We start from the raw sequence: 70,959 nt of genomic DNA on the forward strand, positions 1-70,959 counted from the left end.
ACCAGGATAGGAAGTGGGAGCCAGATCCGTAGGAGGCAGAAGTGAGGCCAAGCTCCCCGTTAAAGGGCCCCCTCTTAGAGGTTTGGGGCTAGTGTGAGTCTGTAGGTGGGGGCCAAGTGCACCCAGTTGCAGCAACAAAAGCTCGGTGTGGGTGGCTGGGAGCCAGGCAGCCTATTACCTCCCAGAAGGGTCAGCATCAGAGAGAATGCCCTGGAAGAGTCTGGAACGAGCCTCCCTGAGGGTGCCTGGCAGGAGGCTCTCTTGAGAGCAGAAGTCACCCCCTCCCCCGAGCTAGGCCTCTAAGCAGCAGTGGGCACCCACCGTCCCCACGCTGCAGACAGCAGTGGATGAACACAGGGCTTCCAGGGTCCCTGCGTCAGCCCCGGGGCAGGTCAGGGCTCCTCCTTATCCCTCTGCATTTACCGAGCACCTACTTGTGCCAGGAGAGTGCTGGGCTCCTGCCACAGAGCCCCGTACATGATGCAGTAAGGGACCTCTAGGCCCAAGCAGCCAGGACAATGAGCTGATAGAGACTATCATGTTGGCCAAGGACCCCACTGCTTCAAGAGCCCCAAGTCAGCTTCCCCTGGGGTAAAGCGGAGGGGTCGCCAAAGCCAAGGGGCTGGGAGGCAATAAAGGTCACAGGTGAGGCAGGGCCCAGCCAGCACTGGAGCAGATGGTTCACAGATGTGGTTTCCTGGCTACCATCCCAACCACCAGACTTAGCCCAAATCACGGGTGAGTTGGACACTGGACAAAAGAAATTAAATGTACTACAACAGGCAACTTGTGGGGCTTCCACTCGGTTTCACCCCTCCTTGAGACCAGGCCTTTACTGGAACCCACGGCTCTGGTTCTGCCTCGGAAAGCACACTGCTGGTGGTCACGAGGGACAAGCCCAATCCCACAACTTCTCAGATGGGTCACTCTCACCCACCCACCTTCCCTCCACCCAAGAACTTGTCCTTGCTGAGCCCAATCCACTTCCTGGGCTCCAAGGAGAAGGGAGAGCAGGGCTTCAGTTTTGTCTTGTCTTTTTAAAATAATGACACCAATAGATGCAACCCACTAAGGACTCAGGAGTCTGCACTTTTCCTTCCCAAAGTTAGAAACCAAGAAGGAATGTTGGGTATAAAGGCACAAGAGAGCTCACCCCAGAAAAGGAGATCAATTTCAGAGGTGCATATTCTACCCATATTCCTGTTTGGGCCAACTCTTTTCCAGGGGTGTCCAGCCATTGTCAACACCCACGGAGACCCCCAGAGCTGAGGAGAGGGAGGTGCTCCAGCTCTTTATCTAACACATTAGTGACATAGCATATAGCTGTGCCCCAAGGGAAAAACACAATTTTCCAGTTCCATCAAAAGGATTCATGGAGGAAGAAAGCAGAGGTAATATTCTGGTGGAACAGTGATAGCTTTTTGCAAGGATGAATACAATCTTCAAGACGAAATATAACTTCTGTCCACAGCCTGGATCTGTGCGGCTGTTCACTCTGAGCAGCATCTAGTTCTTTCCTTACACCATGTACCCAGTTCAGAACCTGAAATAATCCATGTTGATAGAAAATGCAGGGCAGACGAAGAGACTTTTCTTTCACTGTGAAAAGCTTTTGTTTGATAAAGCTTGTCTCATCAACACTGCAACATAAATGAAAGGGGTTTTGAGAAATACATTCTTTTTTCTGAAATAAACCAGTGTTTTGCATGTATCAGGGGAGTTGATGCAGTAAATTTTAAGTGTCAACATGTTTGTCAATTGATCATTTGGTTGACTGCTTACAGGCTGCCCACACCCACTGCATCTTCCCAAGGAAAGCTTTGCAAAGGTAATATATTTTTAAGTAGCCTCACGTCAGAGATTCTGTTGAACTGCCATAAAGTAAATGTGTTCTGGGCCTATATTAACAGAACATGTTATACTGCACTGTGGTTTACTCCCTGTGCCTACCTGAAGTTTAAATAAACTTCCATCAATCCATCCCGACATTTTTATGAAATGTAATTAAAGATGAGTTGCACACACAGAGGAGCAAGCGGTTGATTCACTCCACAGTCTAATTCACTCTTATGGAGGACCCTGGACACTGCTGGCTTGATTACTCTCATGGGCTTCAGAAAGTAACTTGACCGATAGCCTGTGGGCCCTGTGACTACAGAATTCCACCCATGTCATAGCCCGGGCCCTGAATGCTGTAATTCCAGACACCCTTGACGTCTCGCACACGGGTCGACAACCTGTTTTGGCTGGAATGGCCGCCCCAGCAGGAATCAGGTAATGCCCCGAGACAAGCCTGGTGGGCCTGAGTCCGAGGAAGAAGATGAATGGAGAAACAAGGAGAAGGAAGAGAAAGAAGGAGGGCATGGTGAATGTGTCGGTCACCCTGGGGAGCTGGAGTCTATCCCACTCGCGATGGGTGGGACCCAGAAGCCTAAGCCCCACACCTCCATCACCCCCGCCCCGCGACCCGGCTTCTACGGGCCTGTTCCTTCATCTGGAAAGCTGCAAAGTCAATGCCGACCTCCATACCCTGCCATCTGCAAGACACAGGCAAACTCGCTTCTTCCAAACCATCTTTTTTGAGCCCTCTGGAAGAACTGAACTGACGATCCCTCTCCCACTTTTGTTTGTAACGTTCATCTCTGCCATCTCTGCACTTCAACATTCTGATTAAGAAAAGAAAGTAGGGTATCCCCCTCCTTCCAGAGCTGTGCTTTGATTCTTGGAGAAAATGAAGAATAGCTGTCAAACTCAGCTAGAATTGACTTCCTTCTCCATAGGATTCCATATCTTTCAAAGTGAAAAGACTTTAAAACATTTTGCTTGCCATCATGACTACAAATGTCAACTATTCCAAACGGGGGGAAAAAAAAATTAAGCTTCAGAATCTCCCACTTATTCCCATGCTGAGTCGTGGGTGATCTGTCGTCAGTCAGATGCCAGGAATGACTTCAGTGCCTCCTGAACAGCAGGTCTTATTGGGCTGAGGCTGGAGTTTATAATAATTATACCTTTTCTTTGTGTGTAACACTCTACATTTTCAAAATATGATTATCTACAGTGTTTTATTAGTTTTTTTTTTTTAATCGCATGAGATGAAAAGCAAGTCTTTTTTTCAACACCTTTGACAAATGAAAAAAAGGAGGCTGGGGTATGTCAAAGACACTTGGCCAGCAAGTGGGGCTCCCCAGCTCCTGCCCAGCCTTGGTTCTAACACTGACTGCCAGCAGGAGTGAGGTTATTCCAAAGGACACCACAACCTTCCATGGAAGAAATGCTCAGTTTTCTCCAACATTGACAAATAGAAAATTGTTTTTCAGATCCAGCCAAAGGCCAGCTGTAATTTTAGCCATTCTTCTGCAACTAGCTTGGATGGAAATTCAAAACAAAATTTCCAAGAGAATAATTTTCTATAATCACCTCTACGCACCTCTGCCACTCCCCGTCCCTCCCCTGCACACACATATAAAACTGCCCCCGGCATTAAGAAAAAAAAGAAATCTTTTCCAAAAAAAAGTCTTTGTTCCTTGTTGCCATGAACCCCAAAGTGGGCTTCCAGGTGAACCCACCCCCCCACCGCAGACAGCACTCCAGGAGACAGCTCTCTCACTTTATTGCCAGTGCCCCAAAGTAGTAAAAACCAGCAGATGAGACAGAAAGGAAATATAGACCCTGGGAAACAAATTGCCTTCATGAAAATTATCTATCTTTTTTTTTTTTTTTTCTCCTTTGGAAGGGGACAGGATTGGCTGTGTTTACAAAACCCCACCCCAGGGCCTTGGGAGGGTGGGGGCCTGACTGGCTGCACCGGGAGACATAGGCAAGATGAAAAAGTGGCTTTCTCAGCCAGGGGTGCCCATGAACTTGGAAATATGTGAGTTGATTTGGGGCTCCCCAGCCTGCTCTGGGCCATCCTCCTCAGGAGAGGCTCACAACAGTGATGTGGAACTGATATTATACCTAGGGGTGGGCGACAGTGGAGGGGGTCCACTGGTGGGGTCTGCCAGAAAACTGGCTGGCAGCGTGCTGGGGTCTGAGGGCCTGAGCCATGTGGATCTGCCCCAGAGCATTGCTATGGGTCTGGCTGTGTTCCTTGGCTGGGACCAGGCCGCTGCCCCTCAGCCTTCACCTTCCCCGTGTGTTTGAGGTCATGATCCGAGCTCTAATTCTTCCTGGTCACACCGTTGTCAACTTAACTGGCCCCAGACAAGGCAAAGCCACTCCTACTGTGTCCAGAGCCGCAGCCCCAGACCTCCCTCTCTTCCCGCAGGACCCCATTTCTCCTGCTGCTGCATCCGTGGGCAACACCTTCTCTCAGCTTGCTCGTGTTCTGGCACATGCTGCATCCAGCGCACCCCTCCAGCTTCGCGACCCAGCCTAAGTGTGGGGGGGGGGCAGCTGTGCAATTTCAGAGTTCCCACATGACCCCTGCACGTCCACCACGTGCTTTCATGGATGGTATTTCAAGTGTGAAGCATCATCTAGTCCTCTGTAGAACTAGCCAGAATGTCGGCTTCCAGGGAAGGCTTTCAGGAATGCAAATGTCAAACTCTCCCTCGGAAGATTTTGTTAAGGCAGAAGCAGGATAACCCCAGAGAGGGTTGTTCTACTCACCTCGAATCAGCCTTATAACAACTGAACTGGATTTGAATGGCCAACTCAGGGTCTCTGGGTTGCGGAGGGCTGCCCAGCCTCTCACAGATGGGGGGCCGTGCCCAGACATGGTCTACACCATGTGGGTCTGTGCTACACTCTTCCTCCCTGACTCTTCATCCCCGTGCCATCTGTGGCTGGTTTTGTGTTGTCTTGTGTCCTTTGTGACAACCCTAGTTATTAAAAAATTCTCAGGTTAAAAAAGTACAAGACCTTAGAAAAATAAGTACTTCTTTTATTTCTACTTCAAAATATACTATGTACATCTGGAACTCTAAGAGAAAGTAGACCTGGAGATGACTCCATCATAAAAATAAAATAAAGTAAGAAATAACGACTGCCCGCTTCAGGTCTGTCTCTCAGCCGGTTGAAAGGGGCGTGAGCTGCCCGTTGTCTTGCTGTCCGATGCCATCCCTCTGTCGGTGACGTTGGTTGGGGCTGCCTCACGGGGATGCTGCGTCTAGGAGGTCCTGGAGCATTCTGAGGACCTGCCGTGGCTGGCCAGCAGCCAGGTCCTGCAGCCGGGAGCCCATGTGCTCCTGGAGGCTTCTGGACAGCCGACGCGCCACTGTGCGGACGTTCCCGCCATGCCCGGGCAGGACACTGTTCCCAGTCATGTTGCCCAGGAAACACCAGAGGACTGGAAGGACATGGCGCTCCACGGCCTGGGGCTTCTGGGGGTACACGGAGGCCACCAGCGCTGTTGGACAGAAAACGGGGAGACTGACTTGAGGCAGGCACTCTCTCCCTCTCTTGCTGCCCTCTCTTGGGACAACAACTCTATCCCCCGCAAAGGGCAGGCGGCCCAGAAGGGCCAACTAGTCCATTAGATGCACCAGCTAAGGCTCGGGACACATTTAGGGGCCCATGAAAATGGCTTGATTTCTTTTAAAATCAAAAGAAAAAAACATGAAGATATCCAACCTCATTTATATTCATGTTTATACCAGCCAGTTATAAAATACAATTTTTAACTTTTTTTTTTAATGGAGGAATGAGTATGCAAAGGCAAAAGTACTCAGAGCCTATGATGGTCGTAATTGGTCCCTGCAGCCCCGGGGAGAGGAAAGACGCAGATATACCTGGACTGCAATCTAGTATTACTTTAATCCACATTCCCACCTCTCTGAGTTCATACAACAGAGAAAAACCATACCAGGGAGAAAAGTCAACACTCTCTCAAATGAAGTATTCTGAAAAATAAAGCAGCCAGCAGGAGATAAGACCAGTGTGGCCTCCCCAGTGTCTGGATGCCAAACCCCACAACAAGACCAGCAGTAATCCAGACGGCGTCAATGTGCTTTGTCAACCATCAAGCTCTGCACAGACCCTTGATTCAGTGATGAACCCCCCGCATCTGGTTCTCCAAGGCCCTCTACTTTCTTTGGTCCCCAAAAAACACACAAGCAGGCTACCCCTGCCAGCAAACCTTCCATTCCAGAGTAAATGCCGGGGTCAAAGCCACCTCAAGAGCACCCTAAGTCACTTCACAGGGGCCCCTCCAGCCTTCAGCCGAGGCCACATTACCCTGAGGGCATCCATGTTAACAATGCTTTTTCTATACAATCAGTGCAGTCTGCCCGTCCTCCTGCCAAAGGAAAAGTGCTGGTGAGAGCAAAGGACCTTCACTTATTGATGGAGCAAAGAAACTGGAACGTTCCCTGGGCTGAAACACACCTGGGAAACTAACATTGCCCGAGTCCAGAGTCTGGGGCTCAGAGTTCTGCAGCGTGACTCCATTGTCCTCGTAGTGCTTCGAGAAGCAGGACACCGGTCCATCTCGCAGAGGGGGAAGCCAGCACTCAGGGGTCAAGGAGCTTGCCCCAGACCACGCAGCTAACGAGGGCAAGAGCCTGCCTCGACTCCAAAGCTCACGCTGTGCACCCCTCGATGACCCCAAGTCTCTAGGGGTTCCACATGTCAGGGGCTGGTGTGGAGTTTTATTTTTAATCTCCAATTTGTCCTTCCTTCACCAGCGTAACATCATCCAACCCCCCAGGATGTTTCCCACAGGGCCCCTCGGACTCCAGGGCCAGAGCCTGGGACAATAGGGGCTCAGAGATGAGCTGGACCCCCCTCAGCAAAGCCTGCCACTGGAGCAGTGTCAGTTCCCATGGAGCGTGTATGCTGGCTTTCAAGCCACACCCTCGGGGTTCCTGCACCCCACCCTGTGGGGCCTCCCCGGGGGCTCCCCAGTGTCACCGAAGCCTCAGAAGTAAAGGTGGCCCTCGTTCCCGGGGAAGGCAGGACTGCACCTAGTGAGTCAGCCCAGCCATGTTGGCTGGTGAGCAGCTTCATAAAGTGGGACAGAGGCGGGACCTGCTAGAAACGCTGAAGCTGGAGACAGGCTCAGAGGAGGGCATAGGTACCAGGAAAGCCACCAGGGCAGCCCCAAGGTGGGAAGCTAGGAGGAGCAAGGGAGAGGTCAGGGGGTGGGGGGTGGCCAGAGGGAACAAAAGAAAACCAGTGATCCCGATTAGCCACCTATGCTGAACAATTATAACTCAAAGGCTTCCTAAGGCTCCATGGGATCCACCTGCAAACCAATGTGAGAACTATCCCAAGTACCAGGCCCAGGCAGGGCTCCCCCGTGCCCACCAAAGGGTGAGGGGTTCACCTGCCCCTCACCCGCCCCACCTCAGCGGCCCCCATCCCCGGCACGCCACACTCCCACCTGAACTCTCCCTCCCAGCAGTCGGGAGATCACACGCGGGCCCGGGAAGCTCACTTCTACAGTGAGGCCCACATTCCCCGGGTCCGGGAGGCGGAGGTCACCTGGCTGACGGCGGTGGGCCTCTCAAGTTAGCAAAGGCAGGCGGTGGCCCTTCTGGGAGTCATCATGAGGAAGAAAACCCCATTCAATTGGAGCTTACAAGGCAGCTGAAGTAATTAGCAAAAGATCTACTCCTGTTAAGCTGTGCTATTTTTAGTCCACACCTTGTGTCAACTGAGATGTTCTTCTCTGCTCCTGGCTGACACCGACCTACCAGCACAGCTATGCAGAAACTCTTGGCTTTGAGGTCTCTTGGAAGCAGGTAGAAAATATGTACATTTAAATGGATAATCTAAAGTGAGGTACCCATCCACCTCTGGGGCCCATATGTCACCTGTACAAGGACAGGTAAGGGTTTCAACCAGAGAACACAGATTTTGAGCAACAGAAAAGGGTTCCTTGTAGGGTGGCCAGGTGGTCTCCATTACATGGCCCCTGGGCACCAAGAGCGTGACACTGTGGCCCCCAACCCTACTTTGCTTGCCCCGAAGTTTGGAGAAGGCCTGGCACCTGGATGGGAGGTGAGGGTCCACTCCAGGGACACTGGGAGGACTGAACCAGGGCACAGAGGCAAGGCCAAGGGCAAGAGATAGGGTGGTGTAGGCACAGAATGACACCCTCAGTCAGGCAACATGTGCTGAGCACCCCAATGCGGACCGGGGCTGGCACAGGGTGGGACCTGCTCTTGGGAGGCTCGGGAAACTCAGGCAGGAGGGCTAGAGAGAAAGGAGACCCAGAGGCCGGCACCAGAACCGGGCGGGCACCACCCAGGTGGAGGAAGAAGGGCAGAAAGGGGCTCCACAGGCCACCAGCCGCATGTGGGCAGGCACAGGGAATGAGAGATCTGTCTCTGCAGGGTGGCTGGCGTGCTGGTGCCCAGGGGACAGAGGCATGGGCCGCTCAGGGAGGCTCTGTGGCCAGGCTCCCAGGGACAAATCCTGGATTTCTCGGCAAAGGACCTTGGGCACCTAACCTTTCTAAGCTCCAGTTTCCTTATTTCTGTAAAAGGGATAATCACTGGGGCGCCTGGGTGGCTCTGTCAGCTAAGCATCTGCCTTCGGCTCAGGTCATGATCTCAGGGTCCTGGGATGGAGCCCCGCATCGGGCTCCCTGCTCAGCGGGGAGTCTGCTTCTCCCTCTGCCCCTCCCCCGGCTCATGCTCTCACTCTTTCTCTCTCTCGCAAATAAATATATAAAATCTTTTTTTTTTTTTTTAAAGGGGATAATCATGGAACCCACGCCCTCCTTATGATGTTATGAGGATTAAATGATCCAGTGCATACAACTGAGGCGGGGGAAGGGGCAGAGCCTGGAAGGCCAGGCAGTGACAGGCCTCATGGGCCACTCCAGGGAGCCAGACACTAGCCTGAGGACAACCCATGCGAGGATTTACGCATGGGGGTAGCACCTGCACGCTGTCTGCATGTTAGGGGGAAGGGTGCTCAGAGGTCTAGAGAACAGAGTCCTTCTGCCTCCTTCCTGCATGGGACGTTCCTAAGAAGGGAGAGGAGGCTTCCGGCAAGCACAAAAGATGAGAAAACCAAGTAACCTGCCCAAGACCAGAATTGGCGTGTGGCAAATGGGTCTGTCTGCCACAAAGCCTGTGTCCTTTCCATGCTGCCAGCTCAAGGGCCACAGGAGGTTTCAGCCCTGGAATGAAATCACTCGAGACTGCAGACTCAGAGCAGACATCGGCTTGGAGCAAGCTCTCCTCAGCCAAAGCCTGAACAAAGCAGAGCAGACTCAGGCCAAACTCTGCGTAACATGGGCCCGGATGCCCAGCGAAGGGGTTGAGTAGGGTTGGCATCCAGGCTGTGCTCTGCTTTGCAGGCTGTGCATGCCCAAGAAGGGACAGTTCTCATGCTCACCACAGGGCTGCTGCTGACCGAGCCCCACGCCCGTGAGCGAGGGTCTACCCAGAAGAGCTGGGGGTTTTTCTGATTCACACAAAGGTACCCTATGGGCTAGGGGAAGTCCTGTTTGCAAAGAAGAAATGCATCATCATTTCTTAAAAACTACTTTGTGTATGTACCAACCTGCCTCATTTTGGTCAAAACCAAAGATTATCTTTTGGTAATGTGGGAATTATTTTTAAAAAGCAGATTATCAAAAATTTTCTAAAAGCCCTGTGAGGATTATTGGATTATTTGGGGGTTCTAAGATAGTGGGTGGTTCATGCCAGGAAGCTGACTGGAAGGCTGGAGCGAGGGGCTCCGAGGATGCTCACCGGACAGACGTTCCGTGACCTCAAGCACCGCGCGGCCCCTCAGGAAACGCACCCGCCCAGCAAACGCTTGTAGGAGGCAGAGGTTGTCTGGAAGAGAAGGAGGGTGTCAGCAGCCAGGATGTCGTGGCCCAAGCGATGGCACTCGCTGTTCAGTGCCAAGTACCTGCAACACCTACACAGGGAAGGAGGCCCGTCGGGGAGCTGAATTAAATTCTCTGAGTCACAACGGGGTGTTTGGGGAAGAGTGAGTGGCCTGATACGGTTACACTGGCTCCCAAACAGGTTTCACTTACTCCCATAGGTCTGGTTCCTATTGTCTGTCCTTCTTCAAAATTGCTGAGTTTGGGGGCAAAAGAGGGTTTGCTCACGGTCCTGGGCAAACCAGGAGGGCTGGTCACCCTACCAGCAGCAGAAGCTTCTGGCTGGCTCTATTTGGGTTGGGGGAGGGAATTCGCAGGGGGCGTGTATTAGCTCTCAATAGTTTATATATAACCTCCCTGTGTGAGACTTGGGCCCAGACGGCATACTTGTGAAGACCAGAGAGTTTGTCCTCCACATGCCCCGACCCACTCTTCAGGAGGGTTAGGGGAAAGAGGGATTTTTAATCTTTTTTTTCCGATTGTCCCAGCACCCTGACACCCACTGGGCTCTCAGCCACACCCGGCCTCAGGAGACAGCTCTCCCTGCTGTCTAGCCAGGCTGGTGGTGGGGCCCGAGGCCTGGGAGCTCCCCCATTTGGATGCTGATGGAGTGTTTATTAGAATGAACCATGGATGGTGAAATCACAGGCAACTAGGGTGGGGAATGTTTGGGGTTAAAGAAGCCCTCTGGCATTCTTCGGTTGTATTTCTAAAGCCAACTCCAGCAGGATCCCATAGGTGCTGAATCTAGAAACGGCTCATTCTTCCCCATTCTGGCCGACGTCTCCTGGTTTCTCAAACTATTACTCTTGAAGTCCTGCGTTCCTCACAGAGACACACAAGGTGAGCAAAGCAGCCCTTTACCTGAGAAAGGCGTGCTCACGTAGACGATACACACCCAGCCCCCAATGCTGCCCCAGCCGTCCCCGCAAAACTCCATGGGACGGAACGCAAATCACAAAACCACTTTTCGGGGGATGTGGTCACGGGGCCTGCCTGCACCTGTCATGGGTGTTACCGCAGGTGCCCCCAGAAAGTGTGTCCTGGGGTCCCAGGGGCTGACCCGCTCAAGACCAGATGTCTCTCAGCAGGGACAGAGATTAGAGAACCACCTAAGGAAGTCTTCCCAGGCAAGTTCCACCTTCTCTGGATCCCTCAAATACCTCAGCATCCCCCTGGATATGCAATCAAAACTTCGCTTTTCCCACCAGGCAACTATCCTAGCTAAGAGCTCATCCCTGCTTCCCTTGCTCCCCTCCTGGGAGCTGTAAGGGATACAGAGGAGAAAATGTACACATGTACATCACATACATCCCTGCCGCTTGCAAAAGCGCCATCCATAGGTTAGGCAAGAGTCTTTAAAATAATTTGTTCTGGGAAATAAAAGAGAGGCCCGCCTCTAGAATATTGCAGTTAGCAAGAAGTGGTCTCAGGGTGTCTTGGTAAATCTGTAATTGTGTAAGACTAGGTCTTTATATCAATGTCACCTGCATTATTGTTTCCAGGTGCTTCTATTTGTCCCACGCCCATCATTAGCCATGAGCTCACCTCCAAAGACAAGGACTTCCGCCTCCTTGCTCTCCCCAACAACACTCAGTCCAGGACATTTTCTGGACACAGCTGGATCTCCCCGCTCCTGGTGGCTGACGTGGCCTCCCAGAGCCAGAGAGAGGTGAAGAACTTGGGGGATACTTGAAAATGCACATCCAGCAGACATCTGTGCCAGATCATGCTCCCATGTCCCTGGCACATGACAGGTGCTCAGTAAATGCTCCAGGACCACAGGGAGTGTTAAAGCAGAGACATTAAGCATTCCCGAGCTGGTTCATAAACCCCAGAGCTCCGAACCCCAAGTAGCTGGCCCCTCTCCCGCTGTCCGCTCTCGGAGCGCTGGCTCACCTTCCAGGTCACACCCAGGCTGACTGAGCGGCGGGAAGGTACACGGTGAGGGGTGTGGGCTCTGAGTCCAGGTCACCTGGGCTGAAACCTTGGCTCTTCCACGTTTCTCTGTGTTGACATTGGACAGAACCTCCTACACCTCAGCTTCCCCATCTATAAAAAGTCGATAATACTCATGTCTTCCTCTTAGAGCTGCTCTCATGTTATGATGCTTTTAGGATAGTGCCCTGAGTGTGTAATTACTATGTAAGTGTCAGTTATCATTGCTACTGTTTACTATCATTGCCCCAAAATGCTCCAAAAGCCCAGCAACCTGACTAGTGGAAAGACCATTAAGAGGCTGGAATCTAACTTCTGAAACCTTAAAGATCCATGCTCCGTTAGCCCGAGTTTTTCATGGGCCCCTCTGCTATGTTACAAGGAAACCATCGTGGCAAGAGTGGTTTGTGAAAACTCAGCGTTCCTCTGGTCTGGGCCTCGGTGCTGCCCACACAGGGCGAGCAAACAGCCATGGCTGGCAGGCCACACACCTGTCCTCCCTGGGCCTTGCCTTCCCTCTCTGCTAGGGGGCAGAGGTCTATGGGGCCTCGCACCTGCCCCATGCAGCCAAGCCCTACAGCCACCAGGCCACGTCATCCTCAGGCTCCTGGAAAGCCAGAGAAGAACTGTTTTAAAAGCATAAAAATTATGGTAGCATGGATAGTGACAGCAAAGAAACTGGGGTCCAAGTGGACCCCCGACGATAAGCACAGGACTCTGTGAATCATATGTCACAGCCTCCAAAACTAGGTCCACTCATCGCAGGAAAAGTGGGAACGATCCATTTAAACAGAAAAATGCAAGCTATGGTCTAGGCATGGGACAGAGCTGTTAAAAGTGACTCAAGTGTGTAATCATATGTAAATGCTTGCGCTCTGCTTTTTTTTAAAAGCAGGAGGCAAATTTAAATGCGTAATATCATCATGACTCGACACAAATAGGCACAGAAAAAAATATCTGAAATGAAAAGTGCCAAATGTTAATAATGGTCTCTTCCAGAAGTTGAGACTGAAAATGAGGGGCTTTCAAATTTTTCCTTCCCAATGCTTTGTATTTTCCATTTTCTCAATAATGAACAAGTATGACTTCTACGTGGTGGAAAGTAAACTTTATATTTTTAAGCTAAGTAGGAAGGCTGCATGGTACCATGAAAAACTGGTTAGTTAAACGAAAGAAGCAAAGTCTAAATTGTATTTACATTACAATCTTTAACCAGGGAAATGTGTACACATGTAGACAAGAAAGAGAAGAGAGATTTTTAAGCAGCTGGTACACTAGAGGGGCACCATGGATGAATTTCTAAATTCCCTGAACAATACCATGTTGGTCATATGATTTGTATAAGGTAATGAATTTAGAGTCAACAGAGCAAAATAGCAAAAGTAGATCTGAAGCTGCCCATTTCGGAGCTTATCTGCTCTCTCCAGCACTGGCTGGGGGCTGCGCTAAATTAAGAGAACTCCTTTTGACGCTCAGTCTGACCAGGAGGGAGTGGGCTGTCAGCAGCCTGATGTTTTAATTAGTGAAGTTTCTTCTATAGCTAACCTGGTAACAGGGCCCAAAGACAGAACCAGCCAGTCTGCTCAGGACCTGCCTTGATCCCCAGAATAACTCCCCTGAAATCAGAAGGTCCTGGTGCTAAGTAGAAAGGATGCTTCTCCAGGCTCCTTTCTGGAGAGGTCCCCAGGCAGGCAGTGACGAAGGGCAGAGGTCAGGGAGCAAGGTGCCCACGTGCCTCCTTCCTCACCACCTCCAAAAAAGGGGACATGGGCATAAATCCCTACCTGCTCTGTCGACCACCATACCACCCACCCCATACACCCTCAGGAAGACCAAGGAACTGGAAGAGATTGGGTGGCTGATGAGTCAACTTATCACTGAATTTCAAGAGGGACCCTAAGAGGTTGCCTAAGAAAGCCAACCTCCCAATTTGGCTGTGCCATCTGGACTTTGTGCCAGAAGATGGACTCCTCCGGCTGTGTTCTTGGTCCCCATGGCCCCCATTGAGTGGGGAACAAATCATAATATGCTGAGCCATTCCTTTGTGACTCTCCACATTTAAGTATTTCACAGCATTTCATGGTTCCTCTCCAGCCTGCAGGCTGGATCCCTTGAGGGGGATGACACTAGGCTTGGGAGAAAGCTCCCTCTGCTCAAAGGGCCTCGGGATGCTGAGGGTGGACTGGAGCCACCAGGATGAAATGGGAAGGAAGATTTACACCCCTTCCCTTCTGCCACTCCTGCTCCAGTCTCTGCTTCTACCACCCAATCCCCTGGGACAGTGGGAAATTTAGTGACTTGCATCCATTTTTCCTTCCGCAGGTCAGACTCAGACCATTCTAGGCAGATGAGAACCATTCCCAGAGAGAGCTTGATTCTACCCTAGGTACTCACTCCCTGGCAGTGATGAATTCTTACTGGCGATCTACACCCCTCCACTTCTGCCCTTCATAGATATAGAAATCAGCTAGTCACTTCATCATTAAAAACACTTTCAGGGGCACCTGGGTGGCTCATTCGGCTAAGTGTCTGCCTTTGGCTTAGGTCATGATCCCAGGGTCCTCAGAGCTCCCTGGTGCTCAGTGGGGAGTCTGCTTCTCCCTCTCCCTCTGTCATCCCCCCCCCCCCGCAACATACACACTCATGCTCTCTCTCTCTCTCTCAAATAAATAAAGAAAATCTTTTAAAAAAAAAAACAAAAAAACCCACTTCCAAAACCAAGGTCGCTCATTGGGCAGAATGGGTATGGCTCACAGCACAGCCACGTGGCCTCGAGAGCCCACTGCTGCACCTGCTCAAAATGATCCAGAGCCAAGACCCTAGGCTTCACCCTCTGGGCCCCACAGGAGCTTTTTGCCAGGGGTTTGCTGGGCTCCATCCAACTCTTCGAGGCCAACAACATTCCATTCCAGCCTAACACTGACCTAAGGATTAGAGACCCCTCATGCCTGCCTCCATTCTCCCCACATCAGATCCTCTGGCTGATGGGCCAGAGGGGGCATCGTCAGCCATTTCCAAGGAGACCCTGTCCCAGGAGGAAAGGACAACTCTAGGCATCTTCCTGGAAGCTGCAACCTGACTCAAGGTGTGGTCAGATCACAAAAGCAGGCCAGCCCCAAGCCCCTTTTCCAGGATGGCCAGCCCAGGTGGGTACAGGAGGGCCCCAGGTAGAGAAGGCCTGAGTCCTGGGATAATGCGAGACACCAGATTCTTCAGCCCAAAGCTCCAGAGCTCCCGCGTGCTCTAGGAGGATGGCCCAGTGGCAGAAAGTGGAAACTCTAACACTCAGAGAGAAGGGTTAAAAGCGCCTCTCCCTGACAAGGGTGCTTAGCCTCTTCAAATAGCTAAAGCCTATTTTGCTTGGTGCAGGTTTTCCCAATAAATCCAGGGCCCGCAGTGATTTACCAAGAGCCTTGGTTATTGGCAACAGCAATCTCACTTACCCAGAGCAGCACTGAGAACAAGTCGTAATTTAAAGCTGGATTTATATTGTTTGTTCTACAGCAACAAACTCAGCAAATCGTAAATTCCCTTTGAGATGAAGAGAGGAAATTGACAGTATTTATGAACTCGAAAGGCAGAGAAGGGCCTGACCAGGCCTTTGATTTGTAACTGAAACTGCTTCTGGAAGCTTCAGCCAAGGACACAGCTGCCGTCCAGCCCCAGGGAGCTGGGCTCCCGCAGGGTGTGGGCACTGGGAGGGGAGGGGTGCCTGGCGGTGTTTGCAGCCTCACCACAGGGATGCTCTGTGGGTCTTAAAGGCAGGACGTGGCTCTGTGCTCATCGGGACATACAGCAACAAGACCAACACAGGTGGTTCTCAGGTCATGAGCTTCCTTACATCATGGCAAGAGTGGTTTGTGAAAACTCAGCGTTCCTCTGGTCTGGACATGACTACTCATGTGCTATGTCCCACACGCACCTGCACTTCAGTCTGTGTCCTAGACATGCCAAATATCACCTTCTAAGTATCTAAGAAAGGAATGAAGAGCAGAAGTGGATGCACCCAAAATCCCACCTAGGAATGTTGGAGAACTAAGATGTGTTAGTGCAAAGCACACAGAAACTGAGAAGCTCTTGCTGTTCCTGATGTGTCTCCCATAGCTCACTCCTTTTTCCCTTTTCATTCCACCCCCAACCCTCACTCCCTACTCCTCACCCAGATTCCTCCCACCCTGAGCCCTGGCCCCAAACAGTCTTCCTCAAAGGCAACTCTCATCTGTTCCACGCTCAAAAGCCAATGGGATCCCAGCCCCACTCCTATACCAGACAATCAAGGTGGCCCACCTGCCCGTCCACTTTGTCCTCTCCAGCAGGCTTGCTCTGCTCTCTCACCACCATCCCCATACAAGCCACCCCCACTGCGATCATCGCTACATCTAAAAACATTGCTGGCAACGCTTCCAGCTTCTTCCTGGTAATCCGGACCTATTTTTCCTTCAGTGCCCTGTTGGCTCAATCACTGCGGTACTGTGTGACCCTGGATGAGTCATTTCTGTCACATGTACTCTGAGGAGGCAAGACTAGATCATCTATACATCTATCCTCCACGCCTCCTATTTAGGACACTCGGGTGGATGTGACATGGGAAAGCCTGCCAACCAGGTTCTGGGCTGCCCATCCCTGTCCTACGCAGCCTTCGGGGAAACATCTGGCCTGAGAGCCCCCCAGTGCCCATCAGCACTCTGCTGCTTCCCAGCAGGAAGGGTGAGCCCACCCTGGGGTGGGCTCAGGGATCAAGTCGGCTCCCTACCAGAGCCAAGCAGGGCTGAGGCAGGAGGCTCACCCAGATTCTCAATCATGGCATCCAGTGCAGTCACCGCGGTGGTGTAAATCCCCGAGTGCTTGGAGTTGAGGTTGTCTGCAACAGCAATGATGATGGAGAGCAGCATGGGGTGTAAGCTTTCTTTGAGGAGGGGGATCATCTTGGCAAGGGACTCCAGTGCCCACTGGTTCACTTTCTTGTTGGAATCCTGAAGCCTTGGGGTGAAAGCATCAAAGACCTATTGAGGGAACAGAAACCAAGAGCCCATGGGAACCCAGGCTGGTCAGGAAGCCCACAACCCAACCAACCACCCTTGGCAGGGATTCCTCCTACCTCCCCGACAGGGTCATCCAACCTATGCCAGAACATTCTCAGTGGTGAGGCGCTTACCTCCTCAGAAGGGGAGGAGGGCAAGAGGGGAAGAGCAGCCACCTGTTGAGCACTCATTGCATCAAAGCATCTAGAGCATCTCATTAGGGGTACCCTGTCCTCTCATGGAATGATCTTAATCCATGAGGCACGCGTTCCCATCCTTAGTTTACCATTCAAAACAAAGCCAAAACTGAGGCAGAAAGAGTTGAAGTGATTTGCCCAGATCACACAGCTAGTAAGGAACTTGGATGGATACCCAGGTCTGCTGACTCCGAGCCTGTGTCTTAACTACTGTGCCACACGGCTTGACCATCGGCAGCCTGGATCCTGGAAGAAGCAAGCATCTGCCCTGGTTTCCAGTCCGTGAAGGGCCTGTGCTGGCTCCTAACCCACCCATCTAACCATCCTGGCCCGGTCGCTTGGCCAACCACATACTCTGCCCCCAACACATCATGTGCCTGGCTAGACCAGGAGCAGCCCTCAGCCGTGGGACCCTCTACCTCTACCCTCCTCGCCATAAATCCGCTAAAGGGATGAGAGATGCCCAGGACATCTCTGGGTGGTCCCAAGGCGCCTGGCAGGAGGCGGGGCCTTTGTCCCCCTTGGCTACTTCCGGGCAGTCTCACAGTGTTACCAAGGCAACCGGGTAGCAGGTGCTTTTCCAGCTCCCTTTACCCTGAGGCATCTGGCACCCTGTCCAACTCTGTCCTGAGGTTTCCAAATTGAAGTTGCACCCACAGGAGAGAGACGGGGGGAGGGGCAGGGCTGGGGCAGCGCTCACCTGGACCAGGTTGGCGGTGATAAGCTCTGGCTTGGCCTTGCAGTGCTCCAGGAGCTGCCCCACGCCTTCCATCCGGGACTGGTAGTCTTTGGCCTCCAGCAGCCGCGTCAGCTCCCGAAGATGCTCCGCCACCCCGAGGCCGCTGCGCACGGAGGAGCGAAGCCCCACCAGCCGAGCGCCGTTGGAGCCGAGCCTGTGTGGAAGGAACTTCTGACCTGGGCAGTCCCAGAGGACGGCTGCGCCTCTTGTCCCATGCCCCGCCCGCAGACAGGTGAGACTGAGACAAGAGTGCTACCTGCAGCTTAGTCCACCCCCAGCGGCTCCACCTGCAGCTTGAGGACACTGGCCCTGGAACTCTGGAAATCCTGTTTCCTCAGGGGACAGCAATCAGGTGGCCTAGAGCCCCATCCTTTTGTCAGGGGACAGGTCTCTCTCTTCCTGCCTTTTTTTCTCTTTTCAGAAAACACGTGAAGGGGGGTGGGTTGCGGTATGGGAGTGAGAGGCAGGAGTCCACCGAAGGATGACTGCACATTTAAGCTAAGAGTGAGGGACGATCTCGCCAGGTGCCTTTATCCTGATCCCCGGTTGCCTTGGCCCTGCTCCTACTTCTCCAGTGACCAGGGAACTGTTAAGCCCTGTTCTTTTCCGCTGAGAGCACATGTCTATCGTAGCCTCAGGCCCAGTCCGGCCAGCGTGAGAGCAGTTCCATACAGGACTCCTACCCCCCACGCCCAGCTCAGAACCTGGCTCTTTGAGCTCATGCCCTACACGCAAGTCCCCTCTGACAGAGCCCAACATCATCCATGCTGTCATTCATTCCTACAGTCCGCACGGTTTGCCCACTGAGTGCCTAGAGCTGTCGTGGGCACCAAGGACAGTGAGATGAGAGGCACGTTCTCTGCCTGAAGGAGCTCTCAGACCAGTGGAGGCAGGTAAGCCAAGGGGCTGACAGAAGACCGAAGAACAGAGAGCAGAGTGTCAGAGAGAGCCTCGGGGGGGGAGGTGACAGTAATGTGGGTCTTGAGGGACCCTGCAGAAGAGACAGGCAAGTTCTAGGTGTGCAGGTGTATAGCATAAGCAAAGGCACAGCAGGAGACAGGGCACGGCGGAGGGTGTCGGGCAGGGAGGACGAGCTGCTCTGGGCTGGCTGAGAGACCACGTGTGGGGGAGAGCAGGAAGCTAATCTCAAGCAGGTGATGGGGGCTTCCCTGGGCGCCTGCTAAGGAGTTCAGATGGGGTCCTCCCCGAGCACCAGAGAAGAATTTTGAGTTTCAGGCGCATCAGTGACCATAGAGTTTCTGCTTGGTTTCTGCTCCTCCCAGCACCCACCCTCCAGCCTCCCCACCCATTCCCTCGCATCTGCCTTCGCCCCAGCTCTACCTCTAAACTCACCCCAGGCCGCCCTGATGGCGACAGGGTGAGCGGCTCGAAGTGGGTGGAGAAGCGCTGAGCTCGGGCAGACAGCCCGGCCAGCAACACGCCCCACGCGGACTAGTGGCATTGTACCCACCCCGCGGGACTGCAGAAACCAACCTCTCCTGGCCAGTGCTTCCGATCCCAGGATTTGGTCTCCCTGAGATTTGGGTGGGGGGACACCTGTTCTAAATTCACCCATGAGTGCTGCAGACCCAACTAGGTCTCCACCGTAGCCCAGATCCACACAGCCTCCCAGAGCCACCCCGGCCCAGGGCCAGTGGGCCATCTCCGTCGGCAGCCTTGGACGTGGAGCCCCAGAGAGACAAGAGCAGCCATACCCATTCTTGCTGGGCAGCCCGTTCTCACCCAGCACCAGACTCCTCGACACCTTGTGGCCCTTGGCAGATGGAAGTCCATCGCTTTCTTCTATTCCCTTGAAAAAGGCACACAGAATATGAGCTGAAGGAGTGGCTCTCTGGGGAACTGCCAACCACTCCAGCCTAGACCACGGTGGCAGGAATAACCCTTTCCACTTGGCAGAGCTTCTGAGGGCACAACTGAGCATTCCAGGCCACTGGTAGTCGGGGCAGGGGTCAAGATCCCCATTTAACAGGAGACAGTGTGGACGTGCCCAGGGTGGCTCAAGGCACGCTGGCAGAGAGGGGCAGAGCCAGGTCCGAGCACAGGGGAAGGAAATCACACTTATCCCACCTGGCAGGGGTTGTGGGTGAAATGGAATCTCTGGAATGCACACCTCACCCCCCTGCCTGGCTCAGCTTTGACCTCCCCCGCACCCCCCCACCCCCACCTGCTCAGGCCACCAACTCACCCTCTGCTTAATAGCCGCCATGACCTTCCGTAGGTCATGAGACGGGAGGCTCTGCTTCAGAAATGCATCAAACTTCGTATTCGACATCAAGATATTCACCATCTTGCGGCCATAAAACCTGCCGCAGGAGAAAGAGAGGGATGAAGAAACAGCCATAGAAATGCATCATAAATCTGCTTTACAGATTTACAGAAGTTTTGTAATTGTAGTAAAAGAGTTTTTGATACTTTTTCTAATTAAGACAGTAATTGCTAATTAAGACAGTTAAAAACTAGATTCATAAAGGAATAAACATCATCCGTAGCCCCATTACCAAGAGAAAGCCACTATTAAATTTTGTCGTATTTTCTTGTAGCCTTTTTGACGCATATACATTTTTGTTGATACCAGAATGTATATACAACTTGCCTCTGGCTTTTTTCACTTCATCATTAATCATCTTCCCATGTCATCCTTTTTAGTGGATTCATAATATTCCATTGGATGACTATACCAAAATGTACTTAACTTCTTCTAGTATGAGGCATCTAGAAGTCTGAGGAAGGGTGCGGGGGAGGGGGGCAGCCTGGAAGGAAGTGGTCAGCTCTACCTAGCGAACAGCAGTGGGTGGGGGAGGAAATCAAAGAGGGCTTCAGAGAAGAGGTGACGCTTAGATTGGGACTCAAAAGAGGAGTAGGAGTTCATAAGTGGGATGGGATCGGGGGAAAGGGGGTAGAGGTGGGGGTCATTCCAGGGTCTGTAATACAATTTGACACGTTAACAGGTGTGTGGTTGGTAAACAGCAGGTAGGGCCTGGAGCGGGTATGGCCCAATTTCTGGAAATGTGAAGGAGCTGGGCTTTAAAGTGCAGACAACGGGAAGCTGTGGAATGACCAGATTTGCACTTTAGTGGAAAAGTCTCTGGCAGCAGTGTAGAGGATGCATCTCTGGTGGCAAGGTGGGGGGCCAGGAGACCTGTTAAGAGGCCACCATGGTAGTCCAGGCAAGAGACGATGAAGTCCTGAAATAAGGCTATAGAGTGGGAGGAGGAAGGGGCGGTCAACCTCGGGACCTGTTAAGAAAGTGGAGACTGCAGGGCTTGGGAGCTGATCGGAGGTGGAGCAGGGAGCATCTGCAGTCATTATTTCCCTCAACCCAAGACTCCATTGATTATAAAATGCACCACTGATTTATTTTCCACCGAGGAAAAACAAAAATAGAAAGCACTGGCAATTTCCACTACCTTCAATGACACTGCCCCATGTGGGAAGGCAACACCTTCGTGTATTATCTCAGAAACAGAGGTAACATTACTCGCGGGCAGTGCCCTTCCTTCCTTAGGCTGGGTAAACTACTTGGTGGTTGCCTGGTAAGGAAATGTGGAATTCGGGTTGTTCCTTCTATGACTGTTTGCATTCATATCTAATTTATGTCCCATCGCTCTAGTTCCATGCTTCTTCTCATACACTATAACTTTTCATTTCAGTGCCGAATAATAGTGTAATATTTCTGAGACATTTTAGGGAGCAATTAAACTCAACAAGTCCCCACAGAGCATCCATGGTGACTTCTTAAAATAAATATAAAAGGCAACGAGCAAGGCTCCTAGTTTAATTCCTACAATGCACACTGTAATTCAAAGGTTTACACTATGAGCGATAATGCCCAAGTTTGAGAATGTGCAGGGAGTAAAACCCAAATCAAAATTGCTGCCTGGCCAGCAGCAACTGTGAGATGCCTCTGAGTGTAAGATATTAAAAGGTGGGGGAAATTGTGTGTCTTAGAATCAATGAAGTATGAAGGTGCCTATTCTGCATCTTAGATGATTCAGTAAATAATAGTGACTTTTTAGAGTAGAAGGAACACAGCCAGAGAAACAGGCTTGGGGAGAAGGCGATGGGTTCATTCAGAGAAACTCTGCACCGAAGATGACAGTGGGACATCTGGCAGAGGTGATGGGTCCTCCGGAGGCTTTAGAGGTAAAGCACTGATGCTCAGAGAAGGGGTAGCCTGGAGGGAGACCCTACGAAGCATCAGAGTTGCTGTGGCTGGAGCCATGGAAATGGTAACAGTACTCAGGGAAAGTCGTAAGAGGACAAGAATGAAGACACTCCTGCGGCCATCTACATCCGGAGGGCAGGCAGGTGGAGAGGCGGCCATAGAGGAAGAGGGGAACTAGGGAGTGTAGGGCCATGGACATCGGAAGCATAGGTGCCAAGAAGGAAAGTGGAGAGTCGTCAATGCCGGCAATGTGAGAGAGGTCAGAATGGAGGGCGACATTCCAGCTGGAGAGACATTAGATCTGGATGTCCATCCCCCTCCCAACAACTAAAAACAAATCAAGCAGAACCTCCTAGTTCCCCACCAACGTTCCTCATTTCAGTAAATGACACTATCATTTACCCAATTGTTCAGCTTAAAAACCCAAGCATCATCTTTGATTTCTCTTTGAAAGCCTCACCACCCACATCCTGTTGGCTCTGCCTTCAAACGACACCCCAATCCAGCTCTCCCCTCCCCTCTGCTAGCCTCCAGCACCTCTGGCAGGGACTGGGGAGTAGCCATATGTCTGGTGTCCCTCCTCCATCCCGGCCCCCTCCCCTACTATCATTCCTCTAATGAGCAGCCAGAAAGATTTAAAAAAAAAAAAAAATCAAGAAGACAGCGAGCATTTAAAGACACACAAACTCTAGTAACCAGGGGCGAAAAGCACTCAGAAATAATAATGAGCTGGCACTTTTACCCATTAGATCAATAAAAATTAGAACTCCAGATACTGCAAGGTCGTGAGGATGTAGGCACTATCCCCGCAGGAGGGAAGCGGAGGGGCGCAGCGTGTTCAAGAGCTCCCCACGATGCTCGGGTGGCTTAGATGGACACATGCCCCTGACCACCGTCCTGCCCCCGGGGAATACTCCCAGACATTCTCCCTGGGCTCCACCAGGGAGCACGTGTGAGGCTGTTCCCTGGAGCACCGCTGCAGTGGGGAGGGCGCGCCCTCGTCCGAAGGAAAGCACAGAAGGCAGGGGGACATGCCCTGTGGAGGCGTACCAGATGTCGTGTGGTCTCCAGATCTGGCCACAATGTCCCGGGGACTGAGGAATGTGACTAACTGGACCCTAACCGTAGCTTTCCAAGACCGCTAATCAGGTTCTATCACTCTCCTGCTTTACACCGTCGAATATCTCCTCACACTCCTACTAAAGCTCCTCCAGTGGCTTCCGGCCACACCCCAGCCGGAATCCTGCCTCCTGACCGCTGCCTGAGGGGCCCTCATCCGCCTCATAGCCCGTCCGCCCTGCCCCACGCCCCGGGGTGCCATGCAGCCCAGCCTTCCTCTTCCCAGAGTACTGAGCATACTCCCATCCCGGGGGGCCTTTGTAATTTCCGTTGCTGGCACACTCACACCCCAGACTCCCAATGAGTTGGCTCCTGCTGGACCATCAGTTCTCAACTCCAATGTCACTCTTCCAAAAGATCTCCCCCGACTCTCCATCAAAGGAGCCGCCACCCCATTCTCTACCATGGTGCTTTTCTCTCTGTACCCCTTATCTCTATCTGAAGTGACCATAATAATTTATTTGTTGATTGTAACAAATAAACAAACAAATAACCAACTAGGGGTGAGCTCCAGGATAGCAGAGGCCTAATTCTTCTTATTCACTGCCCTGTCCATAATAACGAAGAGTGATCTGCTCACTATCCTTGAAAAGAATGAATGGCCTTTCAGAGGGTGGAGCTGGGGTGGGTCAGGAACAGGGGGAGAGCAGTGGCGAGAGAGGGAGAACTAGAGGCGGGCAGTGCTGGCCATTCCTCCAGGCCTGGCTATGCCGGCAGAGAGAGATGGACGGAGGCCACAAGGCAAGGACACAGCTGGTGTGTCTGTCTGACCATCCCTCCCATGGCCCCAGGAAAGCTGAGCTATGCGGGCCAGGGCCCTTAGGGCTGGCTGGTTGCTTTATCTGCCCTGGGCTGGCCGGCTAGGCAGCCCCCAGCCCCTGGCCCTGCATCACCTGGTGTCCTGGTTGGAGTCCTGGGCCAGTCTCACCAGGTTGTGCACCAGCATCTCCGTGCTGTCCCTGGTGCCCGAGAGAAGTTTCTCGGCGCCTATCTGCTCCAGGACGGCTGAGAGGTGCTCGGCAGTGCATTTCCGGACTGAGGGGTTTCGGTGGCTGAAAAAAAAATACAATCCCAGTCAAGGGTGCAGACAAGGAATGGGGTGTGGGGTCCCCAGACTGCCGCACGTGGACCTGCAGTTGTGCCTCCATGTTTCATGCCGTGACGGGCTCCGCAATCTCTCATATGGGCTACAGGGAATCTTCAAGAAAAGAGGAGTCACGTCGTGATCATAGAACCCAGGATGACAATGGTAACGACGGGAGAAGGAAGAAGGAGCGCCCATAGCCGCCACGTGGTGCTCCACACACACACATGGGTGCTCACCACCTCTGCGCTTTCCTGAGCCCGTGTTTGCCTTCCCCACCTTTTCTCCACCTAGAAAGACCCTGCCCAATCCCTGTCTCCTTCTCTGCCCTCCCCACCCCCCTTGGCAGAATGTTCCCTGGGGCTAGCGCTGTCCTGGTCCCCTGTGGCTCCCCAGCCAGGCGAGGAGCTCCCGGGGAGCTGGCACCCAGCTTCCTTCCCCCCAGTGGAATCCTGTGCCCCGCTGGTGCCTGGCACATGCCCACACTTAGTGGGAGCTAACTGCACGTTTGTCCAAGTGAGCTGAGACAGGAGGGAGGGACAGGGGATCCATGGGTAATTTGGTAACCCTAACAGGGGAAACCCATCAGAATGTCACTTGTTTCTTTTTCACTTTTTCAAACAGGGCCTGTGTGCCCACAGTTCATTAGACACCTGACCCTGCTTCTTGCAACAATGATCAATTGCCTCAGCTTGTACTTAGCACAGCCTCAGAGCCAGGCACCCTGCTAAACACGCCTCATCTATTATCTGTTCGACTCCATAAGCCACTATTAGCATCATTTTGCAGATGAGGAAGCTGAGAAAAGGGAGGAATCCAGAAAAAAGGACAAATAACATCTCCCACGTTAGTGGCAGCCACAGTGAGCTCTCAGTGAATGTTACAGTAAAGGCAGGCATGGTTCTGAGCGCTCTTTCATGAATCCATTCATTTACTCCTCACACTTTGAAGAGGTATGCACCATTATTATTCCCATTTTACAGATGAGGAAACTGAGCACAGAGAAGTGAAGTAACAATCCAGGATGTGAACCCAGGCAACGTGACTCCGGAGCCCCTCACCCTTCCTACCCGGCTGTGGTGTGGCTAGCAAAGGCCTGCCCGTGGCTACCACACACCCTGGGGGCTTCCCAGAAGCCCCTGCATCTGTGTTACAAGTGGTTCTGGGGCTGAGAGTCGTTTGGCCCTGTGGGAGAGAGGGTTTGGGAAATGGTTTTGGTTTTGCTTTAGTTTGGGTTTTTGAATAAGGTGAAAGCAAATCTGGCTGCAGAAAGGCTCCCTTGGGAGGCAAGCACCTTCCTCCTCCCCAGGAAAAGGCCAGGAGGTGTGAGCTAGAATGAGATTGTGTGCCTTGCTCTGCTCACAGCCTTGATTTCATCAGAAAGAACGCCCATCCCCTGGGAGAGGCACACAGGCCGCAGGCTGGCTCTCAGCCCGGTCTCCGGATGTTACCACGGACACTCTGAACTCCCCAGCCTTGAACAGAACACAGTAGCTCTCCCCTTGCAGCTGAGGCTCGGGGCTGCCCCGAGCTCGCCTCGTTATCCCCAACCTGACCCAAGAAAGGTGGGAGAGAAGCGCACCAGGAAGCACAGGTCTTCCTCCTCCCCCGGCTACATGTGTGGGGCACCTGCTGCATTTGGCTGCTCCTCTCCCATCCCCAGACCTCTCCCCTAGCCTTACCTTCCCAACCCACCCCTCCGACAACGAGCCACCACGTACTAGATGCCCGCTGAGGTGAGGGCCACCAGGGAGCGGGCGGGGGTCACATTCTCCACCATGGCCCCCAGGGAGCGGTGGGCGGCTCTCTGAATGAACTCGCTGGTGTTCCCCATCTTCTGGAGCAGGCTGCGGGTAATCTCCTCAGCCTCCTGGTCCATGTTCTTCTTCAAGGCCCGGAAGAGGGCTCCCAGGGTGCTGATGGCCAGGCAGGACACTTTGGAGCGGAGGTTGGTGACCTAGGAGAGAGATGGGACAGGGAGCCCCCAGGACTGCTGGACCCTGCCAAGGGTTCCAGAACATACGAAGTATGGGGCACAGCCCCACCCTCCCCTGCCACCACCACCCTTCCTGCAGGCCTAGGCCTTGCCAGGCTGGAAACGAAAACCACACAATAGCTCTGGACAAAACAGCCCCATTTTAAAAAAATGCTATTATTGTTATCATCATAGTTACTAATTCCACCTGAAATTTAAAATTTGAACATCCGAAATTTGTGCAACACTTAGTCTTCTAAGTACTTTTACAAAGAATGTTCAATTTAGTCTTCACAAGCCCGCCCCCCCCCAACATCACCCCCACCACTGGAATAGTCTATTCCCAAGAAGGGACCTGGCCTCCACATGTGATAAGATGCATCTCTTTGCCACTCTGGGCCCGGCCTAGGCCCCCACCCCAGCCCCAGCCCCAGGGGAGAAAATCCTTGGGAAATGTTACAACTTCCCTGAAGCTGGAGATCTAGCCCAGAACACTCCAGCCCCTCGTTGGGCATCTGAGTACAGAGGACAGCACAGGGCTGGGACAAACAGGCATACAGGACTCTGGTTGTTTCAGTGCCCAGAGATTAGAAACAAAGAAAACCCAGGCCCCAGTTTTCCAATCTGAAACATGGGCGGCTACCTCCCACCTCTGTGGCTGAGGGCTAAGAAATAAGCAGGGGATGCCACGTTCCAGGGAGCCATGGCCTCTCCGTGGCTGCCATGTGACCCACACTGAGCAGCGGCACCAGGGAAGGGGGACTGCCTGCTCTGCAGGGTGGGGACAATGCACAGGACACAGGCTGTCTAGGTGGCCTCACCTCCCCCGTCACAGCCAAGGACACATCGTGTAGCCTCCCAGCAAGGACATCTGAATGACAGACCGCCAGGCGCTGGACACTCAGCAGGCCCTTCTCCTTCATCTGCCTGAGAAGTGAGTTCCAGGTCTGTCACAGGCAGGTGGGGAGGGAGGAGTCCTGCTCCCCGTGCAGATCAGGGGCACCGGGGCACCCCCCACCCACCCCCACCACCACCCCTCTCCTGCCGCAGGGGAGGCGGGCAGCTGGGGTCAGGAGAAGGGGTCCCCTCACCAGTCGCTGCTCTCCAGGCACTGGAGGGCATCCATCAGCCCCAGCTCAGGGTTCGAGAAAGGCCTCAACTCCTTAAAGGTTCTAGGATCAAATTCTTCCTCCTCTTCTTCCCATTCGGGAGACCCCAAGGTAAGCACCGCGGGTAATGAATTGGCTGCCCTCACAGAAAAGGAAAGGAACATGGCACATTTCAGCAGGAAGACCCAGACCTGGCCTAACATGAGGTGTGCTCAGAGGAGGAACTGGCCGGGGCTGGGGGGGCAGGATTTGTGAGTCCTCCCCACCGCCCCGGGAGATGCAGACACCTCCAAAAGTGGTGTCTAGCTTTTGTTGGCCTTTTCCACCCCAGCCCTGCCATCCTGTTGGTTCTAAACAAGCCAGCCTGTGATACTCTGCTTGATGTCATGTGACAAAGCCCACCATGCCGGTGACTCACCCCCAACCCTGCCCTATCTGTGGTTGGGTGAGGCTCGTAAGTCTGCAAGGAGGGAGCCCCTTCTCACACTGGTGGTGTTCTAACCTCATCCCCACCCAGGAGGCTGTGTTATCAGCTTCTCCTCTTCCCCCCACTCTCCACCCTTTGTGAAGTTGCCCAGGGGCAAGGCAGGGAAGTGGCCCAAAGGACAAAACAGGGGACAGTGAAAGCTCAAAGGAGACAATGCAGCTAACGGGGGCCCATGTGGTCAAGATGTGGCAGGGACTGCCAATAAGCAGGGATGTTGTTTAAAACTCAGGTCATGTTTTCTAGGATCCCCTTCCTTAGGGACGGATGCTAGAATCAAAATCCTAGCAGAACAAGAAAGCAGTTTAGCCATCTACCTGCTCCAATCCCCGAAACACATCACCGGGGCCTCAGAGGCACGGAAGGGCAGGGGTCCCCACCACAGTCCCTCAGCGTCTCCATCAGCGGAGCCATGACAAGAGGGTCTCCTCTGAACCCAGAGCTCACACTGCCACACCTTGCTTCCTGGCTACTTCTCTTTAGAGGCTCATCTCCACCAGCATGATTGTCAAGATGGCGCACCCAGGAGGTCCTAGGCAAATCTGAGTTGGCAGGGCAATCCTTTACTTAAAGCCAAGACCAAAAGACCTCATTCCCAGATTCTCTTCTCACCTTTGCCGTTGGATAAGAGTCATTAGCCAAAATCTTAGTCCCCACGGACCACCATCACCTTAAGTAAACTCAGGTGACTTTGGGTCTCTAGGTCTCAGTTCTGTTGACTATAAAATGAGTGGGATGGATTATATAGATCAATATCTCCCAAGTATCAATCATTCAATCACCACTTTCATGACTTCTTGCCATGTCTCTTAATTACCTGTAATTTTATTTATACGGCATTTTTCTTCAAGCCAACCCACTTTTCAAAGTTTATCTTTAAGTGAAATTTATGTCACTACCATAATATGTAAACAAATATTATTTGCCATAGGATAGGATATTTGCAATAAAAGTAAAAGGACGTTAAAAACTCCAGCTATCAAATTGTAGGCAGCTTCTGATGACTCAAGCTGGAAGGAAGATCTCTTTGTTTAAAAAGGAGATTTCCAAGCCTGAGAGGGGTGCTCAAGACCAGCACTGAATTAAGACTTTCTACTTGACGGAATCAAAGGGATAGAAAGAGAATGGAAAAGAAGGATGAGTCAATATTATTTCTGGCACCAAAAATGGTGTTCTATTCTATCACCATGGTCCCACTACAGCCCACACTTAAAGAAACTCTGAGCCAGGCTGGTTGTTTTCAAATGTTCTTTAGTAGCAAAATCTTTCAAAATTGAAATGTCAGGTGGATACCCAATATATAAAAAAGTGAGGCAAAATAGATGTTGCTCTGGTGGAATGGGGTCAGAGCCTCCTTGTGCCTTGGCACCTTCCTGAGCATCCCAAAGAACCTTTGGATCCTGGGATCCCAGGCTGTAATCAGCCCTAGCCAACCCTGACATTTTATGAGGCAAACTGTAGGAACCCAAGGTCTTCACGGATCCCTCTCTTCCCCTTCCCGATGTTTCCAGCTACTTTCGCGGATGTTTCTCCCCAGCATCTGTGGTCCCGGTGCATTGGTGAGTCCTCTAGGACATGTCGTGCAGGCTGGGCACACCTGCCTTTCTATCAGTAATTCTAGTTGCAATTCCCTGGATCCCCAGTCTGGCCCATAGATGCTTTTGACTCCCACACTATCCCTCGTTCTCTGGCAAGGCGATCACACCTCAGACTGCCCTCTACTCTAACACAGGTAATGGGAAGAAGCAGAATGGCCCAGGTCACCTTTGCTGTACCCCAAAGCATCCCAAGGCAACACAGCGAGAGGGACATGGGTCCCCCAGGCAGTCGGTCTGGGCCCTACCTGAAGCATGGCGGGCAAAGCTGGGCTCCTGCTTGCTGACAGGGATGCTGGGCAGTGAGGCCCGGTTGGCCCGCTTCCTCAGGATGCCACCGATGTTTCTGCGTGGGCTGCTAAGCCCCGTGGGCAAGGACATGGTCCCACTACCCCGGAGGGGAAGGAGGCCTGTGGAGGCAGAGAAAGTCCTAGGGTGGCACTGGTCCTGCCTGTCCTCAGCCCCAGTGTCCTCCTTTGGACATGGGCCCATCAGTAACTCCCTGTCCAGCGTCCGGATGGGGAGCATGGGGGGCTGTAGGTAAACCTTCTCTTGCCCAGTGGTTGGCCAAGAAGTCTCCCCAGCCTGAGGGAATTGGGCCCCAGGCACCCAGTACCTTCCTTCATCAGGGCTCTCCGGGAGGCCAGGCTCTGGGAAGCAAGCTCCCTTTCCCTCTCCAGCTCCTTTGCCCTCTGGAGCAACTCCATCTCCTTCATCTGCCTCAGCCGCAGCTTCTCCTGGGCAGACTTGGAGATGGTGACCTGGATCTGGCAGAAGGTCAAGGCAAACTCTGTTACCATGAGGACCCAACGGTGCTTTCTGTACCTGCATTTATTCAATCAGGAATGTGAGTGGCTCCTACCTGCCATCACTCTTCTGGGAGTGAACAAAACGACCAAGACCTTGCTCCTGGAGGGCTGCCAAACAGACCAATCTCTAACGTCAGGCAGTATGTACCAGAAGGAGAGTGAGGGACAGAGGGTGACAGGGCTTCCATTTTAGGTAGGAAGGCCCAGAGGAACTCCCAGAGGAGGGGAAATGTAAGCAGAGACATGAATGAACTAAGAGAGCAGAGGCCATACAAATTTCTAGGGGAAAAGGGTGCTAAGCAGAGGAAAGCAGATGCAAAGGCCCTGAGCCTGGAGTGTGCTGGGCATGGTTGGGGGGCAGTGAGGACACTGGCCAGAGCACCCCAAGGTAGAGGATGGTGGGACACAGGGTCAGAGGTGGCAGGGGTGGGCAGAGCCATAGTGCACCAGGCCCCGTGGCCCATGGTGAGGGGTCAGACGTGTCCTCTAAAGGACACAGCAAACCACCGAGGTTCTGAGCACAGGAGTGACATTATCGGACTTCCACTGGGGGATGAGGGGTTCCTCTAAGTGTTGTTGTTTTTTATAACTTTATATTTGGGAAGAATTTAAGACTCACGAAAAGTTGCAAAATAGAACCAAGAGTTTCCGTGTGGTAGGGCTTGCACTAGCGTAGTGAGAATGAAGATGACAGAATGGCCCAATTCTGGACAGGTCCCCAAAGTAGAGCCCCCCGCTTTTGCTGATATACGAGATGTGGGGCAACAGAGAAAGAGAGGAGGCAAAGGTGGACCCAAGATTTTTGGTCAGAGGATCTGGAAGGTTGGAGTTGCCTTCTCCTGCCATTGACTGGGGAAAGAGATTTGGGGGGGTAAAGATTCAACAGTTGAGTTTTAGATGAGGTAAGTTTGAAATATAATTAGATACCTAAATGGAAATGCAGAATATCAGTTAATACATACTTAGCTATATAATTTAACTGCTCCTGGAGGTCAGGGGAAGGTCTGGGCCAGAGAGGGAGATTTGGGGGTCCTCAGCATATAGATGGCACTTAATGTCATGGACCAGAACAGGTCACACGGGGTCAGTAGAAATAGACCAGAGGCCAGAGATCCGGGCTCTGGGGCCTCCTGCGTGTAAAGGGCAGGATGATGAGGAGGAGCCAGCCAAGAAGGACTGGGAAGCAACAAAATCTGATGGAGGCAGAGAACCAAGAAGGAAGCCACGCCCTCGCCTCCTTCTCTCCCAGGTGGGGACTGCAAGAAGAATGAGCCACCAAAGCTGCTGATGGGTCGAGTTAGAAGAGACCTGAGCTGTGCTGCATGTGGGAAGGTGGAGGTCATCAGTGGCCTTGACGTGGGCCATTTCCTCGGGGGCAGTGGGACCCAAACCAGACTGTAGCAGACTCAGGACAGAACGGGTGGAGACAAGACAGTAGTTTTGTTTTCTTAAGACAAAAGAAATAACAGAGAGCTAGGATGCTGATAGGAATGGTCTGATTCTGGGGAGGATATTGCTGATGCAAGAACAGGAAGAAATGCTGGGCCTGGGGTGTGGCTGGACGAAGCTATAAGAACAGGACATGGTGATGAGCGAAGGGGATGCTTGAAAGCGAGATGCCAGTGGGGGTGAAGTTATCACAAGGTCCACGGGCTGACCATGGGGTGAGTGGCCAAGGTGGGGTGGGCAGTGGGGTCACCTCACAGCCCTGAATTACTCTTCCTTCGGTTGTCGTGCTCTGGCGCCCTGGCTGGAGCGGGAGGGCTGCGATGCCCGACCTCATCATCGTCATCACTGGACTCTAACATAGCACATGCGTGCAGCGGACCTTCCAGGCATGTTTCTTGTACTCTCATATCTCTGCTTCAAAGACTGAGCACAGAGCTCCCTAATAGTGACTCTTCAAGTTTTAGTAAATTCATCCAGACCAGGGAAGAGAATCATCTGGACCAAGGTCACCTGAGAAGTGCAAGGTATTTGTCAGCCTGTCAAGCACAGTCTTTGGCTGATCTGCCCGAGTCAGCTGCCTCTCAGTTGCTATCTTGGGTGTTGGTTCAAATTACTCGGTTTGGTTCACCTAAGCCCCTCTGTACTCTCCACATCCTGCTTCCTTCCAAACCCCGTGTGACCTCCTTCTGCCCTCCCTTCCTCCCTCATCCCGCCCCTCAGCTCCCCGCTGTACTCTTCCCTTCACCTAATCCCCAACTCGCATCCTTCTCTTCCTCTCTCTTGTTTCTCTTCCTTTCTTTGGTCCTCACCCCCAAACCATCGACAGGTTCCAGCCTTAAGCACCAGGGAAGCTGACTCAGGGCTCTTTCTTGCCTTCCTCAAGCTGGCCCCACATTTATGTATTTCAGAAAACATGCTTGTGTTCAGCCAGCGGTCCACTCTGACCCCCACTTTCTCCTCCCTTCGCTTTCCAGATACCTTGGTACTGCTCTCCTTCTGGTCCTCTTCTTTGAGCGAGGGGCGGGCTCCTTTGGACTGGCCGAAGGAGAAAGCTGTCAGTGTAGGAGCAGACTGAGATGAAAGCAGGGCGGGCTTCTCAGGGGTGGCAGACCTGTCTCTGACAGGCAGGGCCGAAGGTCTTGGCTCTGATGGGTCAAGAACAAGAATGGAGCTGAGGACACCCAGCACTCTGAAGCAGCACTCACTCTTCTGGGCTGCCCCTGGGGCTCTATGACCCTGTGGCTGGTGTAGCATTTTACTGCCTAAGCCTGCCATTCTCCACTGTTCTGCCCAATGCTTCCTTGGTGGCAAAACTCTACCGAACAGCACCGGCGGGCACAGAGCAGGCTGCCCAAGGACCAACACTCTCCTGCTCTCATCTGTGCATCCATCCATCCATCTATCCATCCATCCATTCATTCAATAATTACTGCACACCTTATCATAAGACAGGGAAGGGAGGAGGCAGGGCAGGAAACGGGGTGGGTCTTTTATCTAGGAAGTTTAAGATAGTTCCTGAGCATGTCAGTCTATCTCTCCCCAGGAGGCGTGCACCTCAGGAAGAGAGAAAATAAACTGAGTCCCATCATCACACAGCGTGAAGGGACCAGAGAACTAACCAATGCTAGTCCCATCCCCTCGTTGTACGGACAAGGAAGCTGAGACCCAGCAACCTTCACATGCTCTTGTGATTGATACAATACAAATTCACTTCCAAATGATAGCAAATCAACAGTATTTCTTGGTCATTCTAGATTTTCCTAGTCAATAGATTTCAAAAGTAACATGCCTTATTATGGAGGCAGGACAGGGGTAGATCAGTTTTCTTTCAATGAAAGAGATGTTAACTGGGTTCTCCTGTCATCAATGTTTGGAGCACACTGCCCTTGGGTAAACCTGCAAGTGAGGGGTCCACTGGAATGGGGGCCACCATCTGGGGCTGCCTGAGGCTGGAAGGGGTGCCTTGAATCTGGGGCCTCCAGGAGGGCTCCCAGGTTACCCTGGACCTCTGCCCAGCCCATGCCTTCTGCCAAGGATCCCTCTGCTTGGATCCCAGGAGAAGGATCGAGGGCCAAGATAGAGGAAGGGCAAAGGCTTCATTTGCCCAAAAGTAAGGGGGCAGGGCAGAGGACACAGATGTTCAGGTGCCAGCTAATGAGGGCAAGGACTGCAGGAATGCCACAAGATTTGGGGAAGCCCTCAGCTTCAGACAATACCATGTGGGCTCCTTCTATGTGGTAGGCACATTACACGTATTGGGCAATGTTATCCCCAGCTAACGGCTGGAGGGCCAGAGGGCCCTTTAAGGACTTTACTATTTTGTATCTCCTTCCTCACCTCCACCTCCAAGAGACATCCTAGAAAGTCTTGTCTGAGCAGCCTGGCCCCCAAGCCCCAAGTTCTCAAGCAGCAAGCTGGGGATGCAAACAGGGGAATAGTCGCAAACTGGGGTCTCCTGGCCCAAACCCTCATGCGGGCACACTCAGGGGTAGCTGTTAAGGGACACCGTGGGTGCCAGCGTGGGTCACAGCCGACCACCCGAGGTCACCCCACTGCACCAGGAGAAGCAGCCCCCACCGAGGTTTCTATGCCAGGCCTGCCTCTTGGGCTCAGCTCGAGTCCTGAGCCTGGGGCTTCCTGGGCAACAGCCCCCCGCTTGCCAACCGACCCACTTGCTAAGCTGTCCAGAGTGACCTGCCGGAAAGCTGGACTAGCAGTCTGCCCCCTCCTGCCGGTCAGCACAGCAGCTACTTCCAAACCTCCTCCCCAGGCTCGGGGTGCTCCATCCAGATCCCTCACCCGACCTCCCTGGGGCTCAGCCTCCCTCCTCCCCACAGACTTAGGTCATCAGGCTGGAGAGCTTCCAGCTCCCTCTTCTGAAGCCTCTCTGTGCTCCGGCCTCCTGCCGGCCACCCGCCTCCCTAACAACCCAGATGGCCCTATTCCCCTGACACTAAGCCTTCCGGGACCTGCTAACTGAGGGGTTCATGGGATGTGGTTCAATTTCTCACTCGGCCTGGTGTGGAATATTCACCTCTACTTGCTTAAAACAGTGCAGGGGCAGCCGCCCAAGGTGTCAGAAGCAAGGTCTCTGGAGCCCCGCAGACCTGCACGCACATGTTGCAGGCTGCCTTCCAGGCTCTGGGACCAGGGACAAGACCCTGGCCTGCAGTCCCAGTGCAGCCGGTCACGGGTCACACAGGCCTCCCTCGCAGCTGGGCTACTGGGAAGCTCCATGTGCTGGTACTACCCTCCGAGGTAGCACGGCCCGAGGCCTCAGTTCCTCTATCCGTAAAATGAGGGGCTCGGGTCCGAGGGTGCTCATGCCTACTCCAACCCTACTTCTGATCCCCTACCCGGCCCAGGAGGCAGGGAGTTGAATTAACAGCAAGTGGGGGTGCATGTGGGGAGTACATACCCAGAGATTTAGGGGTCTTCTCCCGAGGCCCACTCTCCCGAACCAATCTTGAAAGAATCGGGGAGAAAAAAGCACCATGAGAGATGGCAAGTAGGGGCCACTTCAGTGAGGAGCCTGGGGGGCTCCGGGACGGGACAATGGGCGAGACGGGGGGACCCACGAAGGGGGTGGGGCCGGCTCTGTAAAGAGGCTCTTGGCTAGGAGCTCAAAGCTGCAGGAGATGCAGCTCTATCCGCAAAGTCAAGGGCAGGCCGACTGGAGACCAGACCAGGCCAGGCTGGGTCCAGACACAGACGCCGCAGCCCACCGCCGCTGCCCCGCTCAGGGGCCCCCGGCTTCTCCCCGCCGATCCTGCAGGAGTCTCCGCCTCAGCGTGCTTAGCCCTCTCTGGTCACCAAAGCGGCCTTTCTAACGCAGATCTGATGGCACTTCCACACCTAACGGCCTTCAGTGGCACCTTGCTGCTTCAGAGTAAAGCTCACGGCCCTCGGTTTAGCACACGGCACCGTGCAGTCCTGCTAACCTCACCCGCCTGTCTCACACCAACACCAGAGCTGCTGTGCACACCCCTTGCGGCTCCAGGAATGCCTCACGTCTCTCCCTCCTCATCTCCCAAATTCTCCCTCAGGCTTCAAAACTCAGCTCCGGCCTCACCTCCTCCAAGAAGGCCTCCCAGCCTGATTGAGATCATTTCCCGGGGGGTTCCCCAGAAGGATGAGCAGAGATTTCAAGTTATGGCCTCTGCCCGGCAGAGTTCCCCACTGAAGAATAGATAGGCGGTTTAAATAAAAGTGTGGTCAGGGGGTCTGTGGGCTAGATGCTGCGTGGACAGTGCAGAGGAGGCTCTTCCCCTGATCGTCTCCCCAGGGAGGGCAGGGAAGACCTGAGCACAAGGACTGGTGTGCGACTGGGGCTTGAAGAACAGTAGGAGCTGAACGGGGGCCCCCGGGTGAAGGCTGGTGTTGGGGCTGCAGGGATGGGGCGGGGAGGCTCTGGAGGTGGGCCAGCTCCTGAGGGCAGCACAGGAGGCCTGGGAGTGGTGGGCTGGGACAGGTCCTGAAGGTCAGACCGAGGAGACTCTCTTTAAGCTGCTGACACAGGATGTCAAAAAATGTGAATCACGTGGAGGAAAGGTACACAGGGTGGTACACAAGAAGGGAAGATTAGAATGCAGAGCCCAGGCGGCAAGGTGCTGGGCTGGGAGCTGTCGGGGCACTCAAGAGGGAGTCCGTGAGTGGAAACGGAGAAGAGAGGCAGGGGCAAGAGAGGGTGGCAGCCTTCGTATTTTCTCTTGTTTACGGAAGACCTGATGGGATGTGGCAATCTGCTAGGACAGGGGGCCACGGGAGCAAGAGCCAAAGATGATGCCGAAATTGAAAGATGGAAGAGAATGTCCGCACCCCGGTGGGAGTCGGGAGGTCATGGGAGGGAGGTGGTTTGGGGGAACGTGAGGTGGCCCATCAGCGTGGCCCTGATGGTGGCACAGCCTCCCTCTCTCTCCCTCTGACGCCGGATCGGCCTTGGCCATGAGGACACCAGGGATGCCCACCAGGAGGATGGAAACGTGGAGCCCAACTCTAGGGAGACCTGGGGCAGAGCAGGGGATGAGGGAATGAGGAAGCCACCCATCCCTGGAAGCTGCCAGTGCAGACAGGACTCCCCCAGGGGAGAACAAGGAGCTGGGCACAAAGGGCCGGGACCAAATTGCAGGAACGGCCACATCTAAGAGATGGACAAAGGAGGGCACAGGGGACACTGCCTAGAAGGTCCTGCCACAGGAGGTCAAGAAGCAGGTTTCAAGTCAGGAGGGCAAGGAAGGAGAAAGACGTGGACATCAATACCTCCCAGGATGTGAAGTCGAGAGCAATGAGGGCGGAGTGAAGGCTACTGGTCTGGGGCCAGAGAGTCCCTCCAGCCACCAGGACCGCCGCTGAGGGGAGGAGGGGCCCGGTGTGAGGAAGCAGAGGTCGACGGAGCGGGCACTCAGATCCAGGACCAGGCCCACACTCCGCCGGGGCTGGGGAGGAGGTGGACGTGTGTACAGACGGGAGGGGAGGCAGCATGGGAGACGGAGAGGTGAGGAACATGAGAGAAATGGCAGAAGTCAGTACAGCAGGCCCCAAAGGGATGCGAGAAGTGAGGCCTCTCTCATTCTCCCTCTGTCTGTCTGTCTCTGTCTCTCTGTCTCTCTCACACACACACACCTGCTCCGACATCAGTTTGGACTGACCATGGGGATGTTCTGGGACATCTGAAGAGTTCCGTCTGTCCCACTTGCGAGCCATAAATCCAGATTCATTACAACACAGCAACTCTCTACCCCCCTGATTCCCCAACATTTTTGTGTATAAAGACCCCTTTTTATGTCCAAAACTTTTGTGGACCACTCCCTCCCACTTCCATACAGATACCAGATAATGCTTCTATTTTTAGTATCCATTAATTAAAATATATAATAACAAAGAGCTACCGTGAATAGAGCTCCTATTTTATTCATCACTGCGACAACCACAGACATCAGCAAGCTGGTGGACTATGGAGGCTGAGACACTGTCTACTAAGCCCAGACGCCCATCCCGCTGGGCTTAAGGATCAGCACTGTGCGGTCCCCAGGGCTGTGGCTCATGGGTGAGCCAGGCCCTTCACGTGCCCAGGCCCCCAGAGCTCCACCCTGGCACTGGGTGGGCTAGATGGAAAGAGGGCTGCTTACCGAGTGCGGGGGACCCTCAGGCCCATGAGGACACCCTGGCCTGGAGGCAAGCGGCTGGGAAGGGAGCCAGGCGTACAGGAGGAGGCCCCAGCAGACACCGCAGCCTTCGGGATGGGCGGGATCACAACGCCCCCCAGCGACTTGTGCATCTTCTCGTCATTGCAGTGCAGGTATTGTCTGGAGATCTGCACCTGGGAGCGGAGGTTGAGGGAAGGTTCTGGAGGCTCACCTCCCAGGCCCCTCACACAGGGTGGTCCCTTTTATCAGGAGCCACCTGGGGTGGTAGGCAGTGCTGGGAAGTGTCCTCTGGTTTTTCTTCCCAGCCACACCACCCTGGGACCCCCCCAGAAAGCTCATTGTTTCCTTACCACTCCAAGACAGAAGACCTGCCGCTGGGTCCCCCCTCATCCCTACTCTCTTTCTGTTATTATTATTTGTTTTGCTATTCTCATTTCAGAAACTCCTACAACATCAGAGCTGAAAGGGATCTTCAAAAACATCTGGTCTAATACCTTCTTTTTATAGATGTGCAAACTAGGCCCAGAGAGGAGGGTGACTGGCCCAAGGTCACACAACCAGTGAGGGGCAGAGTGGAAACCAGAGCCCAAATCTCCTGAGTTTCAGCCCAGCCACCTTTCCCCTCTGCCGCACGCCCTTGCCTGTAATGGGGACGGTCAGAAGCATGAGGAACTCTGGAACGTTTAGACCAGAGAAGGCCTAGGGATCCCCAAGTGTAGGGCTGGTGGTCACACAGCCTGTGCTCAGCACCTCTGGGGCAGCCAGCTGGATCCCAGGCCAGCTGCAAAGGTTTTGGATGCTGCGGAGAAGATGCCCCTCCCAGTGCCACCCCTATCCTTGAGGGCGGCCCTTCACACACCTCCGGAGAAGCTCAGGGCTCAGGAACGGGGCGGGGTGGGGGGGCGGTGGCGGTGGTAAAGAATGGAAACAAAGAGGGACACCTGGGTGGCGCAGTCGGTTAAGCGTCTGCCTTCGGCTCAGGTCATGATCCCGGGGTCCTGGGATCCAGTCCCGCATCGGGCTCCTTGCTCAGTGGGGAGTCTGCTTCTCCCTCTCCCTCTGCCTCTCCCCCAGCTCATGCACTCTCTCTCTCAAATAAATAAATAAAACCTTAAAAAAAAAAAAAAAAGAGTGGAAACAAAGACGGAGGGGGGGCAAAACTCAGAGCAGTCAAGCCACCTTACCTCCTGGGCTCCGGGTCTCAATTCCTGGGGACCCTGACTGCTCCCAGGTGGGTCTAGGCCCTTCTCCTTGGCTCCGCCAGCCTCAGGGGTAGTGGGGATGCTCTGGATGGGAGGCATTGGCCTGGGCGCCCTCAGCAGCCTCTGAGAAGTGGCCCGGGGGATGGTGCTCCTCAGAGGAACTCCTCTGGGGCCTCCCACAGGATCCAGGGAGACTGTGCAGGAGGTGGGGGTGAGGAATAAGTTAGTCCCGGGAGCACGGGGAGGGGGGCAATTCAGATACTGGCAACAGGGCCATCGGTTCCAGGGGAGGCTGGGACTGTGAGAGCAGAAGGAGATCCACCCCGGCCCACCCCCACCACTAGGCTGAGCAAGCGGACCATGCCCATTCCTATAAACTTTGGTAAAAAGGGCCAAAGTCACCCATTTAAAATTCGGAGGCAGGCTGGGCAGCAAGGGAAACACACCAGTACTAGACTAGGAGTCAGGACAGCGGGCTCCAGTCCTGGCTAGAAGCTGTGGGGCCTTGGGCACGTCTCTGAATCCCCATTCGCTCATCTGTAAACTGAACGTAGGTACATCATGGGGTTATCCAAAGATTCAGTGACTTATGTAAAATGCTGAGAAAGTCCCGGGCACGTGGCAGGTGCCCATAAATTACTTCTGTTCCCCCTTCCTCTTCAGCTAATGATGTGGGGGTACTGCTGTTTCGACACGGGGGACACCCTGACCTCGTCTGAAAGCAGACCACTCCCACTTTCAGCTCTTCTGAGTAAATTCTGTGCCCAACGGGCATCCTCCCTGCCCCCCGCCCCACCCCACTGGGAACAGCAACATGCCCCCTGCCATCCCCACAGTAAAGAGCTCAGGATTCTCTTTGCAACTACTGGCGGTGGTGAAAAAAACCTAGCATTTAACTCTCAAAGGCCATTTTGTTCCAGCTACGTCAAAGTGGTCGCATCAAAACAGCCAAGTCAAAACAGCTTCTCTGCTCCTCTGCCCAGCCTGGCTCTGCTTTGCCCTGTCGTGAATCCTGTCGGTGTGCTGAGGGGAGGGAGGAGGCAAGAAGGGGTCACAAGCCAGGTGGAGACGGCACCCACCTTGGGCTCCATTTGGGAGGTGGTACAGAGAGGCCAACACAGCCTCCATCCAGGGTGCAGAGGGCAGGCCCAGCCCTGCTCAGGGGACCAGAGATCCCCATCCCGCCACACTTGCTGAGGGACCTGATAAGTTAAGATCACGTCCCATTCGTACCTTGTGTAGAACAACTCCCTGTTCTTTTTCTCCTGTACTAGAACTTTGTACAAAGAGATGACATGTCTAGAAAAAGAGTTCAGACCTCTCAGGGAGGGAGTCACTGGTCTGGCAACTCCAGAAGTTGCACCACTTGGAAATTCTAAGCAAGCTTCTCCAGCACTCCAACCCCCCACCTGCTGTGTCCATACTGTCCAGCCACAGGGGGACTCCTTACAGGGGCTCCCCTGCATCATCCTGGGCACCGTCAGCCCCAGGGAGACCTCAGCAGGGGGAGCATCTTGCTCAGTGAAGAGGATGTCCCCTTCCTTCCTAAGACTTCGAGGCTTCTTATTCCTTGTGTTACTCAAGCATTCACTGAGCTAAAAAAGGACCCAGTGATTGGTCCAGGAGAAGAGGAGAGAGAAAAGGAAATGAAAATTTATTAAGTTCTACCCACAATGCCGGGTGCTGAGAATTCTGTGTACGATGTTTTCATCAAACTCTCAGGCACACAGAAGTATTAGTATCCCCATTACACTGAGGGGAAACTGAGGTTGAAGGGGTGACTGACTTGCCCAAAGTCCCAGAGCCAGCCAGTATCAGGGCTAAGATTGGAACCTGGCCTGTTTTTCTGGTTTGCCCACCGCGCAGATGAGAGAGAAATATAAAGTGCTCGCTGTTCAATTCTTTGCTCATCTATTCGACAAACATTTCTGGAAAATCTCCCTTGCCAGGCAACTCTGCCTCGCACTGAGGACTCCACGCCTGCCCTCGTCAAGAATACCGCCAAGTGCAAAATTCACATGTGAAACAAATAATCACACAAGTAAGTACACAGATGTGTAAGTACACAGCTCTATGAAGAGAGGTAAGAGAGAAAACTGGAGGGCATTATTAGAGAGTGTCACTGGGATGGATGCCGACTGGGGAGTGGAGGAGGCCTCTCTGAGGAAGGCTTCTGAGCCAAGCAGGAAGGATGAGTGGTAGCCCCGTGAGGAAAGGAGGGAGGTGGGGGGAGCAGCCTGTCAGAGTCTGAGGCCAGAGAGAGCCTACCTGCTCCAGGACTGGAGGGTCAGTGTATCTGACAGCAGAGAGCAGGGGAGAGAGTGAGCAGAGAGCAGGGGAGAGTGTGGTGCAGGCACAGGGTGAGGGCAGTCGGCCTCATGCACAGGGACTGTTCGGGAGCTTACTCTAAGCACATCCAAAAACTACGGGGTGGTTCTAAACATCGTTGGTGGGAGCGGGAGGGAGAATATGATCAGATTGGCAATTTGGAAGGATCTCCCTGGAGAGAAGACTAGAAGGAGGAGAAGGAGGCAGGGGTGGGAATGGGGAGGTTAGCTGGGAGGCCACTACAGACCCCAGGCAGGAAGTGCATTCCCAGGGAGAGCGGTTGACAGTGCCCTGGGTGGATGCGTCCTGACCAGCTTGCAGAGAACCCGGCTGCCAGCCGGACACCTACTGATCCTCACAGCCAGGTAGCCTAAGTCCCTGGCCTCAGGGTGGGTGGGAGGCAGGTGGGCAGGGCCCAGCGCTCACCTCGGGAGGATGCTGCCAAGCCCTCCGAGAGCCTCCTTTTCTTGAGCTTGTCCTTGATCTGGGTGGTGTCCCGGGCCACACTGTTGGCCTCAGACTCCAGAGAGGAGAAGGGTGCCAGGGGTTTGGACCCCAGAGACAGGGCCGCAAGGCTCCCAGGGTGGCCATTCCTGGCCTGCCAGCCCTTCAGGGGGGCATCCAACTTGAGGCCGCTGGGGTGCCCATGTCCACTCAAGAGCTGCAGCGGCTTCTCAAGCAGGACACTCGGAGTTGGCTGGAGGGAGGCTGAGGGAGACAGAGGCAAGAGTGGCTAGGCACACAGAACCCATGGTGGCACCAGGCACCAGTGAACTCTTCGGGGCTGCTTCCTTAGAACAGTCCGGCTTTGCCCCATGAATCCCGATCATTCGATGTTACCATCGCTCCTTGGGTCAATTCATTCATTCAACAGTATCTGGGAAGCCTAACCTTAACAAGATGTGTCATGAGCTACTCAAGGGAAGGAAAGGGGAGTCGATATGCAGCCCAGTGACAGCACAGACATGAGGCCATAAATACTTAGGGAAGGTCTTCTGTCCAGGGACCACCATCCAGCAGTCTCCAGGATCCCAAGCAATCCATTCAATACACCTGACAACACCAAATGCAGATTGAAGAGTTCAGGTGACTCAGAACCAATCATGCTTCCATGCAGACACCAGCTTGTCCAACCACTCATTCAGTAAACAGTCAGAGAGCATCTCCTATGTGCCAAGCAGTCCAGACAGTGGAGAGACAACAACAGAATGCTTTGTGCACATAGAGGAGGAAGAGAAGGATCTGGAAAGCCTTCATAAAGTGGTGATGCTTGAACTGGGCCTTGAAGGAGCCTAGACCATGGAAGGGCCAGGGAAAACAAATACAGAGACCAGCTTTTAGAATCTCTGCCACACACATAGCCTTTTTGGAGGGTCTTGACCTAAGCCACAAGACCCACAGAAGAGGCCACTGATCCTGGGCAGCACCAGGCCCAGCGAAAGCTGACCTGGGTGCTGGCCACAGGCCTGTAAGGGGAGTAGCCTGAAAGAGGCCAAGTCCCACCAACCTCACCTTCTCTGTAAGTCTGGAGCCTGGAGTCACTTCTTCCGCCCGGGAGTGCGCGGGGCCCAGCACTGGTCCGAGGGACACTCCCACAGTACACGGCCATGGGAGCCAGAACCTTGGCTGGGGACAGAGGCACGGGAAGTCTACTGAGACCAGGACTGGGGAACAGGCTGTCCCAGCACTCTCACCCTTGGGGTCTCTGTAGCCCACCCCCAAACCAGAGCCTGGCCCACAGATGGGGGGCCCGCCACCCCACACCCAGCAGGCCAGGGTACCATGATCCCCACCAAATCCCACCACCCCCCTCTTCCCAGTCCTCTCGGCCTGGCTCCCCCACTTCTCCTCACACTCTCATGCCTTCTCCATCCGGCTTTGCTCCAGCCCCTCCACCCACACCCAGCTACTCCACACCTTCTTAGCCTCCTTCATGGGCTCCCCTCCTCCACACACACCCCCACCCTGGCTCTGTCCTCTGCACATCTCATGGGCTACTCCTCACTGCCATGCCTGTAATTATCACCCTCATGCGGTAACCCCTTGACCTGTGGCTTTGGCCCTGACCTCTCCCCATGGTGGCAGAGCAGAGCATCCAATTACCTGCCCAACAACCCTCTCCTGGGAGTCCTCCAGCCCCTCATCAGCATGTCCCACACTGACCCTTCATCTTCTCCTAAACCTCCCCGGCTCAGCAAATTGATTTGATTGATCCCTACCGTGGATATTTAACAAATGCTGCCTGTCAGGGACTCTGTCCCCCAGTCCCTGGTGAGACCTGAAGGCTGCTGGGAGAGACCATGAGTAACCAGCAGTGACAGTGTGGGGCCCAGGAGCCCAGAGGGCGGGGAGCCCAGGGGGAGGGGCCCTGAGCTGAGAGTCAGGACTCCCTGGGAGGGGAGAGAGGGAGCCTCGGTTAAGCACCCACTACTTTGAGAAGCCTTGCCTCTCCTCTGTGCCCCTGCAGCAGCCCAGGCATACCCCATCTTACCCTCCCCAATCCTTGCCTCTCCCCACCCGCCCTGTCACATCCTGGCACAGGGACCTTATCCTATTTGTCTTTGCAGGATCCATGCTCAGGAGGCACTTGAATGTTAGCAAGCTGAATCGTTGGTCCGACACCCCCATGGCTCCCCATCCGAGGCCACCTCAGGACTATCCATGGGGTCCTAACCCACCACCTGGAGAAGGCTCCACCAAGGGGCAACCCAGCATACCCACTCCCAGGGTGGAAGGCCTCCAGACCAGGAGTCAGGAGTCTATTCTCCTCCTGTTTCTGTCAGCTGTGTGACCTTGGGGAAATAAGTTAGCCTCTCTGAGTCTCGGTCCCCAGATCAGTAAAACAAAGGAGTTGGACAGGATTAGGGGTTCATATGGTCACACCTTCATTCTATTTCTAGATTTCTAGGTTTTTCTTAAGCTTTCAGTACTTCCCACTTCCCTATTAGAATCTAATGTCCAGCAGGATCTGATGTGGCATTAAATTATGCAGTTGTCCTCACATTAATATATCAAAGCCCCAGGGTGCTCTGCCCCTAGGTAATGACCTGTGTCCTGAGCTACTCTGTCATCCCAGGGCCTTGGCTCCAACCCCACCAGGGAAAAGCAGCTCTCTGCCATTCAGCACCCCTTCCATCTGTGGCAGGACCTGTGGATCCCCTCACTCTCCAGAGGAAACGGAGGTTCACACAGCTGTCTCCCAGAGGAAGAGCATCAGGCCTGGAAGCCCATCTCCTGACCCTGAGCTGGCCACACTGTTCCCCCCTTCTCCTGGTCTGTCCACTGAAGAGACGGAGATACCCAGCTGTCCCTGAGGGCCAAGCCCCATGTCCTCTGACCACAAAACAGGCCAGCTCCTCAGCCGGCCCACCGGCACAGAGAATGGAGGTAAAGCTCAGCCGACTTTCTTGAACACTCTGAGCCTTTCCCTGGGCCCGGGAGCTGCCAGAGAGCAAGCTGAGCATGGAGAGCCAGCGTCAGCCAGCAGGGAACTGGGCCAGGGCGGGAAGGCATGGCCACCTGCCTGTCTCCATCTCCCAGGCTGAGTGCAGCCCCTTACCTGGGGGGATAGCATCACGGGTGCTCATGCCCTGGGTGGAGAAGGGGCCTGGGAGGTTGTCCAGAGGCAGCAGCTACTTCCGGGCCGTGAGCACAGTCCTTGGGGATCCAGAAGGCGGCAGCCTATAACATCCAGGATCCTACGGTAGGGAGTGGCAGAGCAATGTCAGTACAACTAACAAACACTTCTTAAATGACTTTGCAGGAAGCCTTCAGGAGCCCAGGTATTCTTGGAGTGAGGAAATCTGCTGCTGGATCAAAGGACACCTCTTTTCTGACACCCTGCCTCTCCGAGTCGCTCGAAGTTTTGCAGCTGTCAAGGCTGTACCCCTGTGAGCAGAGCTATAGATGAAGAGTGTCACCAAGCCCACTAAGCTGGCTTCACCTGTGGCTTTGACAAGGACACCTAGGGTCTCCAGGGAAGGTGGAACTGATCAAGGCAGAGCCTGACACCTTCTTTCTCCTTTAGTTTCTATTTTCTTCAAAATCCCATTTCCTCTGCCCGCTGCCCCGGAAGCTCCTGACGAATGTCGAGCTTTGTGACTCTGCTTATCACTCGGGTATGTGGCAGGGTCTCTCCCCAGAAACCAGCTCTCTAGTTTTCTCTCGGCTGTGCCAGGCTCTATCTGCATGAAGTTCTTGGCCCACATGCCGACCAAGCCATACACTGCTGACCCTGTCAGAGAGTCATTTCATCGTCCTGTGGCCAACTGCTTGATCACGTCAAGCCTCTTCTTGATCCCCCTTAAACCTCTGGGGTCAGTCATCTGCTCTTGCTCGGGACCTAACTTCATTCTCTTTCCATGTGACAAGGGTCTCACCACAGACTTTACAACTTCACACGGTTTTATAGTCTTTGTTGAGACAAAGGTGACCCATTTTCACCCCGACAGATGGGAAGTGGATGGCCAGAGCCAATCAGTGACAAAATCAGGGGTAAAGGCCACATCTCCCAATCTCTACTCTGGAGTAGCTCCCTTAAGATATCATCTGGGGACAGGGCAAAATGCAGTGCCAACTTCCTTTTGCTGAGCAGCAAATCCCAACTCAGAAACTGAGAAAACCTGCCTTCCGTCTGGAAGCCAGCCTGCCACCATCCCCACCCCAGCCCCAGAAGGCAGAGCAGCAACTAGCAACACCTCTAGCCCCAACAGAGGTTCCAGCCCAGCCTTTGCCCGGTCTCTCTGCTTATGTCCTCAAGCACTCAGGTTCTCTGTCCGAGGAGAATTTTCCTCACAACTCCCTATGTGCTGACTACTAGGATAAGTATTTGGCCACAAGGGAATGTCGGTGAAACACAGTACTTCTCCCGAGGAAGGTGGTGGAAGACTACTCCCCAGGTCTCAACACCCCACCCCTCATCCCAGTGAGCTGGCAAAGAGACTCAAGAGATTGGCAAGGCAGCTGCCAGCAAAGCCCAGCAGGAATGTTCCAGGCAGGGACACACCATCCACAGCTGAATTAAAGCAAACAAGCTAGAGTCCAGGCTTCGTAGATAGTGAGAGCTGCAGGCCCCATAGACTCCTGCTACCATATCTAACCAGAGCATCGGCTTTCTATGCGAATTATATGCGGAGAAGTGATACTTAGCTACAGCCCTTGTTCTCAACTGTGGCTGCTGATCAGAATCACCTGGGAACTGATAAAAATGACAGATTCCAAGGCCCCACCTCTGGCCCCTACTGAATTAGAGTCTTCTAGGGAGCAAGCCACGGGGATCTGTTTGGTTTCTTTTTCTTAGCTTGCCAGGGCAACCCAGCAGGCAGACCCCCTCTTGGGCCTGCTCCTGACTGTGTCAACACGTTTGACCCCTCAGGCAGGCCCTCAGGGTCTGTGTGCAGGACCTCCTAGGCACTTGCCCAAGGGGAGGTGGCCACAGCTGCAAATGGACAAACAACCACTTCTTACGTCCTATGTGAGAACAACGGGCGGCACCTCCCCAGGGAAATCATGGAGGCCCACGACCTGGTAGGAACTTAAAAATCCATGTACAAACTCTAAAAACCAAGATCAGAAATTCCAGCCCCAATGTGGATAGAACTTTGGGGTTTAGAATCAACCAGACTTAGCACCTGACCCCCAAGACACAATCCACTGAGCCCCCATTTGCACCTGGCACTGTTCTGTCCTGGGCACCGAGGAGTGACTGTTCCCTATTGGAACAGCCGACCCCTGACCTAAAGGGCTAATAGCCAGTGGGTTCTGGAGACCAGGATTCTGTCCTCAGTCCCTGAGGCTCTGCCCAAGGTAGCTGGCTCCTCCACCCTTGGCCTCAGTTTTCCAGCTTCAGGAGTGGAGCGGCCCAAGGTAACTGACCGCTGTCCAGTCCTTCCACTAAAGCTGACTACAGAGGCTCCATGGCGACTGGCATCACGGGAATGAAAAAGGTTGACGGAAGGGACTCAGGTTTCAAGTGGAAAGGAAATAAAGCTAGAACTGGCCCAGTAAAGAACGTCAGCCCCAGGGACAAGATCCCAGTCACCCCTGTGGCCACAGAGAGGTCCCGGAGGGGATGGGCCCCTGATCCCGAGATGCAGCCCCACCTGCCCCCCCTCCCAGGGGCTGCCACACATGTAGCATCCCTCATGGGGCCATGACACTACCCACTCCTCCTTTTAGAGGCCTCTGAGGACATGGGTTCCAAGAAGTCAGAGTTTGCGCCTCCTCAGACGTGCTGGGTGGGAACAGTGGTGCCATGTCAAGATGGGTAGAGAAGGGGAATGGGGCAAAGATGGCAGAGTGAACAAACCTAGGTTTTGAGCCCAAAAATGTCCCCCACCAAAACACTGTCTCTCTGAAGAGAGGCCTCAGATGGGCACCCTTCCCACTTGCCCCAGTCATATTAACTCTAATTCCTCTGAGCTTTGGTCTCTTCATCTGAAAAAAATGTCCTATCCAAGGGTTTGGTCGGGATTAAGTGAAGTGCGAAAAGAATTCAGCACCTTTGCGGGTAGATAGTAAGATCAGGTGCAGACTCTTCCTCTCCCTGTGCCCGCCCACACGCCATCTTTAAAGTTATGATGGGCCAGGCCTCCGTCCCTATAAGACAGACCGGGTGACATGGGTGCCCCTTATGTGGAGGAGACAGACATGTCCGTAGAGTCAGAGGCTCAAACTGGCCAGGCCGGGCCCTCCTGCAGTTCTCACCTGGGATGCTGTGCTGTGAAGTGAACGCCCACCGCGACACCAGGCAGAGCGCAGGGGGTCCTGGGCGGAGACGGGCACAGGGGAGACCCGCAGAGCTGTCTGACTAGGCAGCTGGAGACCTGCCACAGGAGAGCATCATCCTCTCTGGGGCTGGAAGGAAGCAGAGTCTAGATGGCGAGGGAAACAGGAAAGGCCTCACAGGCTGAGAAAACAGTCTGAGTAGAGGCATGGAGGAACAAACAGGCTGTGAGGCTGGGGTTTGGCAGAAGGACCCGAGGCTGAGAAGGCGGAGAGCCGGTGTGGGGAGGGAAGGGAACTCTAAAGAGCTTTTGAAGAGAGGAAATGACATTATCTGACTCCTGAGGCTGGTAGTCCCAGGAGCCATCTCCACCAAAACCAGGAGACTGATCCCCACACCCACCAGGCCCCCCAGAAGAGGCACCCAAGGCCCCCTACTCAGGCTCCTGGCTCCAGCAGGGACTGGCACGCGGGCCGGCAGGAAGACAGTTCACAGATGACATGCCCCCCCCCAACCATAAGTGCCCCCTTCCGGAGCCCCTTCACCAGCTCTGGAGCTACACCCACTGACTGCAGATGCCACCTCCCTGCCACAATAGGATCAGGTGGGGTCAATGCTCCTGGAACCTTCTGTGCTCCAGACAGCAGGATGTGCTTCAGCTAGCAGGCCTATGGGACTGTAAAGAAATACAAAGTGCCAAACACAGTACCTGGCACATAGTAAGAGCTCCATGACTGCTTGCAGCACGCATGAATGAAGAAATCAAAATTATAACCCCAAATGTCGAAATTATAGACAGTCTTGTTGAGAAGAAACAAGGGATGGGAACTAACATTTCTTAGTTCCATGCTGCTTTGCACCAGGCACGGTACTAGGAGCTGCCACACATCATGCCATTTAGCTTTTGAAATAGAGCAACAAGGCAGATGTTATTGTCCTCGTTTTATGCCTAAGAAGACCGGGGCTCAGGGAGGTTAAGTAGCTGGATGGAGGCCACCGAGCTGGCCAGTGGAGGCATCGGGGCTGACGTTCTCTGCTGCTAGAAGCAGAAGAACACAGTACTGCACAGTGGACAACCGCCCTGCATTAAATTCCACCGCCTACCGGCTGCGAGACTTCACACGCAACACGTTGCTAAACCTGAGCTTCCGTTTAACTGCAAAAGGGAAATAATAATGCCTTTCTCACAAGGTTACTGAGCATATTCAATAAAATACGAAAAGCATCTCAAATCATCTGGCCCCTAGGCAAGAATTCAACAAATGGGGGCTATTAATATTATTCTTTAATAATGATCTTAGTGTATGTGTTAAGATGTGTGAGAAGAGGGAAAAATATCCTTTTTGAAAGCTTTTGGGGCAAGAAGCTCCAGAGGCCTGGTTGAGGCTGGGTGGCAGAATGAGGTGCCACCTGGCAGATGACCTTCATTGTGGAAGTTTTCCAGGGCAAGCAGGAGGCAGCGGACAGGCTGGGGCAGGAGCCTTAGAAGAGCAGCTCAAGTATCACCTTGCTGGGAAATGCTCCAAGAGAGCCCTTCTTACCAGAACAGAGTCTGTTAAGGAGGCAGTTAGCACCTGCATCTTAGTGACTTTCCGGGACAGGGTGGATCTCATGGTCAAGAGCCCAAAGCAAAACTTCTCGACCATTTTTATTCCCATCACAGCTGAGGAAGGTGGCCTTCCATTTGCAATAGTTCAGTGTGTGTGTGTTGAGGGAGGAAGGAGAGAGCTGCCTCTATGTCTAGGACTGTGACATTCAAAACAGCCCCCCACCTCCCAGGAATTCTGATATGAGAATCATTGGTCTAGAAGACATGGGAAGGCCTCTGGTTGAGAAAAAGTTTTATTTAAGCTCTGTTTGGAAAACAATGACAGTAAGTGACCAGCACAGCCGCCTTGTGTGATTGTTCAGGTTGGGCACTGCACAAGGCATCATAATTAAAGAGACATCATTCACACTGCAGACACTATAGATTTTCACATTTATTGCCCTTCTCTGATGAATAGAAGTAAAGTGCCTTGATAAAGAGGTGTCTTTTTCTAACTCACACCAAGGCACTGGATGAGCAGTGGTGGCCCTACTGAAAAGGGTATGTGACATATCCATAAATTTCCAAAATTCAAAATCTTCTGAGCCTGCCCCGCTTTTGTGTATCATCTTGATGCAAATATAAATTAGAAATCAGAACATGTGCTAGTAATTCAACAAAGCTTCACATGGTGGGGACAAGAGGAGCCTTCAACTGCTTCCTCTGTCTCTGACTTTTCAGCTGTAAGAGACCCTGAAGGTTAGCTAGTCTTCTGGCTGGTAACTGAGGGGTTAATGTGGGGCCTGGAGAGGCTACAGGACATACCCAGGGCCTTCAAGAGCCAAAGCGTACCGTGCGGGCCATACCCCTGGCCACCGGCTGGCAGGGTCCTCAGCTCCCTCCTCCCCGCCTCCTACCCAGGCCTCCCCCAAATGGGCACCTCAGCAGTGGGCATGGCAGTGCCTCAGACTGCAGGGCCTGGTCAAAGCCATGACAGTGCGTTCCCGGGGACCATGTTTCCTGGTGCGCCATTGTGTCAATCCTGCCTGAAATCGCACAGCCACTGGACGGCCCTTGGAAGTCTTCTGCTGCATCCACCCTGACATTTACACCATCAAGGGCTGAGTTGTCCAAGAGCTTGATCCTAGTCCTGGAGTCTGACACACAGAGAGGCCCGGTCTACTGCCCCAGGAAGGTTTTCTGCATGGTTTCCCTGCTTGGGGACCCCTGCCCAGGAGCTGGAGCTCTGGTCATCAAACTGTACTCTGTGAGCACTTTACAGGTGTGAGAGGACCAGAGGGGCTGAGAAGAAAGAAACACCTCTTCCAATCAGCATCTCAGCAAACTTGTGCTGGCCATGCCTAGCATCTACACGCCTGTCCCGTTCCAGGAAATGGCTCTTGACAAAGGTCTCCCTGTAAGAAGCTCAGCAGGCTTCAGACCACCAGCTCTGTCCTTTCCCAATGGCTCCAGGAGAAAGCTGACCCTGCCTGACCAAAAGCTAGAATCTTCCATGTGCCTCTCCAGGACATATGCCAGGTTTTGCCTGGAAAACAGAAGGACTTCTGTGGAGGGCCATTTCTTCTGTCCTTATTTTATTGAAGGGAAAGCCAAGGCCCAGGAAGGGATGCAAGGAGGGCCAAAATCCAGAGGTTCTGAAGCATAGACCCAGTGGAAATCTCAGACCTCCAGATGGGAGCCCGGGACTGCTGCTCCAAGATCGATGGAAAAGGAATAACATAGATGAGTGACTGTCCCCTAAGAAAGAGAATGGGGCCTAGGGACAGAGAGGCCTGGAGGGCAGAGAGGAAAATGGAGGTCGGAAAACAGCATGATGAGGGGGCTGAGCAGGGAGACCAGGGGGAAAAGGGGCCTCCCCAAGAAGGAGGAAAGCCAGGAGGAAGAAAGGCAAGACAGACCCTGACCCCCTGCTGATCAGGGAAATGCAAATTAGTCAGACCGCTGTCGCTGTTGCCAGTCTGCAAAGATTGCCAAAAATGAGGACTCTGGACGACACCAAGTGTTGGTGAGACGCAGAGCAGCCGGGCCTCCGACGCAGGGCTGGCGAGGGGAACGTGGGCACGGCCACAGGGGAAAGTGGTCTGGCTCATCTACTAAAGTTAAAGACATGCAAGCCCTATGCCCAGCAAGACCGCTCCTAGGCGTCTACCCTCGAGAAAACCTTGCATGCTGTGAACCAAGACAGAAGTACAAGAATGTTCACAGCAGCTCTGTTGGCAATGGTCCAAATCCGGAAATAATCCCAATGCCCAACAGGAATCTGGAGAAAAAGTTATGGGTATTCATGCCACGGAATACTCCACAGCAATGAAAATGAACAAAACCACTCAACACCACTGCACCCAGCACCATGGGTGACTCAGCAGTGCAATGTTTACTGAGAGAAGCTAGGCACAGAAGACTCCAAAGGCCGCCATTCTGTTTGTATGAATTTCAAAGACAAAATTCAACAGCTTAGACATGCACACAAAGATGGTAAGACTTTACGGAAAAGCCAGGGGAAATGAGGAGTGTGGTCAGCCCTGGGGGGCAGGGAGGCGGCTGTGACAGGAAGGGTCAGGTGAGGGAGGCACCTGGGGGCTGCCCTAGAGGGCATCTCTTTCCTGCCCCGGGCAGTGGGGGCTACACATTGACTTTAAAATTCTACTTTGAACAGGTGGCAAGTTTTATACATCTTTCTGTCGGCAAGAGGTTGAGTATAAAACAAGTAATAAACTTCTAATCATGCCGGTGAGCTGAGTCAGGTTCCTTTGAGGTGGCGCTGGGGGCAATGGGTGACCTTGAAGTAGGTCCCTCCTGAGCTCAGCCTGACACCTCCCCATCACTTGCTCCCACAACATTCCCTTTCCTTCAAGCCCGCTAGGCCAAGGCTGCAGGGGCTGTGCTGGCCAGCCTGGGGTTAGAAAGGACCTGCCCGGCTACCCCCCTGCACGGCCCGCCTGGGTGGGGCTGGGCACCACTGTGCTCCAGGACTCTCCGCAGCGATGCCTCCACCCAGCACAGGCCCTACAGTCCCTTCCAGGACTCTGGAGGAAACATCAGCCCTTCGAGGTCCCCAACCAATGTGAGCCCTTGTCCTGGAGAGGTGGTTCACAAAACCCTTGTCTCAGGAGGTCAAAATCTGCTCTGGAAAGGAACATGATCATCTCCGCTATAATAATAATGGCACCACCAAAAGTAACTTTCGTTGAGCTCAGGGACCAACACACTCCTCTCTCTCCTTACCATCTCCACCCTTCACGAGCAGCCCCAAGGGAAACGTCACTTAACCCCCACTTCACAGGCAAGGAAACTGAGGCTCAGAATGAAAAGAGACTAAGTCCACACAGCCAGTAAGAGGTGGAGCCTGAATTCAAACCCAGACGCAGGAGTGCAGGGGGTGGGAGCACCCAGGCCTTGCAGCAGGCAGAGCGGCCTTTGAATCCTGCTTCTTCCAGCCTGTCCAAGGCCTGCGCCCCAGCGCCCCTAACACAGAGCCTTCCTCATCCCTCGGCACCCCCAGGGACTGGAGCTTAGCCCCAAACAGGGAGCTCTGCCGGAGGCCATGGCCAGGAGGAGAGGGCAGCCCCCCCTCCTCAGCTCGCAGGCTCAGAGAGCAGCAGGCTCCAGAGAGAGGAAGAGACCGCCCCACAGTCCCCCTGCCTCCATCCCTCGGAGCCCTTTGTCCTTGCTTCAGATCAGCTGTCCATACCCCTCCGAGGACTCCAGGCAGGCTGGCCCTCCTCCCATTCCCTCCCCCCCTGCGCATCCCCCTCACCTCTCTGTCCAGAGGCCAACCCCTGTCACTGGAGGAATCCAGGCTCCGGTGTCTCTCTGCGGACCATGCGGCCCATGGGCCCGGATGGGCAAGGACGAGGCGGCCCCGGGCCTGACCAGCCCCAGGCTGCTGAACAGGCCCCTGGCCCTGCTGCGAGTGTGCTGCTGGCCTCTGCCAGGCTCTCCTTGCATAAACAAGGCTGCATAGCAACCACTGCTCGGAAGGAGCCCATCGCTCCTGCAGGAGGGACAGAGGGAGCCAGGAGACATTTCCCCTTGGCCTCACTTCCTCTGGGGCCCCGCCAGGCGCGGGGCACTCCCAAGTGGCCAACCGGTCCCGTGGGGCTGCCGGTGAGAGCCAGCTGGGCCCCACTGCGTGGTGCCCACAGCAAGGGAGTGCGTAGTGGGCTTGGGGCAGGGATGCCGTTGGCCGTGAACCCCTGGCTTTGCTGTAGGGGCCTGTGAGCCCAATTCTGCTTCAGCTCTCCAGCTGTTTCTAGATGCAGAGGGGCAGGGAGTGTGAGCACCCAGGCCTTGGCACTAGGCAGAGCTGGCTTTGAATCCTGATTGAGCTTCTTCCAGCTGTGACCTCTGGCCAGTCCTTAACCTTTCCCAACTTTTGTTTCTTCATCTATAAAATGGGGATAACAACACTGACTTGATAGGGTAGCCGTAAGGATTAAATAGGGCAGGTAACGGGCTTGTGATTACATCCAGCCTGTCATTAGGCCCCGCATCTCTGGTAGTATACATCCCCAGCAGAAACACATGCATAGCGAGAAGCCTGGGGCCTCCTCCCCAGCCCGATTTCACCATCCCAGCTTTTGGAAAATGTGAACACTAATAGCCCATATGTGCTTCCTCGCTGAGCCCAGGCCCTTGGCAGAAACACCAGGCTGACATTGTGATAACTGCTCCCAATCCTCACGCCACCTCCTTCTAACCCTCGCCATCCAAGGGGCACAAGGTGGGGGCAGTGGGAGCCAGGGGCCTCACTGATTTTACACAGCCTTGCAAAGAGCCATTCACCCAAAGACATTACGAAGTTTTCTAGGCAGATGCCCCAAGCTGGTTACAGGGAAACAGGCAGGCATACATAATACAGAGCAGGGAAAGCTGGTGGGAGGCTGGCCACACATCCAGGAGGCCTGGCTGACTGAATCACACGTGCCCAGGACTTACTGACTGAACCTTCTCTGGGCCTTTCTAGCACCTTCCTGGGTTCTCTCCTCTTCTCTGAGACACCACTGAGAACAGTCCCGTGGAGCCTCTCCTGTGGAAGGAGCAGGAACCACGCTCCACGAGGGGACCAGGAGGGCCAGCCCATAAGCACTGAGAAGATCCCCTCCATGGCAGGCACCGGCCCCAGGGCCAGAACCCCACAAGCCCCCTGGGCTCCACAGGGAGGCTGCCACCCTCCATCGCTCCTCAGGTGGCAAGCCAGCAAGGTGAACTGAGCTCCTGAGCTCCCTTTAACAGAGGCCCCAGGAAGGAGGCACTTCCTCCAAACCAGGACCAGTGGCAGCTAGGAGCAGGAAGAGGCTTCCATGCGTTTTGCACTGGCCTCCCCCTGCGAGGTCGGCACGAAGAAACCTGAGGTTACAAATGGGGAAACTGAGGCCCAGCAAGGTCAGCCCTTGCCCAAGTCTCAAAGCTTATCAGTGAGAGTGAATCATCAGTGGCAACGCCAGACAGCGCGGGGACAGGATGAGGCCAGCCTTCATGTCCCTGAGCTCTGCTGGGAGAGGGCATGCGTGCACCGCCCACCAACCCCAATCTTCCATCACAGCCCGAGTCAGAGCTTCGAAAATACAGACCCGATGATCGCTCCCCAGCCGGACACCCCTCGTGGCTCCCAGTGTCTTCGGGTAAAGGCCACACTTGGCACCACATCCGACAAGTCCCTCCAGCCCGGCCCCCCGCCTGTCCTCCTTCAGCCCCATCTCTCCCTGTGCCCCCCTGTTCACGCCCTGACCCTGCTGGACGGTGGAGCGTAATGCATCTCCACAGGGCCTCCTGCGCCACAGTCTCTGCCAGATGCTAGAAACACAGGAAAGACGACCGTTTGCCCTTAGGAGCCGAGTAATGGAGAGAGACCCCCCCAAACTCCCTGTGCATTCCTGCATTACCTACAATAAGGCAGGGACATTTTGTGCAGCCCTTGAGAGGCGGGGCTCTGGGGGCAGAATGGATCTGATCCCAGCCACTGCATGACCTCGGGCGAGACACAAGCTGTTGGAGGCCTGGTTCCCCCACGTGCCAAGCAGGGAGAAGCTCAGCTCTCCCCACCTCCCCGGGTGTTTGACCCTCGGAAAGCACTCGGAGCTCTGCTGGGCGGGGTAGGGCAGGCATTCGGTGAGTCACATGCTCCCTGCTGGGGACCACATGACCAGAGTGAGCTTGGGGCCATGAAGTGTGGTATCAGCCTGAAGCCTGAAGGCTAAAGAGCTGGCCAGGTGCCAGCAGGGGTGGAAGCCCCGGAAGCTGAAGCTGCTGAACTCCAGCCCAGGGCCCCAGGAGCCGGGAGAGTTGCCCGGATAGGAGAGAGCAGGGAGCCTAGGGGCAGGCTGCCATCTGGAAGCTTTCTGGTCACTCATCTGAAGAGATCCCAGAAGGGGGGGACTTGAATCTCCTGCCTCACCAATTTGTTGTGATTTCTTTTGTCATCCTAAATATTTTCAGATCAAATTTTGTCTTCTTTCTTAAAGAAGCCCCCACGTTGTTTAAGCTTCAAGCCCTGCAAAGCCTGGATCAGCCCCTGACAGAAGGGTGCCCAGGGCACAGGCAGAGGAATTCCTGGGGATGGCAGCCTGCGGGGCACAGGCGAAGGCAGTGAGGGAGAAGAGACCAGGTTCAACGTCATCCAAGCCACCTGACAGACCCCAAACATGTGGCTCTCAGGCCCCTGGGTGTCTGCCTAATAGCTCCCCCTGCATAGCACCACACACATGCATGAGCCCACATGCCCACACACGCATGCACCCACACATACACACTTACATAGACACACATGCACTCATACACACGTGCATATACACACGTGCACGCAACGCCCCCACACACGTACATGTACACACACGCGTGCATGTACACACTCATACACACATACACATGCACATATACACACGTGCACATGCACGCACACACACACATTCACACACCCATGCTTGCGTGCCTGGTGAATCCCCACACATCTTTCAAGACACAGTTTGTTAGGGGCTGAATTGTGTTTCCTAAAAATTCATATGTTGAAATTTCAGGTCCCAATAACCCAGAATGGGACCTTATTTGGAAATAAGTTCTTGCAGATGTAACTGGCTCCGTTAAGAGGAGGTCCTGCTGGAGTCGGGTGGGCCCCTAATCCAATATGACTGGTGCCCTTATCAAAAGGGGAAATTTTTTTTATTTAAATTTAATTAACATATAGTGTATTATTAGTTTCAGAGGTAGGGTTCAGTGATTCATCACTCTTATATAACACCCAGTGCTCATTACATCACATACCCTCCTCAATGCCCATCATCCAGTTAGCCCATCCCCCTACCCCTCTCCCGTCCAGCAACCCTCAGTTTGTTTCCTATGATTAAGAGTCTCTTATGGTGGGGCGCCTGGGTGGCTCAGTCGGTTAAGCGACTGCCTTCGGCTCAGGTCATGATCCTGGAGTCCCGGGATCGAGTCCCGCATCGGGCTCCCTGCTCAGCAGGGAGCCTGCTTCTCTCTCGACCCTCCCCCCTCTCATGAGCTCTCTCTCTCTCTCTCATTCTGTCTCAAATAAATAAATAAAATTTTTTAAAAAAGAGTCTCTTATGGTTTGTTTCCCTCTCTGGTTTCATCTAAACAGAGAAAATTTGAACATGTGAGCGCACACGCACACACATGGAGAATGCTGTGGGAAGATTGGAGTTAGGCTGCCACAGCCAAGCTACCAAAGCTGGGAGCAAGGCCTGGATCATCCTTCCCTAGCACATTCAGAGGGAGCGTGGCCCTGCCAACAGGGTTAACTTTGGACTTGTGGGCTTCAGCACTATAAGCCAATAAATTTCTGTGGTCCTAAGCCACCCAGTGTGTGGTACATTTTACAGCAGGCCTAGGAAACTGATACAGAACTCAAGCATCCTCTCCTGGAGAAGCTCCCTGCTCCTTCCAGTAGGAGTCTGAGTGCAGGCTATTTCCCACTCCCCCCACAACCCAGCCTCTCTCCCTCCCCTTCACTCTGCTCTGTGCCCACCTCTCCAGGCTACATTAACAGGCCCCCTGCCTTCTGGCTCCCTTGGGTTTGGCCAGTGGAAGACAGAGGAGAGAGGCCAGGATTCTATTCCCCTGTGCAGTCCTGCTGGGCTGGCTGCACCCCTCACCTGAAGGTCACGGCTTGTCACACAAAGGTCAAGGTCATGGCTCCCGACAGGCAGCCCTCTGTGTTTCCGAGGTCCTATAACTACTCCCCTTCAAGCCTAGGAGGGATGGTGGGGGTGCCCAGCATGACCAGCCGGCCTCAGCGCTTCCCCCATGATTTCTCCGCATCCTGCCCACACCTGGATAAACCCCTCCCATGAAACTTGCCTCCAATCACCCAATTTGAGTATGAGGCTGTCTCCGCCAGTCCCTAAGTTCCCTGTCATCTCCCTAATTCTCAGGTGAGCTTGATGACTCCGTGTCTGTGTCCCCCACCGTTCTGTGAATCCCTGAACACAAGGACCATGAGTGATTATTTCTATACACCTGACACAGGGCATGAGGCTCAGCCTGCCCCAGAAGGCACTGAGTAAATACCTGAAATGATGAATTAAATGGACTGACCGTGCAGAATCACAAGCTGGGAGAAGGACTCTTGTACACACCAGGTAAGTAGTCCCCATCACATCACAGAGAACAGCCCTTGAGCAAGCAGCTCAAGATCTCAAAAACTGGTATCCTGAAAATTGAAACACGTGATCCAGTGAATGGATGATGATTACATTTTGACCCTATTCCCTCAATGAAAATGTCCCTGAGGGTCCTCTTGGCCCTTATTGATTTGTAAAATGAATTAAACTGCTCTATTTCTAGCAATGGAAAAGACTGGATATCCTGAACACACTTCCCATTGCAAAATATCCAGATGTCTAGTTAAAATATGCAAATAAACCTCTAAATACATAACTGAGAAAAAGCCTTTCTTGAACCTCTTCCTCCCCCCTATACATATACATATTGCCCCTGGCCAAGTCCCGCTCTCCTCTGGGGAGTCCTTCTTGACTCCACAGGATCTCCTCGGCTTCCCTAGCCCCACATGTCCCCATCAAAACTCCATTCAGCACACTGAGCTGTGATCGTCCACCTGGGCCACCCCTGCCCCAGCCAGCTGCATACACACACTAGGCAGGCCATGAGCTCCCTAGATCCTAGCACCAGCCAGAGCACACAGTAGACACTCAGTTCATGTGATGGGAGTACCACAAACCCTGATGACATAGAGGACAGGGGACCGTTCCCTGCAACATTCACTGCTTTTCCCAGGAGCAGACATTGGAAATGTTATCTTCAGGCCACAGACCAGAGTCTGAGCACCACACATTGTATGGAAGATGGGAAGGGGCGTCTGGGGTGACCTCTTGGCCGGCATTGCCCCATTAAAAACCAGCACTGTCTTAGTCACAAAGAGAGGTTAGCTCACATGTAGCAGGTGTGGCAAGGCCCTCCTGGGGGAGGCCCCAGGGAGGCGAATGCTCAGGCTGGGCCTTGGGTTCCCCCCTCTCAGGATAAAGCAAGTCCAGTCTACTGATGATTAGCATATGAACAAACCAAGGGTTTAAGACAAGGAGACAAGGGGATTGGTCCCAGACCTGACACTGTCATCAACTTTACTGTGTGGCTTCTGGCAAGTCCCCATCCTCCCTGGGCTTCCAAACTGTCATTTGTGAAACAAGGGGATCAGGCACTTGATGACCTCCAGGTCCCTTCACACTGGATTCTGTGTATCCTGGGTCCTCCCCCAGGTAGAGGAGAAGAGCTGGAAGTCTCCCCACCTCGCACACGACACACACACCCACACAAGGAAGTAGAACAATGGAGGCAAGCTGGCTCTGTTTCTGGACTGACACTTGGACTGACTCATCCTCCCAAAATATCACTCATGTTCCTTCTCACCCCAGCCCACCCCTCAGAGCCCAGATCGTGAGAGCCTGGGAGAGGCTGACTGCAGTGCAGGCTGGGTGCAGGTTCTCAGACACTGCCAAGGGCACAGAATGGGCCCCACTCAATCCGTATCTCCCTGTGGGCTGGCTCATCCCCTGGGAAGTTCCAGGGAACCTCCAAAATCATATAGGCAACCTGAGTCACAGGGTCAAAGAAAGGACCAAGCCAAACCCTTCGTATTACAGATGAGGGAAACTGAGGCCCGGAGGGTCTCAAAGGAAATCAGTGGTAGTGACAGGGCATGGACTGAAGCTTTCTGATTATGCTGCTTCTGGCCCAGCTGCCCCTCAGGGACTTCTCCAAGAAAAGCCAGCCCCTTACCCCACATGGGGTGTGCCTCTCCTTCCTTACCCCCACAGAAGTGTTAGAGAAGAGAAGTTCGCTGCCCCACAGCCATGGAAGGAACATGAAGGAGGATACATGTTCCTTCAATAATGGATGGATGGGTGGGTGGATGGATGGTTGGATGGATGGATGGGAAGGAGGAGGGAAGGGAGGGAGAAAAACTAGTATGTGAATAAATAAATGAAATGGAAGAATGAATATAAAGAAAACGAGATGAGAGGTAGAAGGAAAGAAGGAATCAGTAAGTGAATGAATAATTCTGGAGCTAATAGAGGAAATGATTTGATACATTTTTATAAGAACATACAAACAAATCAGAAAATTTTAAAAATGGCCCCATGTTTCCAGTTTGTGAAAATTCGTCACACAATATGTGTACATTTCTGTATGTTTGTTTTTCTTTTTAAGGCTCCACCCAGCAGGGTCCAGCGGGGAATGGAATTCCACGCCCCCCGCCCCCCCGCATTGCCAATGATGCAAGGCATGGCAGTGTGAGGCAGGGCTCTGCTTTTGCTAGGATGGTGCCGTGGGGCTCAGTAGGAAAAATTCATCCCCACCTAGATCTGTGAGCTACACCTAGACAGCCGAAAAGAAGGAGACTAAGTAGGATCTAGAGTCTCACCACCTAACACCCAAATGTCCAAGATACAACTGAAAATTACTCATCATACCAAGAACAAGGAAAATATCAACTTAAATGAGAAAAGCCAATCAGGGATGCAACACCAAAATGATACAGATGTTAGGATTATCTAACAAGGATTTGAGAGAAGCTATCATAAAATGCTTTGATGAACATGCTTGAAACACATGAAAAAGTAGAAGGTCTCAGCAAGGAAATAGAAGATATAAAGAAGAACCAACTGGAAATTTTAGAACTGAAAAATACAACTGAAATAAACAACTCAATGTGACTATGACTATGACAGAGGACAGAATCAGTAAACTTGAAGAGAGAACAATAGAAACTACCCAATACATATAGCAGAGAGAAAACAGACTGAAAAGAAAGGAACAGAACCTCAGGGACTTGCGAGACTATAACCAAATCTCTAACACTTGTACTGTTGGAGTGGAGAGGAGAAAGAGTGTGGGGCTAAAAAAGTATTCAAAGAAATAATGCCTGAAAGCTTTCCAAATATAGTGAAAGACTTTAATCTACAGATTCAAGAATTGAGCAAATTCCAAATGGAATAAACCTAAAGAAATCCACTCCAGGACATATCACTATCAAAGTTCAAAAAACTAAAAACAAAGAAAAAAAAAATCTTGAAAGAAAAAAGCTGTCAGCCCAAAATTCTATACCCAGCATAAGTATCCTTCAGGAATGACACTGAAATCAAGACATCCTCAGACAAAAGAAACTAAGAGAATTTGTCACCATCAAGCCTACCCTAAAAGAATGGCTAAGGGAAGTTCTTCAAAAAGAATGGAAATAACAAAAGAAAGAAACTGGAGACATCAGGAATTAGGAAAGAACAAGGAAAAATATGGGTAAATGGCTATTCTCCCTGGAGCAGGGCAAACACGTAGGGTTCAACAGAGGGTCCCAAAGCCTTGAAAATCCTCACACACAGCTCACACAATTGGACACCATCAAGGGACAAAGTGAAAGGGTATGTTTGAGGCACCTTAAGCCACTGGGTCAAGAAAACCACAAGCCTTACTACCAAATGCCAACTAATGTGTGTGTAAAGTTCTTTCGTTAAGACATTTTGAGGAGGGTTTTCTATTACTTGAAGCTGACAGATTCCTAAATAACAAGGCAACTTGGTTGCTGAGACTTTATATCCAAAGACTCTTGTGCTGAGAACAGAATGACTAAAATGGAAAGTCTTGACAAATCCTCCTCACCTAGGGTGACACCTAATTCAACCCATGTGAATACAAATCACATCTCTGGTGTGGACCTGTGTGGCATGGACAGTCTAATCAAAGAACCTACACCTAAAAGTTGCTGCCCTAGGAGAAAGGCAAGCAGGTGACAGCTTGATCCCTTCTAGGGGCAGGCGCTGCTCCAGATTCTGAAGGGAAATGTTCAGTCTGCTTTCAGATCTGCTTCTCCTTATACACTGTGGGAAGGATATCAGCAAAACACACTCCATCCACAGGAATGAGAACATGACAGTGAGGCCATGACATCATATAAGGAACTGTGAAGACATAGAAAAAATGAACTCAGGGGGGGAATGTGAGGGCTCCATTGAGCCACTGAGGGGATAACAAGCTACAATAAATTGGGCTCGGCTGCACAGCTCCAGAGGTCAGGGTGCTACTTAACCAGATGTGCAGGAGGTTGCTCTTCCTGATACTCTAACAAATGGCTTCCCAGGAAGCAGTGAACTCTCTATCCTTAGGTATGTGTGAGGAGAAGTGAGACAGCATCCTTCCAGGATGCTTAATAGGGATCCAGCTTCCCCCTATCCAGCCTCCCATTCCCCAACCCCACTAAGAACATTTATAGCTCCGTGACTCCGAATGCAGGGGAAATGGGAGATGCAGCCCCCTGGATTTTGGATGAATTCTGTGTTTCGTTCCAGCTACATTCTGGAACGTAGAATGAATTTGAAATGTATAAGGAATTCCAGCCCAGCCATCCCCCAGTTGTGTCTTGTGGAACAAAGGTGAATACAAAAAAAAGAAAAAAAATTCCAGTAAAGGAAGTTGGGGAAACATGAACTCAAATAATGTTGAACTAGTTTCTTAACTAGACCATGTCTCAGGACCTTTCATATGTTCTATGTATTGTAATGCTCCAATAAGGGTTAGAGTATGAAGTGATTTCCAAATATATATGACCATAGACCCGTATGAAGCAATTTCTATATCTATGTGAACTTATACCTATTTGTTCATGAAATATTTCTTAGGACCAGAGTTTTGAAGAACACATGTTATAAAACAATGTTCTGATCTGTCTCAAAGTTTCCAGGGCAACTAGCCCAGAACTTGAGCCCAACTGAATAACAAATTTATAATTCAATACAAATCATATTTTACCTCTTGGGACCATCAAGACAAATAAGATCTCAAGAAAGTTGTTCAGATCAGTCAAGGTGTGTATCTCTCTTGCCAGCTGGTACCAGAACACCAATACATCCCTCCAGAAAACTCATCAGAAGCAGAAGAGGAGGAAAAACCCTTCAGAGAAAAAATACCTCAGAGCAGATATAAAAGAGAGACAGGACGTGTCTTCCTACCATCATAAAGTCGATCGAGGACCTCCCCCACAAACATCACCACCAATCTTTTCCCTAAAAACTCTAAACTACCACAAATGCAAGCTTTTTTGAGTAATCTCGGCCCCCTCCAGACCACGACTGACAAACACTTCCCCAAGCCTCCCACCCATTACCTGAGGTGCCAGGCTTCGGGGGCGTTTTCAAAGGCGAGAAGCCCCAGGCCCCGTTCTGCAGTGTCCAGGCCTTGAGCAGTCAGCCAGGGTGCCCTGGGAGGGACAGAGGAGGAGGAGACACCCACATCCTCTCCAAAGAGACGAACTCAGCGCCAGCCGGAGGGGGAGTCAGGCCTGCTGGTCTCTGGGCACCGGCTCTGTTTGATGAGGTTGGAAAGAAAAGACTCCTGTTTCTCACTGTTCCCCTGGGTGACAGTTACCATGGATATGAATCAATTTAGGGTGTCTGTCAGTTGCCAGTTGAATATAAAGAGCAAGCTCGTCCTGAACCACAGTCACGCAGGGACATATCCAGTGGACAGCCTGACGCAAGCTCAGGTCCGCTGATGGAGTGGAGGTCAGCGGGCAACTGCTCAGGGACAGCACCCCAGGTCCTGACAGGGTGCCCACACGTGCACACGGGCCCTCACAGAGAAGCACTGTGACATAGATGGGTACTGACTCCTTTTACCTCTCCTTAATAGGCAGGACACCCAGAATTCTAAAGGACACCCTCCCAGAATGCCGAAAGAAAATATCTAAAAACAAGCCCCTGGGAGTAGACCCTGTAATGAGGCATTTAATAATCAGAGCCACCCTTTAGTTGCCAGTCCAAGCACTAGCTTTATAGTCACTAGCTCATTTATCCCCACAATAAACCTTGGGGGTAAATACTCTAACCACCTCCACTTTACAGACAAGGAAACTGAGGCACAGAGGCATCACCCAGTGAGCAGCAGTAGGGCCAGGATCAAAAACCAGCTTACCCAGTTCCCTCGCAGTTCTCCTGTACTGTCCAGGACTTCGGTGACCCAGACCCAGCTTGTCCCTGTGGCCTCGTGCAGATCAGTACATCAGTCTCCGTACCCCATTTTCTCATCTCTAAAATGGGAATAAAGATATTTTCCCTACTTATGTCAAAGCTAATCCAAATTTAGGGAAGAGAAAAAGGAAGGAAATTAGCATTCACTAATCACCTACTATGTGTCAGAGCAGTTACATTGGTTTTCACATAATGGCTTCTCTCTAATTCTGCAAGAAAGATAAGGAACCTAAGCGGAAAGCCATGTGTCAAAGACCTGGTTGCCAGGAAGCCCAAGAGTCTGGATTCAAAAGAGGTCTATCTGGTTCCAAAACTTTTGGTTTTTTTGTTTTCTGTTCATTTATTTTTATATACCAAAATATTATGGGTACAAAAAGAACCCACTAGCATTAATAATCCAAGTCCCCTTGGGACTCTAGTCTTCTAGAATCCTCATCTGCCCCACCAGTGTGAGTATGTCCTGCCTCACTGGCCACAGAAAGGCTGCAGCTTCCAAATTCTGCAGTTGGGAAAGGTGCCCACCCTTGCCCAAGACCCTCCGCCTCTGAGTCATCTGTAGCACCCACTGCTCTGTCCCACATCCTGCCAGGCAATCAGACCCAATCTACTCACCTTTCAATGGGGCTAAGACCAGAACTGAAGGGTACATGGCAAATCTCAACCCCCGGAGGTAGCATGCCGTGCATTGCAAACCTCCTCAAGCCCGGCTAGAATCCTCCTGAGGCCTCTCTGCCCAAAGAGTATCCCGATGCTTCATAAAATACAGATGGACACTTGTCATTCTTGCTGCATGCAGGAATGGCACATTCCTCTGCTGAGATCAAAGAGCAAGGAGCCTGCGTTTCTCTCATGCTGGTCTCCTCGGAGCTCACATGACCACCAGGAGATGGCCCCATCCACCCCAGGGGGAGGGTGAGCCTCTGAAATGCTGCCTATGATCACTGCTGAAGCAATAACTCTCCGAGGACTGCGGGTCACAGAGCGGGGCGGCTCCCTGGAAACACATCCAGCGTGCACGCTTTCCTTGGTACGTGTGCCGGTTAGAGGAGGGCGCAAAGGTATAAAGGACAAAAATGGCCTCGTCTTCACCAAATAGACACGCTGAGAAAAAGGGAAGACTCCCAGAGGGTGGGAGTGGGGGACACAGAGTCAGAGAGCGACAGAGCCAGAGAGAACGTATGGGAGCACAGTGACCTCGGAGTATAGACGCCAAGGTGACCGCATAGAGCATTTGCAGCGTTATGGGCAAAAATAACAATTGAACTGATTAAAAAGCGAGGCCCTAACTGGAAAATAGATGAAGGTGGGGGAACGAATGTACTCCGGGTCGGAAGAAGGGATTTGGTACTTGATGCCCTGCCAGCACTATGATCTGAAGCTGGTTTTCTCAGCTCTCTGAGGGTTTTTACTGAACACGTGGCCACGGGACACATTAGAAACTTTATTTTACTGCATCTTCACTGCCACCTTCAGAGCTTCCCTTCCCTTTGTGGATGAGGACACTCATACTCGGGGAAGGTAAGGGCTTGCCAGAGGCCTGGGTCCTCCACACTACTCCAAAGCTTTTGCCATACTCGATTTCTCTATATGAAAAGGCACGTCAGGCCAGCCAATGGCCACCTCGGAGAGGGCCAGCATAGGCCGTGTCACGAGAAGAGCTGCAGAGGTTTAATGTGTACAATTCTTAAGCAGCGTGGCCTTTTTGCTTTTTTCTTTTTAACTTTAAAAGATTCACATTGAGAAAGGAGCAGAGATGCCCCTCAACAGGCGAATGGATAAAGAAGATGTGGTCCATACATAAAATGGAACATTACTCAGCCATCAGAAAGGATGAATACCCACCATTTGCATCAACATGGATGCAACTGGAGGGGATTATGCTAAGTGAAATAAGTCAAGCAGTGAAAGACAATTATCATATGGTTTCACCCATGTGAAACATAAGGAATAGCACGGAGGACCACAGGGGAAGGGAGGGAAAACCAAATGGGAAGAAATCAGAGAGGGAGACAAACCATGAGAGACTCTAGACTCCGGGAAACAAACTGAGGGTTACAGAAGGGAGGGGGGTGGGCGGATGGGGTAACCAGGTGATGGGTATTAAGAAGGGCACATGTGGTAATGAGCACTGGGTATTATACACAACTAATGAATCGGTGAACACTACATCAAAAACTAATGATGTACTATAATAAATAAATAAATAAAATAATAGATCCACATTGATAAACAGTCCAGACTTGGACAAATTTCTTGAAATCTGACAATCCCTAAAAAAATGTTCTCTGTCTTTGCCCACTCAAATAATACATTTGAGGACAAGCCCCTTGGGGGCCTAACAATGTAACATCAAACCTACTGCTTCTCTCCCCCCACCCATTAAATACAATCTTCCTCTTGTAAAATTTTACATTTGCAAACTTGCAGACTTTAAAAAACAAAAACAAAGATGGTTTTCTTTCACACATGAAATTTCTCAAGTCCAGAGTCTTGCAAATGCCTCTGAAATGCATTAGGGCTCTCCTGTGAAACTCATGAGCTGACATAACACGGACGAAAAATGGACACCATTTCTCCTGCATTCTTGGGGAGTAGGCAGCTGTTATAAACCATCATTGTGGTGGGGAGAGTATGGTCTTATTTTTATATTTATAAATACATATGCACATAGAAAAGTCTGGAAGGATATATGCTAAAACATTATTTCTGCTTACTCCATGATGGAGGGGATTATGGATGATTTTTACTTCAATTGGTATTTCAAGGTTTTCTACTACGAACATAGATTATTTATATGCATTTTTAAATTACTATAATAAAGACTATGTAGCCACATAAAAAAGATCAATAATCAAAAGTTAAATGAGACTTCTCCTTCTGACATGATGGAATAACATAGACCAGGTTTACCCTTCCACAATAAACAATTAGAAAAACAGACAAATATATGAAACAATTATTTTCAGACACTGGACAACAGGCAGCACTGTGATTTCTTAGGGAAAGGAAACAGAAGTAGTGAGGCCTGAAGGAATCCTAGCTTTCTGCTTGGAAGCACCTTCCAGACCACAGAGCAGGAAGGGGAACCCCAATCCGGCTATGTCGCAGTTGTGGAGATGAGGGTTCAGAGAAGCTAAGGCAGCTGGAAGTTGCAAGACAGAGTTCTGGTGGAGAGAGAGGTAGGTAGAAAAGCAGCTCCAAAACTCTCTGCCCAGGCATGCCCTTGAGTCTTTCCTGAATACCAAGAGGCTCATGTGTAGAGTGCAATCCCAGGAGGTCAGACAAAGAGCTACCAACAAACAATGAGCAGAGCTGGTCCCAGAACTTACATAGCATTTAAGCTCCACCTCTCCAGAAAGGAGAGTCCTTGCTGATAACTCGGGGCATTCACTTATAAGATAGTGCATATTGTGATGCATATGGAAACCTAGAGCCATCAGTAAAGAAAACAAAGAAGTAGAGCAGAGAAAGTGGAATTTTTAAAACTATTCAACCAAAAGTCACAAAAAGGGGGGGAAAGAGGGAACAAAGAGCAAAGGAAACAAATAGAAAACTAATAGCAAAATGGTACACTTAATCCCAGTCATACTGGTTACTATAGTAAATGGGCATAGTCTAAACTATTCAAATCAAAAGGAAGAGAGAGACTGGGCAAAAACAAGACTCAACTACATGCTACTTACAAGATGTACACTTTCAAATTTAAAACACAGATAGGTGCGGGGCACCTGGTTGACTCAGTCAGTTAAGTGGCCAGCTCTCGGTTTCAGCTCAGGTCATGATCTCAGTGTCCTGACATGGAGCACCACGTTGGGCTCCGCACTCAGCAGGGAGTCTGCTTCAGGTGTCTCTCTCTCCCTCTCCCTTTGCCCCTCCCCCTCCTTGCTCTGTCTAAAATAAATAAATCTTTTAGAAAAATACTTTAAAACATAGATAGGTGAAGAGTAAAAGGATGAAAATAGATTTATATCATGCAAATAACAAGCATAAGGAAACTGGAGTGGCTATGTTAATATCAGACAAAGTAGACATTAGGACAAGAAATGTCACCAGGTGCAAAGAGAGACATTTCACAATGACAAAGCGGTCCATTCATCCAGAAGATACAGCAATCTTAAATGTGTATGTACCCAATAACAAAGCTTAATATACATGAAGCAAAAACTGGGAGAACAAACACATTTATAGTTAAATACTTAGTTGAATAGACTTCTTTCAATAATTGATAGGATAAGTAGACACAAAAAGTAGAAAACCTGAATACCATCAAACAACTTGACCTAATTGATATATTTTTTAAAGATTTATTTATTTGAGAGAGAGAGAGCACGAGTGGGAGGGGCAGAGGGAGAGGGAGAGAGAGAATCTCAAGCAGACTCTGCTGAGTGGGGAGCTTGATGCAGGGTTCAATCTCATGACCTTGAGATCATGACCTGAGCTGAAACCAAGAGTTGGGCGCTTAACCAACTGCACCACCGAGGTGCCCCAGCCTAATTGATATTTATAGAACACTCTACCCAACAATAGCAAACACCCATTCTTTTCGAATGCATAAGAAACATTCACTGAGATAGATAGATTATGTACGGGCCATAAAACAAGCCTCAGTAAGTGTTCTCTTACCACAACAAGTTAGAAAGTAAGAGTAGAAAGATCCTCAGGAAATCCCCATATATATGGAAATTAAAAATCACACTTCTAAATAATCCATGAGTCAAAGGAGAATTTACAAGAGAAAAGAAAAATTAGAGAATGTTTTGCGCTGAATAAAAATGAAAACACAGCCTATCAAAATTTGTGGGTTGCGGCAAAGGGAAAGTTTGGCTTTTAATGCTAAACCAGAAACAACCCAAATCTCTATTAACAGAAGGGATAAACAAATTGTGGCATATCCATGCAATGGAACACCACTCAGCAATAAAGGAAACAAACTATAGATTCATGCAACATCAATGAATCTCAAAAACACTATGTTGAGTATCCTTCATTGGAAACTCAGAACCAAAAGAGTACATTTATATGATTTTATTTACATGAAGCTCTTGGAAAGGTATCTATTCCATAGTGACAGAGAGCCTATCAGTGGTGGCCTCAGACTTACGGGGAGGGAGACATTTGGGATTAACTAGGAAGATGCACCAGGGAAACTTTTGGGTTGATGGAAATTTCCTGTATCTGGATCGTGCCATGGTTACAGAGTTGTAAACATTTGTTGAAACCCATTGACCTATACACTTAAAATGTATGCTTTTATTGATTGTAAATTACACCTCAATAAAAGTTTGGTTTTTCTTTTTTTAGCTAGCATAACTACGAGTGAGACAATGTGTCATTCATTCTCTCACCTCCTGATGTGTTACAATATGAAGTATGGTGTCATCTTTGATGTCTTATCAAAACTATTAAACCCAAATCTGATTAAGTCTTAAGATCTGTGCTATTCCCTACCATAGCCACTAGCCACATGTAGCTATTTTAATGTAAATTAATTAATGAAAATTAAATAAAATTTAAAATTCAGTTACTCAGCCATGCTGGCTACATTCTAAGTGTTCGATGACCACATCTGCCTAGTGACTACCATACTGGACATCGCAGAGAACATTTCCATCATCACAGAAAATTCTATTGGATAATACTGAGATGTAACATCCAGATTATAGAAAACACATGGGTTAGAAGAATGAGTTATACCCACAACAGAGAAACGATCAAATCCAGCATGTGGCTCATTGTACAAGACAACTGGCCTGGTCTCTTCAATGTGTTGATGTCACAGAAAAGACTAAAGAGGGAAAGGGGAAGAGACTGTTTTAGAGCAAGAGTAACCAAAGAAGACTTAACCAGATCCAATGAGCTAAACTTGACTAGATCCTGGCTTGAGAAAAGAGCTATAAAAAAATAAAAGAAAAATAAATAAATAAAAGACACTGGTGGGGCAGCTGGAACAAATTGAATATGAACCAGACATCAGACAACATTAGGGAATTACTGTTTGATTTTTTGGGTATAATATTGGTATTGTGATTATGTTGGAGGTCACAATTTTTAGGAACTTCACAATGAAGTATTTAGAAGTGTTGTGACATCTCCAATTTACTTTCTAAAAGATCAGCAAAAATAAACATGCCCAAAATATAGATGACACAAAATACTAACAATGGTTTAACATAACCAGTGTGCATATAGATAATTACACTATCCTTTTAGCTTTTCTGTATATTTGAAATTTTTATAAGTTGGGAGAAGAAGTGGAAAAAAATTCTACCCCCCTCCCATTACTGCCATAGGGTAAAATCATGGCTTCCATGGACAAGGTTCTACAGGAGAGACTAATGCCATTGGGGTATGGTATGTGTGATTTTTCTGATTGTGGCTTTATCATTATTACTTCACTTTTGAGGGAAATGCAGAAAGGGAAACATCCGTTCAAACTCCCTATGCTGAGCAATTCCTACAGACTGCTCCTTCTCCTGTCAGCTGGGCATTTTGTCAGGCAGGTGCTTGTGGTCCAGTGGGGGATGGGAGGGCAGGCAGGTCTGAGAAGAATTGTAGACAGACCAGCTGCCTACTCCATGGCCACTGTCCGAACGGACCAACCACCTGGAGACTCAACCTCCTCTAAATAGGGGTTCGCTTCTGGGTCCCTCTCGCAATGCGTGTTGCTGGGCTTGAGACACCTAGGCTCTGTTTCAGGACCTGGACTCCAGAAGAGAGTTGGGAAATTTGCACAAAGCAAGGATGGCACCTAGTGGTTGTTTTTATATTGATGTTGTCCTTCTAAGCTAGAAAGTAACCAGGGCACTAATGATGTAATGTATGGGGATTAACACAAGAATAAAAAAAAAAAAAAGAAAGAAAGTAACCAGGGCAACTGGACTAGGCCTGGTGAGGATGGGAGAAAATGCAATGCCCTGGTTGTAAGATGCACCCACTAGATTCAGCAAACTCGAGCAAGGGCAATAAACAACACACATGTGCACTCTAAACTGGACCCTGAATGTTGGGTGAGGGAGAAAG

General features: G+C 52.0%; 1 protein-coding gene across 2 annotated transcripts; it reads right to left on the bottom strand.

Moving 5' to 3' along the window:
- Positions 1-4,867: 4,867 nt before the first annotated feature.
- On the bottom strand, positions 4,868-48,273 carry TOGARAM2 (TOG array regulator of axonemal microtubules 2). Of its 2 annotated transcripts, XM_081796982.1 has the most exons (20): positions 47,880-48,273; positions 44,734-44,872; positions 42,687-42,800; positions 41,601-41,882; positions 38,829-39,040; positions 37,627-37,817; positions 34,917-34,963; positions 32,477-32,643; positions 29,857-30,007; positions 29,489-29,650; positions 27,144-27,297; positions 26,874-26,979; positions 25,799-26,034; positions 23,887-24,045; positions 19,895-20,012; positions 19,404-19,498; positions 17,650-17,842; positions 16,518-16,734; positions 9,654-9,740; positions 4,868-5,353 (listed from the first exon to the last, which is right to left on the bottom strand). In XM_081796982.1, the coding sequence occupies exons 2-20, from the start codon at positions 44,759-44,761 to the stop codon at positions 5,097-5,099; spliced, it is 2,976 nt and encodes a 991-aa protein (XP_081653108.1). In that variant the 5' UTR covers positions 44,762-44,872; positions 47,880-48,273; the 3' UTR covers positions 4,868-5,096. The 2 variants fall into 2 exon arrangements, with proteins under 2 accessions (XP_081653108.1, XP_081653109.1); XM_081796983.1 differs by lacking the exon at positions 4,868-5,353 and having other exon boundaries at positions 16,518-16,711.
- Between the last annotated feature and the right edge of the window lie 22,686 nt (positions 48,274-70,959).

Source organism: Leptonychotes weddellii, chromosome 10, assembly GCF_054177405.1.
Source record: "Leptonychotes weddellii isolate Sample4059 chromosome 10, ASM5417740v2, whole genome shotgun sequence".
Taxonomy (NCBI): Eukaryota; Metazoa; Chordata; class Mammalia; order Carnivora; family Phocidae; genus Leptonychotes; species Leptonychotes weddellii.

Bases quoted from the DNA above. Each gene is read 5' to 3' on its own strand.
- TOGARAM2 (XM_081796982.1), bottom strand. From the start codon at position 44,761: ATGAGCACCCGTGATGCTATCCCCCCAG. The intron at 27,298-29,488 runs GTAGGGCCCAGA...CTGTGAGGGCAG, and splicing joins CTTTGCCCGCCATGCTTCAG to CCAATTCATTACCCGCGGTG. The intron at 19,499-19,894 runs GTGAGTTGGTGG...GCCTTTTTCAAG, and splicing joins TGGCGGCTATTAAGCAGAGG to GGAATAGAAGAAAGCGATGG.